The 72,089-nt window shown below is 37.9% G+C and overlaps 3 protein-coding genes, 1 long non-coding RNA gene and 2 other non-coding genes across 8 annotated transcripts; 2 read left to right on the top strand and 4 right to left on the bottom strand.

Annotated features, from left to right (window-relative positions):
* Positions 1-21,434: 21,434 nt before the first annotated feature.
* On the bottom strand, positions 21,435-23,925 carry LOC118481099. Its single transcript, XR_004864388.1, has 2 exons — positions 23,788-23,925; positions 21,435-22,245 (listed from the first exon to the last, which is right to left on the bottom strand). It is a non-coding gene; the product is annotated as an uncharacterized LOC118481099 (long non-coding RNA).
* On the top strand, positions 23,779-28,546 carry LOC110872851 (protein YLS7). Of its 2 annotated transcripts, none has more exons than XM_022121731.2 (5): positions 23,779-23,924; positions 24,690-25,288; positions 25,523-25,797; positions 26,536-27,003; positions 28,046-28,546. In XM_022121731.2, the coding sequence occupies exons 2-5, from the start codon at positions 24,823-24,825 to the stop codon at positions 28,376-28,378; spliced, it is 1,542 nt and encodes a 513-aa protein (XP_021977423.1). In that variant the 5' UTR covers positions 23,779-23,924; positions 24,690-24,822; the 3' UTR covers positions 28,379-28,546. The 2 variants fall into 2 exon arrangements, with proteins under 2 accessions (XP_021977423.1, XP_021977424.1); XM_022121732.2 differs by lacking the exon at positions 23,779-23,924 and adding an exon at positions 24,390-24,479.
* Positions 28,547-30,988: 2,442 nt separating this feature from the next.
* On the top strand, positions 30,989-35,997 carry LOC110872852 (65-kDa microtubule-associated protein 3). 2 transcript variants are annotated; one of them, XM_022121734.2, is made up of 13 exons: positions 30,989-31,142; positions 31,725-31,797; positions 31,919-32,125; positions 32,255-32,494; positions 32,596-32,805; positions 33,608-33,763; positions 33,859-34,018; positions 34,240-34,391; positions 34,485-34,572; positions 34,680-34,753; positions 34,840-34,914; positions 35,027-35,285; positions 35,369-35,997. In XM_022121734.2, exons 2-13 carry the CDS (start codon positions 31,726-31,728, stop codon positions 35,851-35,853), a joined length of 2,178 nt encoding a protein of 725 aa, XP_021977426.1. In that variant the 5' UTR covers positions 30,989-31,142; position 31,725; the 3' UTR covers positions 35,854-35,997. The 2 variants fall into 2 exon arrangements, with proteins under 2 accessions (XP_021977426.1, XP_021977427.1); XM_022121735.2 differs by lacking the exon at positions 30,989-31,142 and adding an exon at positions 31,187-31,313.
* A 7,534-nt stretch (positions 35,998-43,531) lies between these two features.
* Positions 43,532-45,685, bottom strand: LOC110872853 (probable rRNA-processing protein EBP2 homolog). The gene is made up of 2 exons (XM_022121736.2): positions 45,578-45,685; positions 43,532-44,655 (listed from the first exon to the last, which is right to left on the bottom strand). Exon 2 carries the CDS (start codon positions 44,645-44,647, stop codon positions 43,727-43,729), a length of 921 nt encoding a protein of 306 aa, XP_021977428.1. The 5' UTR covers positions 44,648-44,655; positions 45,578-45,685; the 3' UTR covers positions 43,532-43,726.
* An 8,256-nt stretch (positions 45,686-53,941) lies between these two features.
* LOC118481365 lies at positions 53,942-54,048 on the bottom strand. The gene has a single exon (XR_004865572.1). It is a non-coding gene; the product is annotated as a small nucleolar RNA R71 (small nucleolar RNA).
* A 6,152-nt stretch (positions 54,049-60,200) lies between these two features.
* On the bottom strand, positions 60,201-60,307 carry LOC118481364. The gene has a single exon (XR_004865571.1). It is a non-coding gene; the product is annotated as a small nucleolar RNA R71 (small nucleolar RNA).
* Between the last annotated feature and the right edge of the window lie 11,782 nt (positions 60,308-72,089).

Genomic DNA, 72,089 nt, shown 5'->3' with positions numbered 1-72,089 from the left:
TCCTTATTTTAGAGTCTGATTATCATGGTTTGATACCTATATTCGTTTGATATGTGATACGTTATCTGAGTTAGTATTGTATCTGTCTGCTTTTTGTTAGTGTGTTGTAGCATGCCATACCTCAGACTTGTATCATGGTCGCATGTTCCTGTTAGTATTATTTTCAGTTGCCTGTAAATTATTTATAAGGCCTTAGTATTTGTACTCTGTCACCCAAGCATGTCTGACTTGTCGTTTGGGCGTCAACGGCATGACACTTATCGTGACAGTGTGTAATCAAAGTTCACGGCGTCTCTAGCTTGTGCTTGTGTAGCATCTTGGCCACTAGAGGCGTATAGATCGATCTTAGCTCTGAGTTTAAGTTTGTTTGTCTCAAGATGGAATAAGGGGTGAACGCCACACTCACCATCTCATAGGTGCATGGACTAGCTAGTTGTGTACCAGTCTATTTCTGTTTTTGGCTTTGGGTGCTTCTGTGTTACACGATTTATTTTGTTGATATATAGTTGTCGTGTAAGTTAGTATATGTTTCTGTATGTGAATATGTTAAGTATATGTTCTGATATGTCTGATATGTTTGTACGCATCCGGTTTTGTTTCCGATCGTGTATTGGGCTAATTATGCTTCTGATTATGTACAGTATCCGATTCTGTTATGTATTAGCTATGTCTGTATTGACTCAGTATCTTTTCCGGTTTGTATCAGATTTGTCTTGATCGGTATCAGTCTCAGTTTGGATGTAGATTTCGTGTTATACGTTTAGTTTGTGTCCGACAATATCTGTATTCGGTATTTGATTCAGTGTCTGTCGATATTTGTCGTTGAATCTATCTTTGTTCCGTGTCTATTTTTCTTATCGGTTTAATAAATTTCGTAAGGATTAAATCATTCTACTTTTAAACCCAAGTTATCTAGATTATTTTGGTTATTAAATATAAATCTCCAAAGCTATACAAATAGTTATTTTAATTAAATAATAGCTTATGAAAATTGATTAATTAATAAAGTTGGATTTGAATCTAAACATTTATTTACAGATAATAGTTCGACAATTCTTTCTCTTAAAGATTATAAGATTTTTAGTGATATTTAAAATGTTTAGGCTTACGTATTTGATTTTGATCCTGTATTGTCTTTCCATGTCAGTTTACGAAACTTTTATAAGTATTTCATTTGAAATCCAGTTTTTGACATTTATTATATTTCTAAATTATAATTTTTTTTAAAAGTTAGAAAATTAGTTCTTTTTGTCTAATGTTGATTTGCTATGTAATGTGATAAACTATTTTATTACGATAACATTCAAACGCCCAATATAAGAAAATACTTTTGCCAAGCATCTTATTTTAAAAATAATAGTATTATTAAACGTTGTTTAAAATATTTGATAGTTATTATTTCTTGGATTTGTTTAAATGTTTCATTTACAAATTACGAATAATAGGTTAGAAACTTTTCTGGTTATACAAATACTAGATTATTTAAAGAATGTTTTCAATAAGTTCGTTTATACAAGATAAAATATTTTAGTCATTGTGGTCAGCTATGTAACAGTCTCTACAACAGTTTTGTGTTGGGTTTGATATCAGTTATGTGTATGGCTGACTTTTGTTTCCGTATCAGTTTTCGTTTAAGTTTTAGATTGGTTAGTGTATCAGTCTTTCGTATGCATCTCTTTTTCTGTACTCGTGTCAGTAATCATTTCAGTTCAGTCTTAGTTCTATTATGTTTTTTTCTTTCCGCTGATATGACTTTACCTGTACTGTTGATTTCTCCGTTACTGAGCAATTTTTGGCTCAGCCGTATCTTTCTTTTTGTGTTTTTTTTCCTATTTATTTTACAGGTAATATGGGATGATCTGGGATTTCAGTGAAGAGCGTTAGGAAGTTGCTAGTCAAGATTCTTTATTTCAGTAATGTAATAAATGTAATTAGGATCTTTTATTTAATGCTATGGATTGGTTTTTAGTTTTAATATCTGTAAGAGTTACACGTCAGCCCTAGCGGGGTTGGGATGTTACACAACCAGCCTCTAGGCTTATGCTCTTTCAATTCTGGTGAAAACTTGAATGTATACTCACTTGTAACTTGTTTTGATAAACACATGAATCTCAGTTTCTATTAACTGTCATCACAATTTTCTCGCTCACTTATATCTCACGTCATTGTACCGTCTTATGCCTTGATACTCTCTTTAGCAATGAACATGCAACTATTGTTTTAAAGATATCCTAATCCAAATTTCGAGGACGAAATTTCTTCAACAAAGGGATGATGTGACAACCGGAAAAAAATTCTTAAACATTAGCGACATTGTCCAAACATTAGTGATATGACAGACGAAATTTTTTTTTCCTAAAGATTAGCAACACTATCCAAACATTAGCGACACTAATCAATTTTTGGGATGAAAATTCTTTCAACAAGGGGATGACGTGACACCCGACAGTTTCACGTAAACATTGTTAACGGAAACTCCATTGTCTCAAACACTCGTTCATGCATTTCATTTTATTTCAGTTAATGAATTGTGTCAGTTATTGCACAAACACGCATGTAACAAATTACCGAATCACACACGGGTCTGTACCCGAACGTCGGTGAACAATTTGAATAATATTCTCAAACAAACAAGTAAATATAATTATGTGAATTTACGTGTTATGTGACTTATGTGTTTAGTTTGTGAACTTTCGAGAAACTGCATATATTTACGCGTAACATGTTAGTAACTTTTAGCAAATCATTATAAAAGAAAATGTGACACCACGTAATTCTTGACGGAAATAAGTTATGATGAAACACATTTCTTAAATTGATTATTAGTGTTAGTGATGCTAGACATCATAAGTAACCTACTAGATTGTGATTAAACACATGATCTAGTAAGTTAAAGTGGTGATCTTGTGAAAGGCCAAGATCATCATGCTTTATGTTACATGAACTTGAATGATAAAAGTTGTTTTCATAAAATGATGATTTAAACAAGATAAAAGTCTTGTGAGTGGATGATTTCTAAAATAGTTTTCCAAAGGAACCAAGTTAAATAACAAGATTTGTACAAACATAGTTTTTAGAGAAACTAATCATGTTTCTAGTGGTGAAATAGGTCTAAGAACACTTTGTTTACAAGAAAAATTCAAAAGAATGATTTTTGGAAAAATCATCTAACAAGTTGTAAACACTCAAAACTTCCAAGAATGAGATTTTTAAAGAAATAAACACACTTTAAAGGGTAACTAAGTCTACTAAACATACTACCAAGTTACTACAAGTTTTTATGAAAACTCAAGTTCATGATCATTATGTAGATAGCTTTGTTGTAGCTCATGGTAAGTGTAAATTGATTGTTGATTGTTTGGAATGATTTTTGAAAAGAAAATGATATGCTTTAATAGCATGGACACTTCCATTTTTAGAGGAAACTATGGCGAAATTTTCTAAAAATATAAACACTTAGAAAAATATTTTCTAAAACAAGTATTTACAAGTGAGTTTTAACCATGGTTTTCAATATAAACCTTGCCATAGATCCTGTTACAAAAATACAAGTATCGGAGGTTGGTTTTTATAAATAAAAATGGATAAGTATGTATTTAGAATATATATTTACATTAATAACACATTGTGTGTGATTATTTGTATACTTGGTGAAATAGTTATATTATTTTAGGATTTAAAATGATATGACTTAACAAAATACCAAGAAACTTACAATCCAAAATAATACCAAAAATCACAAGGAATACATATATAAGTTACCCACTTAATATTGTGGAACCGAACGATAGAATGTAACTTACAAATATTCCGGAAAATACCGCTATAAATACATTTTTGGTAAATACTATTTTGGATACAAAAGAAATGAAAGTATGATTTTTATTATTATTACAAAGCATATCATATTTTTGACAAGGAGGAAATATATTATTTTCGGAAGTTAAATTTATTTTCTTGAAATACATTATTTTTGGGACAAAATAAGTTTGTATATATTTTCTAAAGTAAGACTTGAAAATATATTATTTTGGAAACTACAAATACGAGAATACGAAAACACATGTATGAGATACCCCCATCCTTGGGAAGGAAATACGAAAATAAATACTTGAGAAGTATTGTTACAAAAATATTGTTTAACAATTATTCCAAAATTAAATATAATTTAAAGTTAAAATAATTATTATTTTAACAAGGAATTATAACTTGGAATAATATTGAAGACATAAAAGAAACGTAACTCGAAAACGTAAATACTAAGGCAAGGCACGACCCATTCGTCTAATAGACCCTAGAACATTGTAGGGAGTCGTGTTTGCTGAGGAGATTTGAGTTACGAGTGTCGAAGACGCAAAACTGTGAGTTCATGTCCCCCTTTTCTCTTAACTGTTTTTGGTTTTATAACTCTCGGGGGTGGAATACATGTTACGAATGCTTAAACGGTATGAAATGAAAATACTTAATTAGGGATGAAGGTTAGATCTAACGGGTACGGCCGAGCCCCACTCATGGTCCTTATGTGACCTCTTGAGTGCTTCGGTGTCCCAGTCGAGGGAAATCGACATGGTCGAGGGAAATCGACATGGTCGAGGTAAATCGACATAGTCAAGGGAAATTGACATAGTCAAGGTAAATTGACATAGTCGAGGGAAATCGACATAGTCGAGGGAAAATCGACATAGTCGAGGGAAAATCGACAAGGGTATAAGCCTACTCGTTACGAGTGCTCCCTATGTCCTCACATGCCTTAATATCCTTGTAAAACATTTATTTGATATGTTCATAAATGCTTTTCATACCTGTTTTTCAAAGGAGTCTCTCAAAGGTTTACAAGTTTGCTAGCACACACACAAAACGCATGAACTCGCTCAACTTTTGTTGATGTTTTCCAAAATTACATGTATTTCAGGTAACAGGTTGGATCTTGGGCGCGGGTGTTGTTTCTAGAAGTAAATTTCAAGGTTAGATGTCATCCACTTTTGTTGGTTCGTAACCTAGTCGAAGGTTGTGTATTAAAACTTAAATAACCGGTGTTTGTAGTACTCAAATTTTATGAATGGATGAACATCGTTTTAATCATGTAGTTGTTTATTATGATTGAATGCAATAATATTAAACCAGTCACACATCATACGCTTCCGCAAAAGTCAGGGTGTGACAAAAACATGAACGGGTCGAATAACCCGTGATTTAACATTTAGCCGTAAACTCATAAGTTAAGAATTTTCTTAGTTCGAATATTGGATTTTAAGTTCACATGATAGAATATCAAATTGCGGTCATGTGGGAAGAAACGGGAGGTCAAACGGGTAAACGGTTAAAAAGTTATGCAAGTTTTAGCATTAACGGGCGACGAAACGGATCTGCAGAAAACAACATTTAGAGGGGCCGTCGCCGACGCCCTTAGGGTAGAGGTGTACAAAAAAACTGGTTTTAGAACCGAAACCGGAAAAAAAAACCGAAACCGGTTTTTTTAACCGGTTTTTTTTAACCGCCGGTTTTTATACCGGTTACTATTCTTGACTTCAAAAACCGGTTATTAACCGAATCGGTTATTAAAAAACCGGTTAAAACCGGTTATACCGGTTATTGTTTTGGACCTCAAAAACCGGTTAGTAACCGGAACCGGTTATAAAAAAAACGGTTTTTATTTTGGGTGAAAAAACCGAAACCGGTTAATAACCGAAACCGGTTTTTGAAAAAAACCGATTTGTACACCTCTACCTTAGGGTCGTCGCCGACGCCCTCCCCATTGTTTAAAAGGCTGAAAATTGTTATTTAAGTTGATTTATGTATCGTAAGCTTCGGTATTCTAACCGTGGTCTAAGGCGAGCCTTCCGAACATGATTTCGTGTGTTTCCTTGACATTTATGAGTTATAAATCCAAAGTCTAAGCCCCATGTAATAATATAAGAGTACGTGGTACATGCGCGACTATACATATTTTTACAATGAAATTACACACGATTTGGTTTTAAATTTATAAAAGTGATTATTACTTTTACATCTAAACACACACGAAAGGGCAAGTGTACCCCGTCATATATGTAGTAAAGTATCGGCAAGAACCAAGTATCGATCCACGGAAATGGGCGGAGAAATAATACTAGACCTTTGTCACTAAACTACCGGTAAAAACATAAGTTGTTTGGTTTTTAATTAAACTAAAGTAAGCATAAATAAATACTTATAAAACATAGTAAATTATATAAATAGCCTTGCTTAATACACAACCAAAGCATGTCAACTAAGTCGGTTTTGGCACTAGAAGCATTCGGTCAATTTTCCATTTTGAGACAATTAGTATCCCTTTCGGGAATCCTAACATGACAATCATTCGGAAAGTTAAAACGATAAACACACTTTAACCACCTAAAATTGTTCTTTAACGTGCAATTGATACATGTCTATGAAAATCTCCTAAAAATAAGTTAGTCATCCGTTAGGAGTTTTCTAACCTCACTTAATCAAGGAAAGCAACACCGATAAACACAATGCAACCACCGAGACAAGCATAAACTAGATTAAATCACAACCGAGTTCATTTTACAAATCTTACTCATAAATTCACCAAGATAGCAATTTTGGCCGAAACTACTAACTAAGCTACCAAATCATGGCAAGAATTCATAACAACACCATCTAACCCGTTAGAGTCCTTCTGTGAGGGCAAGCTCTCTTGATTAATAATAATTACATTTTATTAAACCACTAACATTTCTAGTATCATGGTGCCCACATTTTAACCAAGTTAAACTAGTTAACCAAATTAAAAGTTTACTAATACATGATTAATTAAGCTTCATTTTTCAACTATCTTAACTAACCAAGCACCAATCATCCAACACAATTACTTATAATCAAGAAATCAATATCAATAACAAGGTTGCAAACTAATCATCAAAGATAATCATAGAAAATACTTCCAAATGTCATTACAAACAAAGATTAACATACTAATGGCTATAATCAAGCAAGGGATTGTTGCGTTTTTGCCCAAAGGCTTACATTAATACATAATAATCAGTCTAAATGCTTGAAACATAACAAAATTATGGAAAGATTTGAGAAACCAAACCATAAACAAGCATAAGAATGAGAATCCGGATAGTAAACGAGCTAAACCGGGCAATGTGGCTTGAATCCGGGTGAAAGCAGAAGCCTTCGGAGCCTCAAAATCGCCTGCAAAGCTCTCCAAAATTCCAGAGTTACGAACAGAATGTTTCTGTGCTGTTTTTATATTTTTTTCGGTGTCGCACGGTCGTGCACGGATCGCACGACCGTGCACTTTAAGCAATTATTGGTATGGTCCACCATACTGCAATGACGTCACCAGATCGTTGACCAGATTCGATATCGCACGACCGTTCTTCATGTGGCACGGTCATTCATTTCCGAGGACTTGTTGCACGCCTGGTCGCACAGGTCGTTCAGCTCCGAGGTTGGCTGGATCGTCGGATCCGCACGGGGTGCAAGATCTGGAACGACCGTGCATTCCCAGGTTGGCCTTCAATGTGCTGCATGCGGAGTTGCACCTTCGTTCACTGCCGGGCCTTTTATGAGTTATCGGAGATGCACGGTCGTGCATCAGGTCGCACGACCGTTCCACACGCCCAGGTCAGTTTTTCTAACAGAAGGTTCGCAGCTTCGTCGTTTTGTCCGGAAAGTCCTCGTTTTTGCTATCATCTTGTCTGGTATGCTGTTTTAGGTCTGTAAACAAAAGTGTAGATAATTAAGTATCCGAATGACGGTTTTACGGCCGAAAACGCATAAAATAGGGGTAAAACGGGGGACTAAAATATGTGTAAATTAGCGAATATCAGTACGATAGATGTATGTATTAAAGTTGGACATGTATTACATATAAATGGTATACAAGAACGTGTTCGAAACACGTAGGTATGAATACATGATTGCAGGTATGATTGAATGTATATAGGTATGTAGATGTGTATGAATGTAAGTATGTACGTGTGTAAGTATGTGCGAATGCATGGCTTAGATATATCCGTGAATTAACGTTACTAACAATGCACTTGAGTTTGGAATATAATGCAGGAATGAGAACATCGGATTCTTGTGGGATTGAAGCCGAACTCGGAACAAGAGATTCCGAAAGGATAGTCGAACGAATCAAAGTTTACATTGTCGAATGTTATACGATTTTTATTTTATTATATGAGAATAGTGTTGTATGATGATGTTAATGACTAATGGTAAAGTTGTATGTAATGTCCGCAGGTATTGCACGGATCTCTACCACTACTATCGAAGATAAGCAGGCGTTGATCGTGCCGCAGATCAAGGATTTTACGGGAAGAACGGCCACATAGTTTGAATTATGTATTATCTTGAAGCGTTACTTTAATGTGGTTATTGTAAATCTTTTTTGGTAAATGTTTGTCATTTGTATTTGAGCCTTTAGGTAAGTAATATGTCTAAATAAGAAAGAAATTTGTGGGCTCATATTTTCCGCTGTGTCATATTTTAGTTCTTACAAGTTGGTCTTACAGGGAATCGTTCATTATACGAACGGGTCATGCCCGAATTTTGTACATAATAATACTTTTTCGGAGTAAGAATTATGGGTCTTACAGTTACGGAAGTCTAAATCGAACGTGTAGGGTAATAGCAGGGCTATAATACTTACAACGAGGCAGAGCTTCGCTTTATAGTGGGTATTATGTCCGGGTAGAATTTCTACCTACAGAATATTGAATGAGAATTTGATTTCTGAACGACTGAACAAATGAGCTCGAGCCCTCCATTTATAGGCTGCTCGGCTAGTCTGTCGCGCCCCGCGACCAAGTAGGTCGCGGCCGTCGCGGCCCGCGAAGGACTATGTGTCGAGTATAGGCTTGACCAGTCACCAGCCTAGCTTCGCCGAGTCATATGCCATGTGGCACTATGCAATGTCGAGCAAGTAAGGGTCGTCGCGCCCTGCGACAAACCAGGGTGTCTCCGTAACGGCCGGCGAGCGACTCCTGAACTTTGTTTTTCTTGATTTTTCTAAGTATAAGGGTATTTCGGGCTCGGTTCTCGTACACGGGGTATATTTAAGGACGTTTTAGGATTATGTTAAGGGTTCTAGGAGGGTTGTTATATCCTCCCCACCTTGTTTTAGATCTCATCCTCGAGGTCTACTGTTACAGGTGTGGGTATTTACTTAGCATCTCTGATTCAAGTTCCCAAGTGTATTCTGGTCCTCTCTTGGAATCCCATTTCACTTTGACCAGAACTAATCTCTTGTGTTTGAGGTTTTGATCTTTCTATCTTCAATCTGAACAGGTTCCTCAATAAACTTAAGTTTCTCATTTACCTCTATGTCTTTAAGAGGTATCACTAATGATTCGTCTACTAAGCACTTTTTGAGATTACATACATCAAACACGTCATGTATTCCTGCCATTTCCTCTGGCAGTTGTAGCTGATAGGCTACAGGTCCTATTCTTCTAATAATCTCAAAAGGTCCAACATACCTGAGGCTTAGCTTTCCTCTTTTAACGAATCTGACTACTCATTTCCATGGAGAAACCTTTAATAATACTTTAACTCCTACTTGAAATTCTAAAGGTTTTCGTCTGTTATCTGCATAACTCTTTTGACGATCTCGTGCTGCTTTTAATCTTACTTTGACTTGAATTATCTTATCTCTTGTTTCTTGCACTATCTCTGGTCCACATAATTGCTTTTCTCCAATATTTGCCCAACAGACTGGAGTTCTGCACTTTCGTCCATAAAGTGCTTCAATGGTGCAACATTAATGCTAGTATGATAGTTCTTATTGTAGGAAAATTCTATTAACGGTAAATGGTCGTCCCAATTTCCTCCGAAATCAATTACATAGGCTCTAAGCATATCTTCCATCATCTGGATTGTCCTTTCGCTTTGTCCGTCCATTTGTGGAGATAAGCTGTGCTTAGATTTAACCTGGTTCCCATTGTTTTTTGGAAACTTGTCCAAAAATGAGAAGTAAAACGACTATCTTTATCAGATACGATAGATAAAGGAATTCCATGTAATGAAACTATTTCATTTACATATAGCTTGGCTAACTGTTCCATACTAAAAGTTTCCTTCATTGGTAAGAAATGAGCAGATTTGGTCAAACTGTCTACAATCACCCAGATTGAATCATTTCCTTTTCTTGTCTTGGGTAATTTGGTAACAAAGTCCATTGTTATTAATTCCCATTTCCATATTGGCATCTCTAACTGTTGTAATAATCCTGAGGGTTTCTGATGCTCAGCTTTAACTTGTGAACAAGTTAAACATTTAGCAACGTAAGTTGCTATATCCTTTTTCATTCCTATCCACCAGAAATTCTTCCTTAGATCTTGATACATCTTATCACTTCCGGGATGTGTCGTATACTTAGACCTATGAGCTTCTTCTATAATTCTGTGGCGTAGGTTTCCTTGTTTAGGTATCCACATCCTTTTCTTATGGAACTTCCAAATTCCATCTATTCCTTGTTCTAATTCCTTAATCATTCCTTTTAAATTATTCAGCATCGTCCTTGATTGCTGTTTCTTGTACTTCTCTAATTTGCTCATTTAAATCTACTTGTAAATTTAATCTGAGCGAACGTACTCGTTTCGGCTTTTCATGATACTTTTGGCTTAAAGCATCAGCTACTACATTAGCTTTTCTAGCATGATACTGGATATCACAATCATAATCACTAAGAATTTCCATCCAGCATCTCTGTCTCATATTTAATTCTTTTTGCCCAAAAATATACCTTAAACTCTTATGATCGGTGAAGACAATAAATTTATTTCCATATAAATAGTGTCTCCAAATCTTAAGGGCAAAAATTATGACTCCTAATTCTAGATCATGTGTTGTATAATTCTCTTCATATTTCTTAAGTTGTCTAGAGGCATAAGCTATAACCTTTTGACGTTGCATCAACACACATCCATATCCTAACTTAGACGCATCACAATAGACTATAAAGTCTTCAGTTCCTTCTGGTAATGCGAGTATGGGTGCGGTTGGTTAACCTTTGCTTAAGAATCTTAAAAGCTTCTTCCTGTTTTGGTCTCATTCAAACTTAACTGATTTGCAAGTCAGTTTGGTTAAAGGAATGGCTATTCTAGAAAAACCCTCGGATAAACTGTCTATAATATCCTGCTAGTCCAAGAAAACTTCGTACTTTTGTTGGTGATTCAGGGACTTTCCATTTAGTAATCGCCTTGATCTTTGTGGGATCCACATGAATTCCTTCATGATTAACCAGATGTCCAAGGAATTGCACTTCTTGTAACCAAAATTCACATTTTGAGAATTTAGCATAAAGCTTCTCTTTTCTCAACAAGGTTAGAAGTGTATGCAGATGTGCTGCGTGTTCCTCTTTACTCTTAGAGTAAATTAGAATATCATCTATAAAGACAATTATGAATTTATCCAAGTATGGCTTGCATATCCTGTTCATCATGTCCATAAATGCAGCTGGGGCATTGGTTAAACCAAATGTCATGACGGTAAATTCGTAATAACCATATCTCGTTCTGAAAGCAGTTTTAGGAATGTCCTCTTCCTGTACTTTCAGTTGATGATATCCTGAGCGTAAATCGATCTTAGAAGAGAATCGAGCTCCTTGAAGTTGATCGGACAGATCATCGATTCTCGGTAATGGGTACCGATTCTTAATCGTGGCCTTGTTCAAGTCTCGGTAATCAATGCACATACGCATCGATCTGTCTTTCTTCTTAACGAATAACACCGGTGCATCCATAGGGTGATGAACTTGGTTGTACAAAACCTTTGTGAAGAAGTTCGCCCAATTGTTTCTTCAGTTCCCACATCTCCGTTGGTGCTAATCGATAGGGTGCTTTCGCAATCGGTGTCATTCCTGGTATTAGGTGAATTCTAAATTCAACCTCTCTATCAGGCGGTAATCCAGGTAACTCTTCTGGAAAAACGTCTGAGAATTTAGATATTACAGGGATATCTTTTAATTCTTTCCCTTTAGTATTATTGATTACGGAAATCATGTATACTAATCCCCCTTTCCTTTCATAACTTGCGGCTTTCATCACAGAGATGAACTTTGTCGACCTGGTTTGCTTATCTCCTTTGATTGTGATCTTTTCACAACTTGGTGTACTTACTTGTACTGACTTTTGATCACATAGAATAATGGCACGATTGGCTACCAACCAATCCATTCCTAATACAATATCGAATCCAGCCAGATTCATTGGGTAAAGGTTAGCAAAGAAATGATGGTTCAGGATTTCTATTCTTGTTCCCTGCAAGGTTTCACTTATCTTATTAGATTCCCCGTTTGTTGTCTCTACCAGACAATCTTGTTGGAGTTTGACTAAGGGTTGGTCGAGAAGTTTGTAGAAAAAAGTATTGATAAAACTTTGGTTTGCACCAGAGTCAAACAATACTTTGGCAAATATATTATTAACTAAGAACGTACCGGCAATCACATCCGGAATCATCTTGGCTTCCTCGGCGGTTAGAACAAATGCTCTGGCATTTTTCTTGGGAGCTTCAGTTGTCTTAGCCTTGTTGGTTGTGGCTAGAGCTAGTTTCGGATAGTTCAGTTTGATGTGACCAGCCTCTCCACAATTGTAGCATATCCTGGCATTAGCCTTTCTCCTATAATCATCTTCCTTATGTCCTGGGGACTTGCAAAAGTTACAGGACACGGCATACTTTCCTGAGTGCTTCTTTTTACAAAACCTACAATAAGGTGCAGAAGAACCTGTTCCTTTTCTACGGTAGGAATTACCAAAATGAAATTCCTGGGTAAGCTTTCGAGCTAGGTTCTTTCTCTGGTTTTCCACTTGTGTACGTACCAATTCATCAGTCAGGGTATTGGCTAGTTCTACTGTTTCTTCTATGGTTTACGGTCTAGCTGCCTTGACTACGTGTCTAATCTCACTAATTAATCCCCAAATATAACGGGAGATTAACACTGGTTCAGGTGAGGCTAAGGTTGGCACTATCCTAGCATATTCGAAGAATATGGTAGTGTAACCTTTGCAGTCTATTCTAGTCATCTTAAGATTTAGGAACTTATTGGCTATTTGTTCCTTCTCATTAGGAGGACAGAATTTTCTTTCAACCATTTCCTTAAAGTTGATCCATTCCATATTATAAACTGTCACTTCCCCTAGACTGGAGAATAGTATTCCACCATTCTAAGGCCGCATTTTTTAAAAGATTAGAAGCAAACATAATTTTATCTTCATCTGCAAATTTACTTATTTTTATGACTGCTTCTGTCTTTTCTATCCAACGTAAGGCTGCAATGGCTCCTTCATTGCCTAAGAATTTTATTGGTTTACAGGCCAAGAATTCTTTATAAGAACAACTGTAAGAGACGGCCCTTCTTCTTTTAGGAATTGGAGCTTGGATAATGGGTCCGTTATTATCGTTCACACTGTGACTTGGTTCGGTGTGTTGATGTTTACTTCCATTTGCAGATTTATTATTTTCTGCTTCCTTAACAGTCTTGATAATATAGGGCATAGCATCTATAATTCCTTGTGCTACTATATGTTGGATGGCACTGTCATCTATTTGGTTTCCATTATTCTCATTATTCTGGTTTTCCTAATTTACTTCGTTGTCCATCTGAATTATGAATAATTAGCAAGTATCAATTATCACAGTAATTTAATACAATTACTCATACACAATCACACAAACAAGTTGATCAAAAACGTCGATCATTGCGACTTTTACTCTTTTCTATATATATACATATATGCATCGGTTACATACTACAACTGGAAATCAAATTTACTATGCATCCGTATCTATTTTTAATATATATATATATATATATATATATATATTATCAAAGTTGTAACACCTCGAATTTTTGTGTCCAATAATGCGTTAACACGTGTCATTTGATTACACGTGGCATTGATATTAAATAAAGGACTAATATTGACAAACCTTGAAAGTATATAAATTCGAGGGTTATAAATGTCAATCAAGGGCAAATATACTGTATAGTAACCCTAAATAATGCTTGTACCTTCAAACGAATAAAGCATAGATCATACGGAAGCGAAACGCGGAAGAAAGTGAGAGATTACAAACCACAGGGGTTAACTGTGTCAACATGTTTAAATTATACCTCTGAGTGACCCTTTAACGTTCCCAAGGTTTTGTAACAGTATTATACACTCACTAGAATGTAATATATAAATTCCGCGAAGTTCCGTTATAAAACGAAAAAGTTACGATCGAATTCGTGTGAGAAGGGTTAAAAGCGTCAATAATATAAATTAAGGCCTTCTGAATAATAAATAAATTAACCAGGGGCTTAACAATACGGGTAAATAACGCGAGGTCCCTAATCGTAATTAATCGAGGGCCTTATCGCAAAGTTACCCCTTCAAACCCGAAAGGTCAGGTTATTAATTACCAAAGATTCGTTATTAATTGCAAGATTTTGTAATCATTTGAAAAAGATTTATTTTTAACCCCTTACGGACCGTAAAGGGTATTCCTTACGGACCGTAAGGAGGTGAATGATTAAACTTGATCCGCCTATGGCTTACGGACCGCAAGGCCAAAGCCATACGGTCCGTAAGCAGCGCCCAGCGACAGATTGTTGGCTGTTGGCTGTTGTAAGCGGCAAAACACGAAATGAGGGGTTCTCAGGGTCATGGGCGCCCCCTACTCGACCCATAACACTTAGGGACACCTGCCCATCATCCATAAGCACTTGTAGACCCTTGTGTGATGATCTTGGACCATGTCTTTGGCTATAAATAGCAAGTTTGTGTTCATAAGTTCATCACAACTCAAACTCACTCATCTGGTCATTTCAAGAGCTCTCAAGTCTTCTTCACTGCTCTCTAAACAAGTCTTAACTTCTGTAAGTTGCTTAGATCCTTTGTAGTTCAAATTATGCTTAGTAAATCACTAGAAACCAAACTGTCGTAAATACGGTTTGACTTTAAAATAAATCCAAGACGGATCAGTCTTATGACGAATCAAAGGTAGCTATGAGTTGGTATTAATGTGGGTAATAAACCTCTAAAAGGGTTCCCTCTGATCACCACTCTAACTAGCTAAAATGTCGAGTCAAACGTGCGCTTAAAAAGTCAACAGAAAGCTATTTTTCCGTTTTATACATAATCTGTAACATATATGTTATGAAACCTGTTTTGACACTCATAAAACATGATATTAAGTATATAAACTCGTTTGCGCTCATTTGAATCGACCATCTGCTATATTGAACCGGTTCGGAGCCGAATGTCGCGAAAGTTTGACTTTTGTTTTGACTTCAGTTCTGACCCGTTTTAGTGAGGTATAGATATGCCTTAGGACTCTCTTAGGACCAGGTTACATGATGGTATAAACCTCTGTGATCGGTTCATGAATTGTCCGAGTCTTTTACGCATTTCCGTTAATCGCCTAAAAGTTGACCGTAACGGCCTTTTTTTAAAAAATAAAACGAGTATTTCGGACAAGTGAACGGACCATAACCTTGCTTACTAAATTATAAGCATGTCCTTAAAGTTTCACGCCAATCCGAGGTCTAGAATAAGGGTTATGCTAAATAGCGCAATTAAAGTAAACTTTTGTAATAAACGGCGCAATTAGCATAACGCCTATCTAAACCAAGATTTCGTCACGAAAACTTTTACCCACTGTTATAAATTAATATTTTTGGAATTTTAAAGATTTTTAATAATTTTTACCTTGCTCATAACCTGCGGTTATGGCTACGATTCGGTAAATACCGAATATGCCCTTTTCGGCCAAAACTTGAGTTCTACAAGGTCTTTTGACCCGATTCCAGTTGCTACTGATTTTAAATAATAAATAAAGTATTTTAGACTTTATAAACTGTTCGGGAAACTCAGATTTCCTGTAGAACTCGAAAAGCCCTTTAAAAGTCTTTAAAATGACCGAAAAGCCCCTACGGGGCATAATATTAACTTAAACTCGTTACGGGCATCACGGAAGGTATCCTACTGATACCACAACCTCTTTAAGGCATATTGACTTAGGAAATAAGCGTAAGACTCTCATGGTTAACCGTTTCGCCTATTGCGCGCACGGTTCGGCTTATGAAACTAGTTTTCATAAATTAGCCGATACGGGTCAAACTATATTATTGTGACCCCAAAATCCAGAGTGTGAACCTTGAACCCATATAAAAACAAGTCTCTGAACTTGTTTGGGGCAGAATCACATTCCACTCTCGGTTTTCGCCTTTTCGCGCGATTAAACCATATTTATATTTCGGAACCAACCGGTCTAGGCTACGACCAATATAAAGACCCGTTAGGATTCTAAGAGGTTAATTAAAACCTTCGTTCCAGATTAGGAGCCCAGTAAAAGCTATCGGTGATTTAATCAAATTAAGGAATAATACTTGCAAAGGTAAATACTTTTAACTTATTTCCCCTATACGGGCTTGGGATACGGTATAATAATTACCGCTTGATTGAGCATCATATCTTCCATCGCTTAGGTGGTTAATTAAATATTATGATCGGCTCATTTAAACAGTTTTGTTTCTTAAAAGCCTTTGGGGGGTTAATGACCGTTGTCCCGGATATCCTTGGCATCATTTTACGAAATGGCCACGACCATCGACATCCCGGTGTAGGCGTACACCCGGTATATATTGTCGACATTTAATTAAAAGACGTAGCCGTTGGTTTCTATACTACGGTTTTACGCAATGTGGTGTGTCTATTAATCTTTAACCCGGCACGACCCGGGCTACTGAACGCATAAAAGAACATGTAATACGTTCACAAGATTTTAATAATTTTCCCAAGTTATAAAAGAGTTTGTGCCTTGTGCATTCAAATCAATTTTAATAAACATTTTCAAATGTGTCAGTTGAATGTATTTACCAGTGTAAACTGACGTATTTTCCCCAAAAAGATTAAGTGCAGGTACTATACGAAATTGGCTGGTATTAGCTTCCTAAGCATCACGAATAGTCTCGCAAACTCGATGCTGTATCTGAATGAACAATATTTATTTATTTTGATCCGTTGTGGATACATTCAACTTCTATAATACATTTGATATTACAACCAGAGGTTGAAGTATATATTTATCTTTAAAGCTTCCGCTGTGCATTTATATAATTGTGTGGTTTGACTATATTGTTGCCAACTACGTCACGGTAATCCCCCACCGGGCCCACCGGTGATACACGTGGAAATCGGGGTGTGACAAAAGTACAAAATTACACATATATCTAGGCATTATTCAAAGTATCATGTATCCAATCATGTATATCACACTCGACATGCTTCCATATAAGCTTTTCTCCTATTAGCCGAATTCCATCTCCTTCCTCGACTAATTCGTCACCAAATGAGCGAAGTTCCTCCAAATTTTCCTGGCTCATAGGTGGCATGGGTGCTGGTACTGGATCAAGGTGTTGAGGGATAAGTTGTCCATAAGGGTATAGGTTTCTTATTACACTCTGCGTCCACCATTCGCTACTCCAGAAGGGATCTAAAGGGTTAAGGTCAGTGTACTGAGCTATGGGGTTTGGTGGGGGAATTCTGGGAATCTCATAGGGATCTACATCTGGGATTGGAAACGGGTCTTCCTGGTCGGGTTCTAGCATTTGTTGGTCTGGGAATAAAGGTAACACTGGCGGTTCAGCTATTTGGTTTAGGTTAGAGTCTACTGCTGTAGTGGCTAGCATATGGAAATCGGCCAGCTATCTATCTAGTTCCTCTTCCCAATGTGGCCTATTGACTGTCTCCTGAGTCTGTGCACTTGCTTCCCTATTAGCTCTGACTATCGCTCTCTGTTGTTGTAACTTCTTCATTCTTTTTCTTCTCTCATGTGCTCCTCTATTAAACCAACCCCTCTTTTTAGTAGTAAAAGGTTCCTCAGACTATGCCTTAAATATAAATATCCCTTCCTCAGTATCGGCTGAGTATCCTGAGGGATTAGGTTGAGATGGTGTTCCCTCATCTTTTGATGAACTATCTAAGTGACGATAAGTGTCCGACGTTCCTTGATCACTCATACTGTAAACTAACAAATAGTCAAATAACACAAAACAATATTTACACGTAAGTTATTTCCTAACACAGAATTTAAAATTTAAGTGTCAGCAGAACACTTCTTTGGCTTAAACCAGTGGTTGTAGCTCTGATACCACTCTCTATCGCAACCCCGACCCCTATCCCGGGAGCGAGCACCGCGAACATCCAGATGGGTGGTATCAGTGTTTATTAATTTGGCAACGGAATACATCAGGACCGTAGTTAGGAAATATTTTTATCAAAGTAAAACACCAACTTTTATAATAATAAATTATTGGGATAAACCCAAGTTCATTTGACAGTACATTTATAGGGATAAACCCCTATTTATTGAAAACAAAACTCCATTTTATTTAGGTAACTTTTATAGCCACTTTTCCAAGCCTTCATTGCTTTATAGCTGGCTTCTATTGACTTTCACATTGTGTTACCTGAAACGCGTTTTAAAAACATTTTATCAGCAAGAAATACTGGCAAGTACATTCCATTTTGTAAAGCATCTTGTTTACACATTACAGTATTAAGGGCGATTACAATGTTTATATCTACACAATTACTCGGTCAGTATGTGTCACTCGACGGATCTGTGACTATGGTCATATCACACATTGGATACATGTGCCTAACTGTGAAGATTATCAAGTACTGTATACAAACCCCATAATACTGGTAGCAATTGTAGAATTACAAAGACTTAATCACTGTAATTGTATTTGAAAACATTTGAGGTTTTGGTAAAATATTTTGATTCACAAAAATGTACTCTCAAATAGTGAGAAAAAGTGAATGTACTTACATTGTTGACTTAGGTGATACTACTATAGCTTCCTGGTGATTCTCCTAGTTATTATCTATTAAAATTAAACAATGCACATGTGTTAGTAAAATAACTCAAATCACATTAACAGTACAACTCGAGACAGAACTCGAATGACTGAGTCAGGCAGAGCCTTGACATGCATTACGGAGCCCTAGATCAATCGGGTGTACCATGAGACAGAATTCCAACGACTGAGTTGGGCAGAGCCGACATGCGTTACGGAAGTCTAAATTGATCATGTAGGGTAATAGCAGGGTTATAATACTTACAACGAGGCAGAGCTTCGCTTTATAGTGGGCATTATGCCCGGGTATAATTTTTATCTACAGAATATTGAGAGAGACTTTGATTTCTAAACGACTGAACAAATGAGCTCGAGCTCTCCATTTATAGGCTGCTCGGCCAGTCTGTCGCGCCCCGTGACCAAGTAGGCCTTGGCCGTCGCGGCCTGCGAGGGACTACGTGTCGAGTATAGGCTTGACCAGTCACCAGCCTAGCTTCTCCGAGTCATATGCCACGTGGCACTTTGCAGTGTCGAGCAAATAAGGGCCATCGCACCCCGCGACAGACCAGGGTGTCTCCATCGCGGCCCGCGAGCGACCCCTGAACTTTGTTTTTCTTGATTTTTCTAAGTATAAGGGTATTTCGGGTTCGTTTCTCGTACACGGGGTATATTTAAAATAGATCTACTTCAGGTTGGCTTGAAACAATATTTTTATTAAAACTCATAATTGGTTCAGTTTCTTTTTTTTTTTCACAGGCACTAAGTCCTTTTTCTTTATATGTTGTTTTTAGTTGATCCAAGATGGCAACATGCTCAGTAGAACACGACGTCAAGTAGAATAGATCATATGATAAAAATTACATAATAAAAAGATTTTGATGGGTGAATTACACATGCTTACAAACTATAATGAAATATATACAAATTAAGTCAATTTCACGAAATCATGAGGGTTATAGCAAAGAGTTTATGACTATGGGATTTTCAACCATCCCCCAAAACAAAAACAAAAAATAGCATAGTTTGCTCTACCAATAATTCAAACATTTACAGTCAGATTTAACATAGAAAATCTAAATACCTCAATTCAAAAATCGGTTGGACTAAAAACACTTATAAATCAAATCAAAAGGCAAACCTCATTCCGATAATATGATTTTCAAGCATGAAACACATTGGAAGGTATGAAATTAGCAGCATCACGTAGATTTCTAGCCCTAATTGTAACCTGCCTACATATCACAAAAATATAATCGAATTAAAGCTATCAGACATGGATACCGAAATAAAAAATCGAACTAACCCTTCATTGATGATTTTCGTCTTTCCAACCTGATTTTAAGAGAAGCAGAAGAATTAGGCAACGAAAATAAACTGTGTGTTTTAACATAACCACTACAAAAACAAAAACGTAAAAAAGAAAGCAACAACGAAGATGCAAACCTAGTGACTAAGCATAGTATGACCACCGCAAGCTACGATGGATGAAGATGCGATAGGATCTGCAAATCAAAGAGGACGGCGTACACAGATTTCTTCAAATCGATGTTCTGCAAAATGAGAGAGAGAACAAGCAGGGTGAAAGGATAAGCGTGATTGAATTTGAAATTTGGATTGTGAGATTCAAAGGGTGATTTGAATTTTGAAATTTTGGAACCGAAAAGTGAGAACAAATAGGGGAAAAGGCCACAAAAAAATTCAACAAGCTTCCCATCGCATTATAGGTTTGTAGTTGTACAAACAAGCTTTTAAATATTTGTTGTGCTTTGAAGCATTGTACACAAAGCATTAATTACTTGTACATTTTAATCTACATGGTGATATTGACCAAGACATATATCAAAACGTGGACAAAAATAGCAAGTCGTCACGGTACTTTTGAGTGTTTTTAAAACGTCATACTTTAAAAGATACAATAAAAATACATAAAAGAATTATATGTTTGTAGTGGAGAGAAAATAGTGTAACTATAACCTAATTACTACCCTAAAAGTATTTTTCTATTTAAGTTTTTTCTACATGTTTATTGTTTATTTGCATAGCTAATTATTAGTTGTTATTTGCTTCTTTAATCATTTGTACATTAAAGCATTATTGACTTGTACATTTTAATCCGCGCGTTGATATTGAACAAGACAACCACCAAAACGTCGACAAAAATGTGTAGGTCGTCATGTTATCTTTAGATTTTTTTTTTAAACAGTATAGTTTATAAGATATGTCAAGAATACGTATAAAATTATAAGTTTGTTGTGAAGGGGTTAATTGTAACTAATTATCTATAATTTTGTTAAAACCTCATGGATTTAAGTGTAATAACTTTAGGGGCTAAAAAATAAATAGTGTTTAAAAGACCAAACTACCCTCATTTTAGGGGTCTTTCTATAAATAAAGGGGGAAAAATTCTTATTTTTTGGGTATCTTAAACTACCCCTCCCTCATGCATTATAATATAGTATAGATGAAGACAGTGACTGATGTGACAGTCATCTGATATGAACCAATCGGTTGATAGATAGATAATTCGTTGAGTGGATTAAGCTCAAAAGAAAATAGTAAGAAATAAGACTTTGAGATAACTCTCTTTTTAATATTTTTCATTCATAATAATCACAAAACACCTAAAGCCATTATATAGGTTGTACATAAGTTGATGAAACTAGTAAATAATCTAACCATCCACTAACCCATTATCTACTACTAAACTAACAAATAAAAGAAATACATGTAGATATAATTAAACTAAAATAATGTAAATGCGTGATGGACCACTTCGTGGGTTTCATGGCACACATCATTCCCTCCGACTTCAAGCAACCTTATCCACAAGGTTAAGAATCTGGACACAATAAGGGAGAAAATCCATGGAGGCCGCCACTCAATCTGATCCATTGAAGCCTTCCATTCACGAGCGTTCATAGGAGTGGATCAAGACCGCTCTAATACCACTGTTATGATTCTTGGTTAATTCACCAAAGAAAATAGATAGAAGCCAGACGAGAAAATAGAGAGATAATTAGACTTTGAAAACTTTCATTCATAATCCAAAATGGAAAGGTACATGACTATATATATAGTTAACACTCATGCCACTAACCCTAATAAGATGTACCCACTACTCACAAATTAGTTACCAACTACTCTTAACAATATGGAAACATGGGCATTCCTTTATTTTCCTTTATTTTAACACATGACTAACAACTTGAACATTCAAAATAAAGTGGATGGACTACACGTGCTTTACTCATGCACATATGCATGGGCTTCACTTAAAATGCATCTTTTGGACTCGGTAATGGACTCGGAGGGTGACTTGGGCTTCGGTACATAACATCATCGACCTTTCATTTTAAGGGTATATAAATTCGTTGAGTATCACAAACGCACATTCTCTGTGTACACATCAAAAGCACAGTTACAAGTACTCTCTAAGAACTAAATGTATGTAACTATTCAACTATTAGGCCGGAGGGTATGGAGGCGCCACCAAGGCCACCTCACCCTCTATAGCGCCTCCCGGCGCCATACACCCACACCCACGGATTTAAGAAGGGGCGCTATAGTGTCCTCGCCAAGATGTTAACGACATGAAATTGAGAGGATCGAGGTTGGTGGTCAAATATATCCGTTGCCAAACATTCAATCTAAAAAAAAGTCTTTTTTGTTCAAATATAACCTTCGAGCCGATCTGACCGAGCACCTATGGTTTTATCGTAAACAAGGAGGAGTCGACGAAGACGACGAGTGACTTTGTATTTTTTTTATTTTAATTATGACATTGTATGTTTTTTATTTAAATCGTGGGATTTTATTTATATTATTTCAATTATGGCATTTTATTTATATTATTTAAACTATGAGTTATAAATCAATATATCAAAATTAAATAATTTTTAAATTAAAAAAATAATTAGGTAATGATGACGGGCCTCCATCTCACACCCTGCAAGTTAAAGGGGAGCGTGATAAAGCCTCATGGCTGACATGGATCTTAGGTGACGCTGACGTGTCCTGATAAAGCCCCTAGAGACTCCATCCCACATCCTCTAAAGACTACATTATGCCACATTAGTGACACACAATCAATCCCCCATATTTTTCTTATATTATACCTCAATCTTTTTAAAAAAAAATTACAACACACATACCAAAATTTCATGTTCCATATACTTCTTTTTGTGAAAAAAAATATACTTCCAATCCAAGTAAGGAGCTGTTTGGCAACATCTGAATGGTTAAGTACTGAACCAGTAAAAAGGTCTGAACCATTAAGTGCTGAACCAGTAAGATGTCTGAACCATTAAGAGTCTGTATAATGCTTAACCGTTTAGAGACAAATGTCTGACCAATCTAGATTAGAGGTCTTAACCATTCAGAATCTGTATAATGCTTAACCATTCAGAGGCAAATGTCTGAACCATTCAGACATCTGCTCGTAAAACAAACAGTCTGAACCATTAAGTGCTGAACCAGTAAGAGGTCTGAATCATTAAGAGGTAAACAAACAGCCCTTAACTTAAAAAGTGCAAAAATTATATAATAATCACATCAAATGAGACACATAAGACTATGGGGTATGAGGCGGGGGTTGGGGTGGGGGTTGGAGAGAAACGCCCAAGTCACCACCCGGGTGGGCTTGGGTTTGGGCGTGGCGCCTTGGGCGGGAGTTTAAGGCTGGGCGTGGGGCATGCTAGCGATCCTATGTGGCCGGATCTTATTGGCTTGTTGGCTAGGGCATAGGCTCTTATTAGATTTTTTTATTTATTTTAATACACCTGGCCAAGCCACGCCAGGCTAGCCACGCCTCACCATACCCAACGGACACGTCACTCACCAGCGAGGGGCTCGAACTCCACGTGTCAACCCATGCCCCAAACCCCCCTCCACCACATACCCATGTTCTAAACACGGTTAAAATATAAATAATTAAATACCTTGCTGGGCTTCAACTTCACATATTTGGCTTTCTCACGTTTGGCCATAAATCTCTGCAATCATATCACGCCTTTTCCGGTGACTGCAGATATCTCCGTTCTCCGTCGATCTATCAACTCCGCCGCTCCATTCACCGGTAACTCTCACTCACTCGTTACAGATCACATATATCTTACACTACCACACAATCGTCATTCAATTCCGGAACTTCGATTTGATCTGAAAATGTTAGCTCTTTTGTCTTGTTTAGGGTTTCATTAATGCTTTAGATTTGATTCGTAAATATCTAGTTCAGATACCGTAATTTGTATCAAACATGACTTAATTGCACATCTAGTGTTTAGTTTGATTGATTGATTATGTGAATTTTGTGCGAAAGTTATGCAATGGAGTAATTACGATGCAACGTTTTGTTTTGGTGAGTTTTGTAGCTTTTGATGTGGTTATTTTGATTGTGACTGTGTAGTAAGCATTTATTATGGTTATATTCTGTTGGATCTGTATTATGCATAGTTACATAGGATGTCATGATGATATCATGTGTGTTAGGTTGATGATTAGGAGTTAGGTTCCACATGAAATCTGGATGTTTTTCTGTTTGTTTTGGAATTCACATAAAAGTTTTAGTAGTATGTTTATATCGGTATGTGTGTATAATCTCAAACAATGTCGCTATGTCAGCGTGTGACCGGTATGAAAACGATAAATCTTTTTTTTTTTTTTTTTTTTTTTTTTTTGTAGATGTCATAATCTTACCATTTCTTTCGAATTTATCTGAAGTATTTCACAATTGAAGTTGAAAAGAAAGTTACTAATCGTATGGCAAATTGGCAATAAGTTCAAGCAGTATTCTTATTATTTGGTCGTACAAGGGTACTTATTGTTCTTCAACATGCTACAGGTGGATTTTATTTCGTTTCACTTTGCTGGCACAAAATGATGCAATGGAGGAGTTGATTAATTCAAGGAGAAGTTTTCGCTGCTAATGTTGTTTCTTAAATAATTAATTAATTATTTTTGTGAAATATAAAACCATGAAGTTGGGTTCTCCTAAAGCAATGTCTGCATATCCAAAGACGATTCTACCAATTGCAGCGTCAGTAGGGGGACTTGCATTATTCGTAATTTTCGCCTCCTTGCTTCTGGTCAATCAGCCAATCGGAACTAAAGTTAGTGGGTATTTTTATAGTGTAGATCAAGCCACCAAAATTGGATTATCGTCTAACAATGAAACAAGTATAATTGAGAACTGGCTGAATGACACAGACAAAGAAAGAACGACTGTAGTTTCAAGTATCAACAAGACTGTCACAGATAAGCCTGTTGAAATAGATACAGATAAGCCTGTTGATTTAGTTAAAAATAAGACTATCGGTCTAGATACCAGCAATGCTGTTGATTTAGATACAGACAAGACTGTTGAAATAGATACCAACAAGACTGTTGATATAGGTACCGGCAAGATTGCTGATTCAAGTCCCAAGAAGATTGCTGATTCAGGTACCGAGCTATCTTTTCCATTAATCTGTATACTGATATAGCTTATGTATCAACAATTTGCACATACTATGATCATTGGTTAATTACATTTTTTAACTGATACTTCATGGAAGCTATTTTATGCTGTTTGCTGTCATCATTAATCATTTACTTTCGCTGTGTCTACAAAAGTGCAAACTTGCATAATATTATTCTCATATTCTGAGCTCATGATGCTGATGCTTGAATTTGTAGGATGTGATATCTATCACGGGAAATGGGTACTTGATCCAGCTGGACCATTATACTCGAACAACTCATGCCCTGTGTTGACGCAGATGCAGAACTGCCAAGGAAACGGTAGGCCCGATAAGGACTACGAGAATTATCGATGGCAACCCACAAAATGTGATCTCCCAAGATTTGACCCGAAAAAGTTTTTGGAATTGATGAGAGGAAAGACGTTAGCTTACGTAGGTGACTCCGTTGCCCGAAATCAAATGGAGTCGATGTTGTGCATACTTTGGCAGGCAAGTATTCTTTCTTTGTCGTGTCTTATAAGTTTTATATATGCATTTGTATTTATGCTAGTGGTTCCAAGTTTGACCATTGACTTGTTAATATGTCGATTCATGCTGTGTTTTAACTCAAAAGATACCGGGCGACTCCCGTTCAATCCGCTTGACTGTTTCACTTTTATCATAACTTTTTTTTATGAGTAAAATGCCATTTTCGTCCCTGAGGTCTGGCCAATTTTGTGACTTTTGTCTAAAGGTTTGTTTTTCCGCTTCTGGATCCAAAAGGTTTGAAATCTTGTCATTTTCATCCATTTTTCTCTGTTAAGCCAGTGGTATATTTGTCTTTTTTGTTAACTTAAAGGGCAATTCGGTGTTTTGAATACTTGTACATTATGCTAAATGCTTGTACATAAAGTGAACAAGATCGAATTGCCCTTTAAGTTCACAAAAAAGACGGAAATACCCCTGACTTAACGGAGAAAAATGGATGGACTTAACGATCGGGATGAAAATGGCAAGATTTCAAACTTTTTGGATCCATATGCGGAAAAACAAACCTTTGGATGAAAGTCACAAAACTGGCCAAACCTCAGGGACGAAAATGGCATTTTAATCGTTTTTTTTTATTTTGTTCGTTTGATCCAATAAGAGTTATAACATTACCTAAATGGGTCAAACTTTCCACCCGTAATTTCTTTGATTATTTTGGAATGCGACTGCTACTAAGAAATATCCATTTAACAATTACAGGCTGAAGCTCCTATAAATCGTGGGAACAAAAGAATGCAAAGGTATTATTTCCGGTCAACATCTACGACAATTATACGGATATGGTCGTCTTGGCTGGTCCACAAAACAACCGAAGAATTTGATTTTGCACCCGAAGGTGTAGACAAACTCCACCTTGATGCCCCAGATGAGACATTCATGGGTGACGTACCCACCTTTGATGTTCTTGTACTTTCCTCGGGTCACTGGTTTGCAAAACGATCAGTGTACATTTTAAATAATGAGATCGTGGGTGGACAGCTATGGTGGCCTGATAACTCTCGGAAGAAGAAAATTGATAGCACTGAAGCGTTTGAGATATCGGTAGCAACCATTATGTCCGCACTTGTGAATAAGCCAGACTACAAAGGTTTGACCGTGGTCAGGTCGTATTCACCTGACCACTATGAAGGTGGTGCTTGGAATACGGGTGGCTCGTGTACCGGGAAGGTAATAACAACAGACTTAGAGAAGTTTTTCTGAACGGTTTTGACTTTTTGACCTATACCAAAAGTAACCTGTTCTTTTTGATTGAACTGGTTTTGACTTTTGACCTACCAATGGGGTGGTGGTCCATTGGCAAAGGCAATGCCTTTAAACACTTCGGGAGGGGGAGGTCTTGGGTTCAAGTCCAACAGACGATAAGAGTAAAGAAATTTGCCGTTCAAAAAAAAAAAAAACTAGTTTTGACCTGTTACTTAAGATTAAATATGGCAAGTTTGGTCAAAGTGATTTCTGACTTTCTGGTCAAAACAAGTAATTTTCGGTACGGGTCAAAACGGTTCGGGTCGTGTTGATCTGAACACTAGGGCTGCAAATGAACTAAACGTCCAGCGAACAGTTCGGTGGAAAGTTCGTTTTTGTTCGTTCGTTTAAGACAAACGAACACGAACAAGAAATTTCATTCGTTTGGTTAAATGAACAAACATGAACAGAGGCGGCGTTCGTTCATTTAAGTTCATGAACGCTCAGTAACATGTTCGATAGTTCATTAGCGTATTTAGTTTTTATATTTTATATAAATACTTCAAAATTCATACAAATACAATATTTTGTTCATAAAAGCTTGTTTTTGTTCGTTTGTTTCCATTTGTGTTCATGAGCATTAGTTTGTGTTCATGAGCATTAGTTTGTGTTCATGCATGTTCGTTTTCGTTCGTTGCCTATAATTAACAAACGAACACGAACAAGTTCATTTCCTTAACAAACGAACACGAACATAAAATCTCGTTAACAGTTCGTGAACACACACACACACATATATATATATATATACATACATATATATATATATATATCTTAACAAACGAACTCTGTTTGTTCGCAACCCTACTGAACACTATTTGACTAATAGTGTTGTAACCTTTTATCAATACTAATGCCAGATTTGATTACAAAATAATGATATTTGATCAGTCAGATTTGATTACAAAAATGATATGTGAGGATTTATGCATTAAAAATCTGATGATTAACTAATATTTTGTAACAGATAAAACCTGCAGTGGACGGGGAGTTAGTAGAGAGCGAGTTCACCAACATAATGTACGGCAAACAAGTATCAGGGTTCAACCGTGGTATAAAGAACAAAACTAACAAATCACGGGTGGCATTTATGGACATCACAAAACCTTTCTCGTATCGGCACGATGGTCATCCAGGCCCGTACCGCAATCTTGACCCGAATAAGATCACGAAAAGGAGTGCTGACGGGCGGCCACCACCGCAGGATTGTTTGCACTGGTGTATGCCGGGCCCAGTTGATACATGGAATGAGTTTTTGATGGAGACTATTAGAAGAGACTTTGAGGCTCATGATTCATGAGGTGACAGTTTTATTTATAGAGTATTTATTTATACGGGTATTGTTCTTTACACGATGAGAGTATAAACTAGCTAGCTATAGCACCATGTTGTAGTAGATGAGTTTCTGACCCCTTAAATTATTTAAATGCCCTAAATAAACTATTGATTGAAGTGTTTTTATCTTTAATTATAAAATTCTTTATAGTCTGATCCTAAAAAACAAATAAATCTTGGCCAAATTTAACACCTCATAATTATAAACAATTAGAGTGCTAACACTAGTAGAAGACCTCGTTAGGTTCACTAAACCTAACTCGTTAGACCATGCGTAGTCGTGCCCAAGGGGGCGTTTTTTTGCACCGGAAAACGCCCAAACACGCCGCCCCACCACCCCCTTGGGCGTGTTTTGGCTGGAATTGTTGTTTTGGTGTTGTTTAAATCACGGTATGTCATATAGGAAATAAAGGGGAGCTAATCGCAGCCTCACATGTATGCTAAACGTACTTTCTTATTGACTAAAAAAGTTATTAAGATGAAATAATTGATTTACTATGGGGAGAGAGGTATGTATGGTAAAAAATAAAAATAAAAATATTAGAGGGTGGGGTATTTTTAACACAGCCCAAAGAAATAGAAAATGTGGTTGAATTAATGTGGTGATAAGTTTCGGTCGAACATGCTACACATTTAAAATTTAGTCTGTAAACCTGGGGTGTAAAAGGTTCTTAATATCATTTTGAATTTTACGCATCTATTTACTTATATTTTAAAAGTCTTGTAGCTTGACTTTTTTTTTATCAAAAAGTTGACTATAAAGTTATATGTATTTAAAATAAAAAATTTGTTTGATGTACCAGTCCTAAATTTTAGGTTAATTTTTTTTAAGTGCGGTTCTTAACATCCTTGAAAGAATAACTACTACAATGCATTCCGTAAGAGTGGGAGCTAAACCTATTTGCTGTGCTACCTTTTTGTTTAGGTCACATGTTGCATACAAATGGTTTACCCAACATATTAAAGCACTAACCTTTGCATAATCTTTGGAATTGTTCAACAACATTGGATTCGATGTTGTTTGTTTACCAAAACAAACATATGTGTAAAGTGTTTGGCTAATTGGTTAATCCACCCTAGGACACCCTGCTGGCAGATCTCATAACCAACATAAAAACAGGCTAAATCGTGTAAACTACATGCAAAGAACATGGGATGAACATTTGATCGTTGGACCTTTACTTTATCTTGTATGTCGATGACTGCATTACCATCATTGTTAGATGATTTGTGTGTATGTATGTGTATGTATTTGGGTACATGTAGGTAGGTACGTATGTTTGTATGCAAATGCATGTGTGCATGCATGATTTTGTACGTAGATAGGTAAGAATGTACGTGTGTTTGAGGCGATCCACTATATCACAAGTACACATCTGATATTTAGACGGGGTGAAATGAGCTTTAGAGTGGGTTTCTGACTGCGTCTTAAGCTACGTTTTAAAAAGGTCTAATTTTCAGACGCGGTTAAAGAAAGCCTCATATGATGGATTGGATCATGAATTGTCACACGGGACATAGTTCTTGTTGCAACCCCCCCCCCCCCCCCCAATTTCCCAAACCATGGTGGTTTACATGGTTTAATTCATGGCAACCGTAATCCTCTTTCAATTAGTTATGAGATTTTGATTGGTGTGGGAGGATAGTTGATGATAAAGGGGGTCATGGTCCACATTATATAGGGTGATGAATTAAATTGGTGGATAAGAGTAGTGTGACATGACGCTGATTTTAAAGATGGTGGTAATCATTTGGGTCATGTCCAAACCATATAATACCTTCTATACATAGTAACTCATTTAATTTTGTACTCATCAGTCATAAGTATCCTAGACCCATAATTGTGAACTAAACATTCAACAAAACAACATAAAGCACATCATTTTTTTTCCTTCAAAAGTAAAACACAATAAATGAGCTGAACATAAAAAAGACGTAAAACAAATTGAGTTAATGTAAAAAAAAATACGTGAATTAATAAGTATAAAATAAATTAGGTCATATATGTTAAACATAATAGATCATAAATGTTATTAGACCTAGACTAACAAAAAGTTAAAGGATAGTTGATGTAAATAAGCAAATGTTTAAATACCTCTTGTAACCTTATTTTGAGAAAACACAATTACTTTTACACGTTGTTTAACAAGTTAACGGATGTGATAGCTGAATTCTAAAAAAAAAATTAGCGAATTAAAACTTATAACAAAAAAAATTTGAATTAAAAAAAAAATAAGTTGTAAAAAATTATCAGTTAAGTTGTTATATAATGTAAGTTTCGTATTTTGTACTTTTTTAAAACACCAATTCAAACATATTTCAAATTTTTTACAACTTTTGGAGGAAAAATAAGAAATCATCCAAAGCAACATGCCATCACTTTTGGGACCAACAGTAGTCGATTACGTTAATGCTTTTGGGCCACGTTTGACCCCTTTCTTTTTTTATTTATTATATTATTATTTATAAAATAATAATAATAATTTAGTGACAAACGAAAAGGTACCGTGGTAGAGACAGACAAACACTCCGTTTTGAAATTCAAAATCTTCTCCGATCTCACGGCTTTAATATTTATTTAATTTCTTGTCAACGGTCGAATTCTTTCCATTTCAAAATTCAAATCTCATTTCTTTTCTCACAAACAACTTTATCTCTCTAACTCTCTCGGTTTCTTTTTTCATACCCTTCACCGATCTGTTGCAAAATAAAAACACACACTAATTCAGGTTTGTGTTTCAGATTTGAATCACTAGGGTTTCGTTCTTATCTCAATTCTTTTAATTCTTACTTGTTTGTTTGTTGATTATGCGTGATTCTTACTTACTTCATGTTAAATTGTATACCCCATTTGTTTAAACTAATTAATGCAATAGAAAGATAAGGGTTACCCGATTCAGGTTTGTATTTTACATTTGAATTTAGGGTTTCGTCTTTATCTCTATTCTTTTAATTCTTACTTGTTGATTATCTTCGAAATCATGTTACATTGTTGTTTAATTAATGAATGCCATAGAAAAACAAGGGTTTGATGAATTACCCAATTTTCAGTTTCAAATTTATAACTTTTTTTTTTTTCATTTCAAGTGATTTACTTTATCAAATCTTGAAAGTTTTTTAGGCAAATTCTCAAAATTAAGATAACTTGTGAGTGAAATGTAATTAAAGGGGGGGGGGGTGTCGATGGTGTCGGGTTGAGTGGTTGAATTTGATAGATAAACGGGTACACGATCTAACCAACCAATGGTGTTTGTGTCAGATTTATTACAAGTGGTTTCAGTTTATTAATTCAAAAGTGTGTTGTCTCTCAGAATGTCTACTCCTACAAAAGATCCACTTATGCAAGTGGAAACAACTTGTGGTTCTCTTCTTCATGAACTTCAGGTATTCTTTCTTTTAACATTATTCTAAACTTTTAGTTCTCAATTTATTAAAACATTTTTTAAGTATTTAGGCTTTCAACTAAACAAGGGTAACTTAACTTGTATGTAAATTATGAAATCAGATAATTTGGGATGAAGTCGGTGAGTCGGATGTTGAGAAAGACAAGATGTTGTTGGAGCTTGAAAGAGAGTGTCTCGAGGTGTACAGGAGAAAAGTCGATTTGGCGAACAGAAGCCGGGCTCAACTAAGGAAAGCAATTGCTGAATGTGAAGCAGAGTTAGCAACCGTATGCTCTGCTATGGGTGAGCGGCCCGTGCACATTAGGCAGGTAATATTAGAAAAAAAAGAAGGATTTGGGCGGGTTGGGTAAAGGGTCAAATCAAACCGGTGCGGGTTTAAATTTGTCATTTTAAAATACTTGTTGAAACGGGCTGGGTCGTGTTGGCTATTTTTGCAGTCTGATCAGAACACGAAGAGCCTAAAGGCGGAGCTCAGAGCCATTCTTCCGGAACTAGAAGAAATGAGGAAGAGGAAATCCGAAAGAAAGAATCAGTTTATCGAAGTTTTAGAACAGATACAAAAGATACAAATGGAAATTTACACAACTTCCGCTAAGACACTCTTGGATGAAACGGATTTATCATTAAGAAAGCTTGAAGAACTTCATGTGCAGTTACAAGCACTTGAGAAAGAGAAGGTAACTCTACCCTTTAAAACACTAAATTTATTACAACTTTAGTACATTTTAAAATTGATTACAATGGCTAATTACTTGTTATTTTTCTCGTAAATATCCAGAGTGATCGAATTAAGAAAGTTCTAGACCACATGAACACGTTGAATTCACTGTGTTTGGTGCTTGGAATGGACTTTAATCAGACGGTTCATGAAATTAATCCTGGTTTAGCAGAAACCGAAGGAACAAAGAGCCTAAGTAATGATGCGATCGGGTGTCTCGCTGCTGCTATACGGAAATTACATGAGGTCAAAATTGAGAGAATGCAACGAGTAAGTACATGGTTATATTTGAAATCTAACGGCTCATATGGGCGGGTCGAACGAGTCAGAAGTGACCTGAAGTTTGTTTAAATAACCTTATAAATAGATTGATGAGTAAAGTTACCAAAATTTAGGATTTAGTCCCGAGCTTTCTGAAAGTACACGGATGGTCCCGGTGGTTTGCACTTTGTAACACATTTAATCTTCTACTTTGCCAAAAGTCACATGGATGGTCCCTGTGGTTCGCACTTTGTAACGCATTTAGTCCCTAACCTGGGCATGCTGAAATCTTTAGATTTGTTGGCTAGGGACTAAATATGTTACAAAGTGCAAACCACAGGGACCATCCGTGTACTTTTGGAAAGTTAAGGACCAAATCCCAAATTTAGGTAAGGGTTATTGGATTTTATCACCTCTACCTATTGGCTATTGGCCGCTGCCACCCCCAACTATCACCTCTAACTCTCTAAGTGTTAAGTTGGGGGTGACGGACGTCAAATTGATAGTTGGGGGTGGCAGCGGCCAATAGTAAGAGGTGATAAAATCCAATAACCCTTTAGGTAAACCACAGGACCATCCGTCTACGTTACTCTGATTTATTAAAATAACTGAGCAGGTCAAATTGGCTGACCCGAAGTTTATTTAAACAATTTCAACCTCTTAAATTGCTTTATTAAAAAAATTTAGTGGGTCAAATGTGACCTGCAGTGTATTCATTTACTTATACTTACAACCTCTAGCATAGCTATATTAAAAAACTGATAAATATTTTATATTGTAGTTTACTTATAATATGTCAACTTTTTGTTAGCTTCAAAATCTTGCAAGATCTCTATTAGAGCTATGGAATTTAATGGATACACCAGTGGAAGAGCAGCAGATGTTTCAGAGTGTTACCTGCAACATAGCTGCTACGGAGCAGGAGATCACGGAGCCCAACTTGCTTTCTGTCGAGTTCATTAATTATGTAAATAAATTACGGCGTTTAGATTTATCATTCAAACGTGTAACCGAGTTTTTTTTTAAGATGGAGATTATTAACATGTTTTTTCTCCTTTAAAGGTTGAGGCTGAGGTTTCACGACTTGAAGCGTTGAAGTCGAGCAAAATGAAGGAACTCGTCTTCAAGAAACGATTGGAGTTAGAGGACATTTGTAGAAAGACTCACTTACTTCCGGAAGCTGATAGTTCAATGGAGATAGCTATGGAAGCTATTGAAACTGGTATATATATATTTATGCAAGATATTTATACAAAAAAAAAAATATGATAAACATAACCCTCCATTCATAAAATACAATGTGTGTTGGGTAAACTTTGTGCGGATCAAAACGGGTCAGGTTGACCGACCCTAAACACTCTATGTCAAAAGTTTTCGTTCTTTTGATAAATAATTGTGTCAAATATGATTACATAATTATATGCTTTGCGTTTCTAAATGAAGGAGCTATTGATCCCGCTAGTCTTCTAGAACAAATCGAGCTACAAATAGGGAAAGTTAAAGAAGAAGCATATAGCAGGAAAGAAATACTCGATAAAGTTGAGAAGTGGATTTCGGCGTGTGAAGAAGAGTGTTGGCTTGAGGAATATAACAATGTATATCTTCTTTCTTTGCTTTTAGTTACTTGTATCTTTTTATTTATTCCATATACATACTTAACTAAAATATTTTTTTATTTTTATATCCAGGATGATAATCGTTATAACGCTGGAAGGGGTGCCCATCTCACTCTAAAACGTGCAGAAAAAGCCCGCGCTTTAGTCAATAAACTTCCTGGTAAGTCTAACTTTTGAATGAATTTTGACCCATTTGAGATAAAATCATAATTAAATGGATCATATTTGCCAAATCTTTTTTTTTTTTGTTGATTTTTTTTCAAGCAGGAATGGTGGAGGCGTTAGCTGTGAAGACGATAACCTGGGAGAATGAGAAAGGCATAGACTTCACTTATGACGGAGTAAGAAATTTGATTTCATAAATAATCTTTAAAAATGTTTTATTTTTTTTGTCAATTTTTTTTTTAATTTAATCTGTCCTATGCAGATCCGCCTTCTTTCCATGCTTGAGGAATATAAGATCTTGAGACAAGTAAAAGAGGAAGAGCGAAAACGACAAAGGGTATGATATATCCAAAATGTTATGAACGGGTCAATCTGGGTCGTGTTTAGTAACACGTTGATCTATTTTACATAATCTCGGAGACTTTACAATGTTGTTTTGTGTGTTTTAGGACGAGAAGAAACTTCAAGGACAGTTAATGGCAGAACAGGAAGCCATGTTTGGTTCAAAACCGAGCCCAATGAAGCAACAAAGTGGGAAAAAGGGGTCTAGGATGTCTTATGGTGGTCCGAGTAACAGAAGATTATCACTTGGGGGAGCTATGCACGCACCTAAAACCGATCTTCACTCTGTTAGAGCTACGCCTAACACCCGTCATACAAAAAAGATTGAACGACAGTTAAATAATCGCGAAGATGGACTTTCAGCTGGTAAACATAGTTCTAGTTCTACCTTTTTTTTACAATAATGTCATTTTTTTTGTTATTTACATTTAATGTTTTTTTTTATTTAGGGAGAAGAGGTTTGGACATAGCAGGACTTCCTGCAAACAGAAAACATTCTATCAGCGAAACCGAACCACCACAGCCGCAACAGATCTTCCGAACACCGTTTTCTCCTATTTCCTCAACAGAATCGTCGAAAACCAACATAAGTTTACTGGAAGATCTCAACAGAAAACACGAAATGTTGCAGAAAACTTTTCAAACCAGCAACAACAACACGCCGTTTACAACTCCTTCGAAAACCTTAATAATATCTGCAACAGACGACGAAAACAGAACTCCTAAAACCAACATGATTCCGATGGTACCATGCACACCGTCAACGATTTCTGTACCGATGCAGACTGCAATGACACCTGCACCAGCTTCAATGGGTGTGGATCAGATTAAGAAGATGATGATCCCTGAAGAGATTGTTGAGTACTCTTTTGAAGAAAGGAGAGCAGGTTTTGTGCTTCCGAGAACACACTTGAAGGCGGTTGTTGCAGTTTGATGATGTTTTATGAGGTTAATTGTTTAGGATACTTTGATTTGGTTTGAAGTCAATTGTAATTGGCTTTTGGTGACATATTGATGATGTTTGAAGTCAATTTTAACTGACTTTATGAAAATGAATGATTTCCACTTTTATTCTTAAGGTGATTGGATCACAAATAATTTTTATATTCATTATCAATAGAGTAAATTGCCATTTTAGTCCCTGAGGTTTGACCAAAATTGTCATTTTAGTCCAAATAGTTATTTTCTTGCTATTTTCGTCCAAATGGTTTTGTTTTCTGTCATTTTAGTCCCTAACTTTTGTCTTTTTTGCCATTTTCATCGACCACCACCACCACCTCCCACCACCCACCATCACAACCTTCTGTTATCACCACCCACCATTTTCACCACCACCGGCCACTTTTCCGCCACCCACGTCATCAACCAACACCACCGCCATCATCGTAAAACCAACAACCACCGCCATCATCTTCACTGTAAACCGCCACAACACCATCCCCATACCATCGCACCTGCAAAAAAGAAAGAAAAATGTGGTTTGACCAAAATTCACCTAAGTTAACTAAATTTTTTTAATGGAGTTAGTGGGTTGGATGAAAATGGCAAAAAATGACAAAAGTCAGGGACTAAAATGGCAGAAAACAAAACTATTTGGACTAAAATGGCAAGAAAAAAACTATTTGGACTAAAGTGGCAATTTTGGTCAAACCTCAGGGACTAAAATGGCAATTTACTCTTATGAATATTTGTTTTTAAAGAAAATTATGAAATTGATATGCAAGAGCATGTTGTTTCTTTTACCTCTTATACATAAACTACAAACACGGAACATCATCGACTAGAAATGAGATCTGCATAAAAAAAATTATAAGTTTTTTTTTTTTTTTTTCTGATTTATAAAGCTCGACTTTGAAGTATTTTTAAGGTATGATCATGCATAGACTAACATCTTTTTGCCTCATATTCTTTATATCTAACAAAACAAGTATATCCTTGAGTTTTAAAATACATATAAAAAAGATTTCTCGAAATAAGACCTACTGAGTAATAACTAGCCATTAGCAGCAATTGATTTGGTGATCTGAGGAACCTCTCTTATACTGCTTTTGTATAGGATATCTAACAATCCCCCAGCAGACATGAAGATGTGTTTTTGAATATGGAAAAAGTTTCAACCGATTCACATTGTATAGCAAATAGCCAAATAAATGTGTGTCGTCCATATGCGAGACACAGAAGAGCAGGTCACGTGGAAGATGCATTTACGAAGAATGCTTTAGTAGGACTTAAATGTTGTTGATATGCAAAAGAAGGGTGGGTCGCAACTACAATCATGTCGAAGTTGAATTTAAGCATATGTTTGATGGAATTAAGTGTGATACGCGAGTTAAAATGGATATGCGACCATTGTCTCATGTACCTCCTAGCTATTAGATATAGGGTTTATGCGTAATTGATTACTACAACGATTATAAGGGTAGGGTATATCACGTACTAGTTTCGTGTATTTTTCTATTTAAAAACTGACGTGACAGTTATAAAGACAACATTGTGGACAATAGACTTCATTTGATCTTAGTATTTAATAATTCCACAATCATGTATGATTGGTATTAAAACGGTTCCGGATAGCTAATGTTAGTTTTCTTTGTTGATCCTTGTGTAAAGTTGCCCCTTTTTCTTATTTTTTGACATTTTTATCTAATTGAAATTCATATGACAATTTCATCACCATATTTCGAGCTATGTCTTTCTGTAACTGGGTGTATCGATTTATTGATTGTTGCTAGTTCGTGAGCTCTACCACTTTCAACAAACTAAACCAAATACAATGAACAAGATTACAGCAGTACCATTAGCCAAATGTAGTCACATTCAAAAACTTTATTGCATGTTATTTTTACAACACCGAATTGTAGGTTATGTTTCACCAGGGGCGGAACCAGTGTAGTGTTAGCCGTAGCACGGGCTACTGCTCAACTTTTTGCCGAAATGTAAAAAAAATGTTATTTCTCAGTTTTATGTATTCGAATAACCCCGAATGTAATACTAGGATACCCCTGAGTGTACTATTAGAGAGATGGATAAGAAAAATAAAATATTTGGAAGAAGATAGGCGACCGGAGTTGCAGAGACCAACGGAGAAGAAGACTGTGTTTTATTGTTTTTAAAACAAAAAGATAAAACCCTTTGTTTTTATGTGAATCCTTTTCTTCTCTTGAAAACTGTAAAGTAGCATATCCCAAAATATTAAAATTTGATAACTTAAATCTTTTTAATACTAAACGGCGATTTACGTATTCTAAATTGTTAGTCTATTATATTCTTTTTTATTTAGAACTTAATACTTATAACAATTTTTTATTATAAGTCATCTATTTTTAAAAATATGTAAATAACATATGACACTTTTCGTCGTATAAAAATATTTTGTTGTCAAAATTATTTAGTATTAAAAACATCAAACACTTTAACAAATATACTAAATTAAAGTTCGTGATGATATCAGTAGATACAAAAACTTAGATTGGGACCCGACTCGGAATTTTTTATGTTCGCTCGCTTGTATGAATTAAAGCATTCAAAAACAATGACTTCATACAAAAAAACCTATGATCCGCCACTACAATGACTTCATACAAAAAAAATCTATGATCCGCCACTGAATGTACAGTAAAAAAATTGCTTTGTTTTATAAATGTACGGTAAAAAAAAGTTTTAGGATACCCCTGAATTTTTCTTCTAGTTCCGCCACTGTGTTTCACTATGTTAATCACACACTTAAAAAATTCATTAACTCCCGAACACCTCCACAGCAAACACGAATCTTAGTTTTCATTTTTTTTTTCTTATATAACGATACACATATGTAAGTATATCACATTAAAACAGAAAAAAAAAAAAATAGATGATTTTTTTTTCATGGAAACAACTAAAATGACATTTTGTCACATAGCTCTGTTTCTTTATATTTGTATAAAAAATATATGACATCTTATATCATTATGGTTTCCCATCATTCAGTAACAAACTACTTTTTGATGTTGATTTAAATTTGGGTTTTTGTTCATGTGTATGTGTTTTTTGCAGTTTGGAATTGACCCCACTGATGCAATTACTCTTTCTCAATTTATTTAAAATAATAATAATATTATTAGCCACCAAACAGCATATTCTTTAATCGTGCCAATAATGAAATGTAGCGACTCAACTGCCCCCAAAATTAATAATGTTAATGTATCCCATCAAAAGAAAAAATAACCGCTGCTTGTTATATTTATTTATTTATTGAGTGAAACTAGGTTTTGCCCGCCCGTGTTGCGGGGCATTAAGCCGAATATTTCTTTCTCATAGCATATACGTCTGTGTTTTAGTTACTTGTACATACTACTTATAACACGATCTAAAAAAAATACATTGAGTAAACAAAGTAAAACAAAATACTACCATACTTTTGCTAAAAAAACTAAAACGATGGAAAAACTACCGCTTGGCATGACGAATAAAAATTAAATCGAGCCAACCAATTAAAACAAAACACTACCATAGTCTTCTAAAAAAATATTAAAACGAATTTTATACTGGAGGCAAAATCGTAAATAAACACAAAAAAAAAGCATGTCGAAATGTAAATCAACTTAAATTTATATCGACACGTAAATAAAAATAAAGACGTAAACTCGATTAAAAAGTATTTACAAAGTTAAAGGGGTTGCAAGAGTCAATGCTGAAAGTTAAAGGGTAAAAGTGAAAAACAAAAAAAAAGCCACAAAAAGAAAAGAAAGAAAGAAAAAGAAAAAAAAAGGAAAACAATAACGACAACACCACTGTAGCAAAGTGGTGTTGTCATTTGATATATGTAATAATATCATTTTAGTCCATGTGATTTGTATCGTTTTGTCAGTTTAGTTCAAATGTTTCATTTTTCGCATGTGGGTTCAAAAAGGTTTCACCGTTGCCATTTTAGTCCACTGAGTTAACTTCATCCATTATTTCTATTAACGAGAATGACAATTCGATCATTTTATATGTAATTCTGTTAACTAAAAGAGCAATTCACCATATAAAATAACGGAATTACCCTTCTCGTTAACAGAAATAATGGATGAAATTAACCTAGTGGACTAAAATGGCAACGGTGAAACCTTTTTGGATCCACATGTGAAAAATGAAACCTTTGGACTAAATGGTAAAATGACCCAAACCATAGAGACTAAAATGACATTTAACTCTTATTTATTTTTAACATATTTTACAAGAAGAAGCTGATTGTTGTTTCAAGTTTAAATCCGCAATATTTGCATAACCTATTTGCGCATGTTGCTTTGAATATGTTACACACACGGTTATATAACATTATAAATCTCTCATAGTTCTCAGCATATTGTTGAATATTGAAACGAATACCCCCTTTAACACGAACGTAACTAACAACCAAAACTTGTTATCATATCTAGCCCGGTTCCAACCAGATTCAAACCAACTCATGTACATTCCTTATATCTATCCAAACAACCTGATAGGATTGGTTCTTGTTTGACTTTGACCCATGAAAGAAGAAACCTTAATTAGTCAAAGAACCAAGAGCTGAACTCGAATTCTCAGCCTTCCAACCTCTATTAACCTTTTCAATGAATTCTTCCACTCTTCTTCTGAGCTCATCGTCCTGCAATTCCTCATGTTCTTCGACCGATAAATTGCAATCATCAGAAACTTGGTCAACATCTATCAGCACATTGGTGGAAACCTCTTGAAGCGGTGTAGTCCGACTCACTAGAGTGGTTGTTTCAAAACTTTTGTTTTTGTTAGTGGCAAACCGCGATGGTGGTGGTGGTGGTGGCGGTGGGATTGGAGTGGCGGTGTGGTTATGATCAGAATTTGATGTGGGTTCCAAGCTAACAAGAATGAGAGTGACTATGATCAAATTACAGAAAATAAATATCAAGTGTGGGTTTGAAGCAGCAACTGTGATCAACTCCAACATGGTGGTGGGCTGGTGGTGGTGGTGGTGGGGTGTGTGTGTGTTGGAGAGGTGGGTTGGGGTTAATTGGGAGAGATGAAGAGTTTATAAGGATGAGAGAATTAAAAGAGTGTGCTGTGTAAGCTTTTGGATGATTGAGGTGTGGTGTGAAAGCTATCTGTAGTTGACTTTGGAATATAAAAATACAGATTGGTTTTCCTAACAACCATATTATATTATAAAACTATAACATTAAAAGAGCTGATTGGTTGTATATGACTTATCATGATATAAAAAAAATAGAGTTAAATGTCATTTTCGTCCCTGTGGTTTGAGTCATTTTGTCAGTTTAGTTCAAATGTTTCATTTTTCGTCTGTTGGTCCAAAAAGGTTTCATCGTTGTCATTTTAGTCCACTGAGTTAACTACATCCATTTTTTTTGTTAACGAGAAGCGCAATTCGGCCATATAAAATGACTGAATTGCCTTTCTCGTTAACAAATATAATTGATGAAGTTAACCCAGTGGACTAAAATGGTAATGGTGAAACCTATTTGGACCCACATGTGAAAAATGAAACATTTGGACTAAACTGACAAAATGGACCAAATCACAGGGACCAAAATGGCATTTAACTCTAAAATATATTAACAATTTAATTATAATAAATAATATTTAAAATTTTAATGATGTTTTTTTGTAAGTTTTATATAATTTTGACAAGTTCAACTCACTTTAAATATTTAAAAAAAATTGTAAGTTTTAAATAATTTTGACTTGTTCAACTCACTTTAAACATAACTCGTATAATAAAAGGTCAAAATTGCCACACAAAGGATCATAAAATATCTATAATATGAACCTGTTGGCTAACAGCAATAGAATTCTCATAAATACACAACAAAAATCAAGCATGAGCTTGATGTCATAAAAATGTAGCCTACTACTAATAGCTAGGATTATTTCCAAATTGATTACCCAAGTTGATAAAATGTACAAAATTTAACTTACTAAAATTCAAAAATTTCCAAACAGGTGATACAAATTTAATTTTTTACTCGTTGTAGATAAACGAAAAATACAACAAAATCCAATTTATGGCTTAAAAGAGTATTAAAAAAATCCAAAAACTAGTTTTAACTCACATAAACTCCAAAATTATTTTCAAGATAATTGTTTTTTTCCAATCATGATAACACTAATTATTATTATACTATAAGAGACCCAAATCAACCCGTTACCCAACCCGCCATATTAGAAACTCTAGTTTTTAACATCAATAGAGCACTTATTTTTCTTGCCGTATTATATCCATTCTAAACATAAAACCAGTATTAAGGGGCAGGGGCTGTTTGGCAACTTCTGAATGGTTAAGTGTTGAATAGGTCTGAACCATTAAGTGTAGAACCAGTAAGAGTAAGAGGCTGTTTGGTAGCCTCTTAATGACCATTCAGATGCTACATCTTAATGATTTAAAACCTCTGAATGAATAAGAGGTAACCTCAAGTCTGAATGGTTAAGAGGTAACCTCTGAATGGTAAATCATCACATGTCACATTCTTCTACCTTCTCATTGATAAAATTCTTAATGGTTCCATTAAGAGGTAGCCTCTTAATGACCATTCAGAGGCTACCAAACAGCCCCTAAGGGGCTGTTTGTTTACCTCTTAATGAGGCTCTTAATGGTTCAGACCCCTTACTGGTTCAGCACTTAATGGTTCAGACTGTTTGTTTCACGAGCAGATATCTGAATGGTTCAGACATTTGCCTCTGAATGGTTAAGATTTATACAGAGTCTGAATGATTAAGGGTATGTTTGGCATGGAGCTTTTAGAAGCTTTTAGGAGCTTCTAGTTTTAAGCTTTTAAGAAAAAGCTCCTACTCAATAAAAAGTCTTGTTTGGTTGAAGGAGCTTTAAGCTTTTAGGTTAGGAGCTTGAAGCTTTTGGTTGAACGCTACTACTAGTAGCGTTTAGAAGGAGCTACAAGCTTTTAGGGAAAAATGACTATTTTAACCTCTAAAAATAGGATACTTTTTAATGCACCAACTTTCTAAATTTTTAGTTATGTCTATTTTGGTCATTTTATACATTTTATTAAAAGCTCCAGCTACTCTACCAAACACCAAATATATCTAAAAAGCTACAGCTACTAGCTACCAGCTTCCAGCCACCAGCTACCAGCTTACAGCTTCCAGCTACCAGCCACCAGCTACTTTTGCCAAACATACCCTAAGACCTCTAATCTGAATTGGTCAGACATTTGCCTCTAAACGGTTAAGCATTATACAGGCTCTTAATGGTTCAAACCTCTTACTGGTTTAGCACTTAATGGTTCAGACCTCTTAATGGTTCAGCACTTAACCATTCAGATGTTGCCAAACAGCCCCTAAGAGGTCTGAATTATTAAGAGCCAGTATAACGCTTAACCGTTCAGAGGCAAATGTGTAACCAATCCAGATTAGAGGTCTTAACCACTCAGACTCAGTATGATTCTTAACCATCTAGAAGCAAATGTCTGGAATATTCAGACATCTGCTTGCAAAGCAAACAGTCTAAACGATTAAGTGTTGAACTAGTAAGAGGTCTGAACCATTAAGAGCCCAATTAAGAAGTAAACAATCAGCCCCTAAGCATTTAATATTAATTACATATCTAACAAAATAAACATGAATGTATACTCCAAGGTGAATCTTTTCCCGGAACAAAGATATAGAATAACTAAAAAAACATTGCAGTAAAACAGGACTTGTAATAGGGAGATATGTCAATATTTGGAAGCTCAAAACATACATGATACTAAAACTAAAGCAACAGGAATGAAAACAAATGTTGGTTTGAAACTTAGGATATTCAATAAAAACAACAATCTGACCTGAAAGAACCAAAACTGATGATCTTACGACGATCACTTCTTTCGTTTCTTGTTCTGGAAAGAATCGCCTTTGTTAAACCCTTTAAATTCATTAGCGCTTTCAGCTGTATTCTGTTTTTTCATACCTTTCTTTCCTCCAAACCCATACTTCGAATCCCGAAACTCTCTGCTTTTCCTCTTACCACCCCCGCCTTTTCGGTCTTTCCCACCACTTTGTTTCGCTTTTCCACCAGACCGGTCCCACGGTGAGACCCCAGCCCGTTTGTTCTTCTTAGATGTATCTGACTCTTTCCCTTTTTCAAACGATAAACCCATGTCACTGTCTTTTTCACCACCCGCAAACCCGCTTTGCTGCCGCTGTTTCCTCCATTTCTTAACGGACTCTATCTCGTCTTTCTTCTGTTTGGTCCGTTCCTTTTGTTTCTCGGCTTGCACTTCTTTCGCTTTCTTCTTGTTCTCTCGGGCCTTTCTTCGTTCTTCAGCTTCTTCGATTCTTCTCTTTTCGGATAAAAGTCGGCCCTTGATTTTCTCCATGTGGGTGTCGGTTTTCACCATTTCGGCATAGTAATCATCGGGCCGGAGAAATGGGAGGCCTGTGGTTTGGAATTTGACGAAAGCTTGACGGGTGCCTTCTAATGCTTGCGTGTAGAAAGCAAGCTCACGTGCCAAGTCATCGTTGACGTCTACTTCTTGTTCTTGGTCAATATCGAGTGAAAGTTTATGCATCCAATCAACATCCTCGGGCCAACTGATGTCTCCGAGTTTATCAAGTATGGCTTCTTTGTTGTATACGGCGGTTTTTGACGGCTCTGCTAATTTTACATCCTCGTCCCCTTCCGATTCAGATTCTGAACCCGCTTCTGATTCTGTTTCGGGATCAGATTCAGATGGTTCCATATCAAGATCTTCTGGTAATGTCTCCAACAACTTGGAAGTGGGCTTTTTTATAGCCATTTAGTAATCTGTTACAATCATACAATGAGCAAGTCATTCAACAAATCTGATTTACCAAAAAAATAAACAAGAAATACATTCGCATAACATCAAAAAATTGAACAGCTTCAGAACAAATCACAAAGGCAAACAGGTCACCGAGCCTCTCGTAGTTGACAAAATAACAACTTTTACAAGTGAAAACGTAACAACTTGCGCGTTTACCACAAAATATCCGCACCTCAAACAAGTATCAGATGAGATGATAAACCAAATAGCCATTCACTAAACTATAAAACCTCAAGGAGCTAGCAGCTCTTTGACAAAATTCTGTGTCTTTGTGATTTTGTAAATTTATTCAAATAAATGGAAAATGAATAATGAGAAACCGCACGCATAGCCTTTAATATATATTTTGCAATTACTAGTTTGTTTATATATAGAACTTTAAAAGTAATATAAATACTAATTAAACTACCCATAAAACAGCATTTTTCGGGTTTTATAAAACTAATACATGTTAGAATTAACCTCAAGTACAGTATCTATATGAACAAACAATCTTGAGAAATTGGTATTTGCAATCAGACAAACAATCCTGAGATTGTAAGTGGAAACAATCAAACTTATTCATCTTTATTTAATTTAATGAGTCATTCTACAAAATTAAACACCCAGAGAAATCACAGCAAAACCCTAAAAACAAAACACATAAGCAAAACCGAAAAAGCATAGCAACAACAAATAAAAATCTAAATGGAGATCAGCAGTGAATAGCAGATTAACAATATTAATTTATACCGGATTGATAATCCATATAAATTCACAAAACGATGAAGCTTTAAACTCTAAAAGCTCCAGATAATAAACGCAACAGCAACACTTAAAATAAAAGAATGCTTATTAGAAGATTTCATACACGAATCAACGAAAACATAGTAAATAGCTCACCTTGACAGAGGCGTATGAAGAACCCTAAACCCTTGTTCAAATGTATCAGTGATTGCTTTCTCTGTTTCGTATATAGGCCCATATTTTTTCATAAAACCCTTTAAAAACTCAGTTGGGTCTCATGACTTGGCCCAGCTTAAACTTATTCATAAACCCATTAAAAGTGATTTAAATTAGCCCTTGAATAAATTACTTTTTTTTTAAAAGTTTTTTTAGTGGTTTAATTATTTGAGTTCAAAATAAAAAAGTTTAACGCTCTGAGTCTCTGACCGTTTATTTTATAATGTTTTGAGTTCATGTGTTGTGGTGGTTTTAACAATTTGAGTCTAATATCAAAAGTACAAGTGTTAAAAAAAATTGACTCAAAACGTTATAAAATGAGCGGTCAGGGACTCAGGGCGTTAAATTTTTTTGATTTTGGATTCAAGTGGTTAATACTACTAAAAACAGGGACTCAAAAAGTAGTTTACTCTTAGCCCTTAAATCAAAAAAATTCTCGTCGAGACAACAAGGCATTTCGAGTGGTTTTATTTAGGGGTTGTTTTCCAACTTCTGAATGGTTAAGTGTTGACCAGTAAGAGGTTTGAATCATTAGGTGCTGAACCAGTAAGAGGTCTGAACCATTAAGAGCCAATATAATGTTTAACCGTTTAGAGGCAAATGTCTGAACAATTCAGATTACAGGTCTTAACCATTCAGACTCGGTATAATGCTTAACCATTCAAAGGCAAATGTCTGAACCATTCAGACATCTGCTCGCAAAACAAACAGTCTGAACCATTAAGAGCCCTACTAAAAGCTAAACAAACAGCCCATTAGTTATGCTTTTAATTATTGATTATTGAACTATTGCAAGGGGTTGTTTGTTTACCTTTTAATGAGACTCTTAATGGTTCAGACCTCTTACTTGTTCAACACTTAATGGTTCAGACTGTTTGTTTCATGAGCATATGTCTGAATGGTTCAGACATTTGCCTTTGAATGGTTAAGCATTATGCTGAGTCTGAATGATTATGACTTCTAATCTGAACTGATCAGATATTTGCCTCTGAACGGTTAAGCATTATACCGGTTTTTAATGGTTCAACATTTAACCATTAAGAAATTGTCAAACAGCTCCGAAGCCAACAATGTCATTGTTGTAATCATTAACGTGTGACAACTAACGATAAAGTTTTTGAACGTAAAAAAATATATAAATTATTCTATACCTATAGCAATATGAATTGTCAACAGTACTTCAATAAAGTTAAATTTTTTTATACTAGTTTAGTTATTTTTGTTATATTTATTATTTATTTAGTTTATTTTTATTAGTTTTGTTGTTTTTTTATTTATTATTTATTCACGTTATTATAATTAAAGTTAACTGTTAACTTTAGACATGTTTACATGATCTATATTAACCCTTCAATATCATAGGTAACAAATTTTATTATTTTTTTCTTTTACCTTGTTATAGTTAAAGCTAACGTTTAATTCTAGATTTGTTTACTTAACGGTATTGGTTGCTTATTGATAGAATGGTAAACTCCCATGATTCTCATTAATTCAATAATCTATATATAATACAATAGGCTAAAATAATCATAATATCTTTACAACTCTATAAGTCGGTAGTCTATTACACCCCGCAGTCGAAGCGAGAGGAGCCCGAATGCTGAGACTGTATCTGAAATCATCAAACATAACTCAATGGAGACCTTTGGTGAAGATATCTGCTATCTGGTAGCGTGAAGGGATGTGAAGAACACAAACAATACCATGTTGCACCAAATCACGAACAAAATGAATGTCCAGTTCAATGTGTTTGGTACATTGATATTGAACCGGATTACCAGAGAGATACACAGCACTGATATTATCACAATAGACGATGCTAGCTTTTGGTAATGGACGATGTAACTCGAATAGAAAGTTCCGTAACCAGCATAGCTCAGCCACTACATTCGCAATGCCCCTGTACCCGGCCTCGGCACTAGATCTAGAAACAACGGCCTAACGTTTCGATGACCAGGACAAGAGATTGAAGCCCAGATATACGCAATAACCAGATGTCGAACGACGGGTGTCAGGGTAACTGTCCCAGTCTACATCAGCGTAGGCACGAAGGTAGAAATTTGTAAATGGTCCAAACGTAAGACCATAAGAGGACGTGCCCTGAAGATAGCGAATAATGTGTTTCAATGCATTCTAGTGATCAATACGCGGGGAGTGCATGTGGATACAAACCTGCTAGACTGCATAGCTTATGTCAGGTCTAATGAATGTGAGATACTGTAGAGCCCTAGCAAGACGACGGTAGCGTGTAGGGTCATCAAAAATGAGACTTGAGTTTGCACTTAATTTAGAGTTTGTGTCAACTGGTGTAGCAACTGGTTTACATGAGTGCATACATGTCCGGTCAATGATATCCATAGCATAGCTCTGTTGGGATAGAAACATACAGTTTTGTTAACGAGTTACAGTAATGCCTAGAAAATGACTTAACGGACCAAGATCTTTCATATCAAACTCATCAGCTAATCTCTTCATGAGCATAACCCGTAACGCATCATGTGACGTGGTTAGAATTATATCATCGACATAAATAAGCAGATAGGCAATGTCACGTCCATAATGATAAATAAAAAAAAGAATTGTCACATTTGCTCTGTTGAAAACCAATGTGCAAGACAAAATCAGTAAACTGCTGGTACTAGGCCGGAGGGCCTGTTTCAAACCATATAAGGATTTCTTTAGCAAGCATACATGATCCGGATAACAACGATGACAAAAGCCCATGGGTTGATACATGTATACTGTTTATGTCACACCCCCAAAATACCACATGCGGAAACCCCCGCGAGGCGTGTGACGTACCAGAATCTAGCCACCAATCATATTTAACTCATAACATTATTTCAAATAAAACTTTCATTTATTAAAATAAGCGTTACAAAACATTGTTTACATTTCAACGGAAGCATACTACAATAATTAAGAGTTTCATAACCTAAGTGTATAAAAGCCGTTAGACGTGTCTAATGATCCCATGCAAATCGACCCATGACCACTCCAGCATCCCAGACAGCAAGTTCCAACGACATGTACCTATAAGCCTGCAAGCATGCAGAAAAGTGTATTAGACAACGCTGGTGAGTTCACAGTTTGTATGACCGTTTGTTACCAAGTATTGACTTATGTTATGTTGATAATAACTTGATACTGCAGACGGCTCCTCTTTGCCCTTCTCTAATGCTCTATCAAACATTGGTCATTCGGTAGTATGATGGGACTTAAGTGATAGAAAGTGAGTGTATTATACAACATCAACATTTACTGAAAACCGCCTCATATCCCCTACAAGGATATGGGTTTGTGAAAACTGCCTCATATCCCCTATAAGGATGTGCGTTTATGAAAACTGCCTCATATCCCCTACAAAGATATGGGTTTATGAAAATCCGTTTATCTGTTTGCTTGTTTGATTGTCCCCACCGGACGCATGCTTGTATTGAGAGAAGTGAACTCACCTTAGATTTGCTCGGTATGTTAAGTTACCCGTCCAAGTTGGTCAACCCAAACCCTACCGTAGTTACCAATGAAATCAGTTTTGTAATCAAGTAATTCACGTATTTTCACAGTTTGCATTCATCTCACAGATCATCATATCACACATAGCAAGTACTCCATCGCATACAAGTCCACATCCCATGTGCATGTCACATAATAACATTCAACAGGCAAATTGGTTACCCACACGAGTCAAGTCAAGTTCCTCTTTTCTAGTAGATATTGTTAACATGCAACACACAGTTGTTTAAACAGAACCATTCATCATCATATGCATCTTACTGTTAAACTATTATGTCCATTTACACGACGAAAGACCCTCTCGGCGAAGAACTATTCTTCGCCGAAAATGATTATGGCGAAGTGTGATTCTTCGTCGAGGACGAGTGTGACGAAGAATCATGGAGGTTCGTCAAGGAGTAGTCAACGAAGAATCAGGTCTTCGTCGATCTAGGTTCTTCGTCAGATAAGTCCTTCGTCGCACCTTCAACAGACGGTTACACTTTCTTTAATTCCGTAACAACAGTTAACAATCTTTGGCACAATTATAGGATCAATCAACCATTATTTTACACATTCAAACAACCCTATTTGTTGTTCATCATCAAAACTAATAACACCACGATACTACATCAACATACGTGCCTTACATCATATAATAACCATATATGATCAGGATTATTAATATACCGACCTAATAATCCAAATCTGATCAACACAAGATGCGACTAACCGGGTTGTTTTGTGAGCATTCAATAACGATCGTTTCTTTAGATTAGACCCAAGTGATCTCATCGATAATTCTTATGAACATACAACCCTAGATACGATCTCATGCAAGAACATAACTTAACACAACATCAAGCAACAATACCATTTTAATTTGATACAAGTAACACAAGAAGGCGCAAATAAATCAATCAATATCTCACTAACCGTGATACCGAAGTGTTTAGCTAAATCGAGATAGAAAGGCTTCGAGATTCCCTAAACTGCCGTCACACAGAGGATAGGAAGAGAGGACTTTAGGGTTTTGTGTTTACATCTACTGATTACGAGGGGGTTATACCAACAACATGACAGTTGGGCAGCGAACCACCCTAGGCCGAGGCCCTTTTCGGCGAAGGATCTCCTGACGAAGAACTATACTTCGTCAGAGGGTGTCCGGGCGAAGAATCCTAATTCTTCGTCGGCCTAAGCTTCGTCTGCATAAGTTTCGTCGACATAAGCTTCGTCGACATGGGTTTTTCATGAATCAAGTATGGTATCATGCTAGGTCTAGACATTACACCTTAAACAACGCCTACATTTACATGCAACAACCAGACATAACAATATTTTTAATCATTCAAATATCGTGCACATTATACAACGTAAGATGAACTGTGAAACCAAGATTGCGAAACAAGTGATGCATAGAATAAAGACCTTGATATCTCAGGTTGTCACATCATCACCAACTTGAAAGAAATTTCGTCCCGAAATTTGACAAGTAACCCAAAAACGGCAAGGTTTTAGATCAGGATGACTGTGGATTTTCCTCGGGTGCCACATCACCCCCAACTTGAAAGGGAATTTCGTCCCGAAATTCGCCAATGACATCAGAAGTTGATTCAACCGTTTGAACAATCGAGGATACTAGAGCTTCATCTGGTCTTTGCGTTCTCATGTAAACTCCGTTCCACGTCTTGGGTTCCAACGAACTCTCGCGATTGGAATTCGACTATGTTAACGAACCTTGACTTCCTGGTCCATGTTTTCAATAGGTTCCTCGATAACTGCAACTTGTCGTTAATCTTAGGCGCTGATAAGGGTATCACGAGTGTTTCATCGGACAAACGCTTCTATAGATTCGAGACATAAATGACATCGTGAACATTACCCAAATCGTCAGGTAACTCGAGTTTGTAGGCCATGTTACCGATTCTTCCCAGAATTTTGAATGGCGTAACGTAAATTAAGCTTGCCACGCTTCCCAAAGCGTACCACACCCTCCCAGGGTGAGTCTTTCAACATGACTCGCTCGCCTGCAGCGAACTCTCAGTGTTTCCTAAGCTTATCAGCTTTTCTGGCGGTCACGCGTTGCCGCCATACGATTTGCATTTTCATCAATCCTCTCATGAGTTTCAAGCACAAGCCCTGGGTCTGTGATTAGGCTGTCACCCACCTCAGCCCAACAAAGTGGTCGGCATTGTCGTCCATGTAATGCCTCGAATGGTGCGGCCTGAATACTAGGATGGTAGTCGTTGCAGTGAAATTCTACCAAAGGTAAATGTCTCAACTTGTACCCAAGTAAGTCACACATGCTCGCAGCATGTCTTCGAGTGTCTGGTTGGTCCGCTTATTCTGACCATCTGTCCGAAGGTGTGATAAACAGTTTTCATGTTTAGATGTGAGTCGGAAGATTTGTGCATCGCCTACCACAAATCAGACGCTATATGCGGATTACGATCCGGGATGATAGAGGTTGGCATTTCATACCGCTTTCTCCAAGAAGAGTCCGCTGGCTGCAAAGACTTGTGATGTGTGTAAAATGCAACATATAAATTACATCAAACGAGGCATAAAACTAACCCTTTTTTAGTACTAATGTTGGAAAAAGTGTGCTTTTGTCTTCCTTTTGTATTTTCAGGATTAAATGAGCGTAAATGAACAAAAGAAGCAAAAATGCAGCTAAATCTAACATAAATACAAGAAAAGGAATAAACGTGGCATGCCCGACCCCTCGACAGCATCTTCCCAAGCAAAAACAAGAGATCAGAAGGATGAACACGGCCCCGTGCCTAGCGGACACGGGGGCGTGCTCAAGTGTCTGCAGAAAAGACAAAGTTGTAGACGCTTCTATTTCCCAACACGGGGGGCGTGCCCAGCTCAACACGGCGCCCGTGGTCAACACTAAGATTCGCAGAATCCAAGGAAATCTTGATAGTACAGATACGATTCTGCACACGGGGCCATGCCCAGCGGACACGGGGGCGTGTGCAGCTAATACGGACAAACTGCAATTAATGAAGAAAGAGAAAGTGGATGGACACGGGGCCGTGTCCGGGCTTCTGTGCAGGCTATAAATAGAGGTGCTTGGTTCACTTCAAAAGCATCCCTTGGCAAACCACCTCTCTCCCACTTCACCCACACTCCACCATCATCACAACCCACGTCTACCACCATCATCCATCTTAGAGTGTGTGTAGTAGTCTCGGGATCCAAGATTGATAGTAAGAGTTCTTGACAATCAAATGCCATGTTTGCCTAAGTCTCTTACATCACTTGGTGAAGACAAGCATTTAGTGTAATACTTTTGTTTTTTAATCTTTTCGCACTTTTTAATTGATTTTGTATTAATGACTTTAATAACTAGTTTCTTATGTTGAATGTGAAACTTCCTTATCATTTGTCCGTGGTGTCTTGGCGTTATTTTACTGTCTATATAAAATAAAAGATTTACACCATTCATATCTCTACGATCTATATAGAGATATGTTGGCTACCTGGTCGAGGGTTAAGGGAATGGTTTGGTAAGATTCTTGCCTTGTTCAGTGTATAGATCATGCAAAGACCTGGGTCAAGCTTACTATGACCTCCCTCAATACCCCGAGGGTAATGTCACCTTCAAAAGAGGGGCCTACCACATTACGCATTAATAACTTAATTAATTATCTTTCAATATTCCGACCCTTTAGGAATGTATCCTTGCTGACTCAAACTACTGGGTTGAGAGTAACGTCAACTTCAAAAGAGGGGCCTACTACTATAACTAAGATAATCTCTTAAAAAGTGCAAAAGCGCTGAAATCATCAAAGGTTACACTAAACGCGAGTCGGATCCAAGTGATTCATCTTGTCTATCTGTTTTTATTTTATTTTTATTTTCAGCATTTTTAGTTTTTATTTTCATGTTTAAACCTTTTTCTAAATTTTTTATTTGATTAGACGTTGAGGATAAACCTGTATTAAAAGCTCTTGTGTCTTGGACGACCTCGGTATCTTACCAACACTATACTACGCTCACGATGGGTGCACTTGCCCATATGTATGTTTAGTGTTAGTAGAATATCGTGTTTATAAATTTAAAACTTGACTAAAGTGTTAAAAAGGGCTAAAAATATAATTAAAATTATATAACACACCGCACACATCAAGTTTTTGGCGCCGCTGCCGGGGATACAAGAATTTTAAGAAAGTTAGAAATCAACGGCCTAATCGTTTTTCTTATTTTTCTGTTTTTTTAGGATTTTTCTTAGATTTTCAGTTTCTGTAGAGCTCAGCACGGGGCCATGCCTGGTCGGACACGGGCCGTGCCCAGCATCGTTACTGGCGTATGAGCTCCAGTTCCAGCAGAGACATAAAAGAACCTCTGGACGAACCCGAACGCTTTCTAAGAAAAAGACTTAAAGCTAAAAACCAAAAGAAGGTTTCGGGGGACCCACTTCCAATGGCGGATCAGCGTACCCTCATGGATTACCTACGACCCACAGTAGGTAATCTTGGTGCCGCTATCAATGCACCGAATGTCGATGCCAACAATTTCGAACTTCGGCCGCATTTGATCCAAATGCTCCAAAACTCCGTAACTTTCCACGGGCTTGCAGACGAAGATCCCCGTTTACATATTACCAACTTTTTGGAAATATGTGATATCTTTCGGATCAACGGAGCATCAAACGATGCCATCCACCTCCGAATGTTTCCATTTTCACTAAAAGACCGAGCTAAGGCTTTGCTTAACACCCTCCCAGTTGGTTCGGTAAACACCTGGGATGAACTAGCCCAAAAGTTTCTGTATAAGTATTTCCCTCCTTCTAAAACGTCTAAATTAATGACTGAAATTAATACATACTCACAAGAAGATGGGGAATCCTTATATGAAACTTGGGAAAGGTTCGAGGAGCTACTAAGAAAGTGTCCTCATCATGGTCTTGCGGTATGGCAACAAGTATCCACTTTCTATAATGGGTTGTTGCCACACACGAGACAAACACTTGACTCTAGCTCCGGGGGACTTCTAGGTAATCGCCGCCCAAATGAAATTTATAATCAAATTGAGGAAATTGCTCAAAACAATTTTCAGTGGCACACTCCCCGAGGCACTAAATCTATTGCCCCGGGCGCCCATAAGGTTGATGAAAGCACTCCTTTACAAGCCCAAATCGAGGCCCTTTCTTCGAAAATCAAAAAGTTAGAAATGGCAAAAACGGCCTCGGTTATGGCTTGTGAAGGGTGTGGTGGGCCACATGAAAATTGGAGTTGTATGAAAGAAATGGATAATCAACCAGAAACGGTAAACTACATTGATAATAAACCTAGGCCGTCAGGTCCCCCGATAGGTACCTACAACCAAGGCTGGCGTAACCACCCTAACCTTGGTTGGAGAGAACCTGGCAATAGTATACTATTTATGTCACACCCCCAAAATACCACATGCGGAAACCCCCGCGAGGCGTGTGACGTACCAGAATCTAGCCACCAATCATATTTAACTGATAACATTATTTCAAATAAAACTTTCATTTATTAAAATAAGCGTTACAAAACATTGTTTACATTTCAACGGAAGCATACTACAATAATTAAGAGTTTCATAACCTAAGTGTATAAAAGCCATTAGACGTGTCTAATGATCCCATGCAAATCGACCCATGACCACTCCAGCATCCCAGACAGCAAGTTCCAACGACATGTACCTATAAGCCTGCAAGCATGCAGAAAAGTGTATTAGACAACGCTGGTGAGTTCACAGTTTGTATGACCGTTTGTTACCAAGTATTGACTTATGTTATGTTGATAATAACTTGATACTGCAGACGGCTCCTCTTTGCCCTTCTCTAATGCTCTATCAAACATTGGTCATTCGGTAGTATGATGGGACTTAAGTGATAGAAAGTGAGTGTATTATACAACATCAACATTTACTGAAAACCGCCTCATATCCCCTACAAGGATATGGGTTTGTGAAAACTGCCTCATATCCCCTATAAGGATGTGCGTTTATGAAAACTGCCTCATATCCCCTACAAAGATATGGGTTTATGAAAATCCGTTTATCTGTTTGCTTGTTTGATTGTCCCCACCGGACGCATGCTTGTATTGAGAGAAGTGAACTCACCTTAGATTTGCTCGGTATGTTAAGTTACCCGTCCAAGTTGGTCAACCCAAACCCTACCGTAGTTACCAATGAAATCAGTTTTGTAATCAAGTAATTCACGTATTTTCACAGTTTGCATTCATCTCACAGATCATCATATCACACATAGCAAGTACTCCATCGCATACAAGTCCACATCCCATGTGCATGTCACATAATAACATTCAATAGGCAAATTGGTTACCCACACGAGTCAAGTCAAGTTCCTCTTTTCTAGTAGATATTGTTAACATGCAACACACACAGTTGTTTAAACAGAACCATTCATCATCATATGCATCTTACTGTTAAACTATTATGTCCATTTACACGACGAAAGACCCTCTCGGCGAAGAACTATTCTTCGCCGAAAATGATTATGGCGAAGTGTGATTCTTCGTCGAGGACGAGTGTGACGAAGAATCATGGAGGTTCGTCAAGGAGTAGTCAACGAAGAATCAGGTCTTCGTCGATCTAGGTTCTTCGTCAGATAAGTCCTTCGTCGCACCTTCAACAGACGGTTACACTTTCTTTAATTCCGTAACAACAGTTAACAATCTTTGGCACAATTATAGGATCAATCAACCATTATTTTACACATTCAAACAACCCTATTTGTTGTTCATCATCAAAACTAATAACACCACGATACTACATCAACATACGTGCCTTACATCATATAATAACCATATATGATCAGGATTATTAATATACCGACCCAATAATCCAAATCTGATCAACACAAGATGCGACTAACCGGATTGTTTTGTGAGCATTCAATAACGATCGTTTCTTTAGATTAGACCCAAGTGATCTCATCGATAATTCTTATGAACATACAACCCTAGATACGATCTCATGCAAGAACATAACTTAACACAACATCAAGCAACAATACCATTTTAATTTCATACAAGTAACACAAGAAGGCGCAAATAAATCAATCAATATCTCACTAACCGTGAGACCGAAGTGTTTAGCTAAATCGAGATAGAAAGGCTTCGAGATTCCCTAAACTGCCGTCGCACAGAGGATAGGAAGAGAGGACTTTAGGGTTTTGTGTTTACATCTACTGATTACGAGGGGGTTATACCAACAACATGACAGTTGGGCAGCGAACCACCCTAGGCCGAGGCCCTTTTCGGCGAAGGATCTCCTGACGAAGAACTATACTTCGTCAGAGGGTGTCCGGGCGAAGAATCCTAATTCTTCGTCGGCCTAAGCTTCGTCTGCATAAGTTTCGTCGACATAAGCTTCGTCGACATGGGTTTTTCATGAATCAAGTATGGTATCATGCTAGGTCTAGACATTACACCTTAAACAACGCCTACATTTACATGCAACAACCAGACATAACAATATTTTAATCATTCAAATATCGTGCACATTATACAACGTAAGATGAACTGTGAAACCAAGATTGCGAAACAAGTGATGCATAGAATAAAGACCTTGATATCTCAGGTTGTCACATCATCACCAACTTGAAAGAAATTTCGTCCCGAAATTTGACAAGTAACCCAAAAACGGCAAGGTTTTAGATCAGGATGACTGTGGATTTTCCTCGGGTGCCACATCACCCCCAACTTGAAAGGGAATTTCGTCCCGAAATTCGCCAATGACATCAGAAGTTGATTCAACCGTTTGAACAATCGAGGATACTAGAGCTTCATCTGGTCTTTGCGTTCTCATGTAAACTCCGTTCCACGTCTTGGGTTCCAACGAACTCTCGCGATTGGAATTCGACTATGTTAACGAACCTTGACTTCCTGGTCCATGTTTTCAATAGGTTCCTCGATAACTGCAACTTGTCGTTAATCTTAGGCGCTGATAAGGGTATCACGAGTGTTTCATCGGACAAACGCTTCTATAGATTCGAGACATAAATGACATCGTGAACATTACCCAAATCGTCAGGTAACTCGAGTTTGTAGGCCATGTTACCGATTCTTCCCAGAATTTTGAATGGCGTAACGTAAATTAAGCTTGCCACGCTTCCCAAAGCGTACCACACCCTCCCAGGGTGAGTCTTTCAACATGACTCGCTCGCCTGCAGCGAACTCTCAGTGTTTCCTAAGCTTATCAGCTTTTCTGGCGGTCACGCGTTGCCGCCATACGATTTGCATTTTCATCAATCCTCTCATGAGTTTCAAGCACAAGCCCTGGGTCTGTGATTAGGCTGTCACCCACCTCAGCCCAACAAAGTGGTCGGCATTGTCGTCCATGTAATGCCTCGAATGGTGCGGCCTGAATACTAGGATGGTAGTCGTTGCAGTGAAATTCTACCAAAGGTAAATGTCTTAACTTGTACCCAAGTAAGTCACACATGCTCGCAGCATGTCTTCGAGTGTCTGGTTGGTCCGCTTATTCTGACCATCTGTCCGAAGGTGTGATAAACAGTTTTCATGTTTAGATGTGAGTCGGAAGATTTGTGCATCGCCTACCACAAATCAGACGCTATATGCGGATTACGATCCGGGATGATAGAGGTTGGCATTTCATACCGCTTTCTCCAAGAAGAGTCCGCTGGCTGCAAAGACTTGTGATGTGTGTAAAATGCAACATATAAATTACATCAAACGAGGCATAAAACTAACCCTTTTTTAGTACTAATGTTGGAAAAAGTGTGCTTTTGTCTTCCTTTTGTATTTTCAGGATTAAATGAGCGTAAATGAACAAAAGAAGCAAAAATGCAGCTAAATCTAACATAAATACAAGAAAAGGAATAAACGTGGCATGCCCGACCCCTCGACAGCATCTTCCCAAGCAAAAACAAGAGATCAGAAGGATGAACACGGCCCCGTGCCTAGCGGACACGGGGGCGTGCTCAAGTGTCTGCAGAAAAGACAAAGTTGTAGACGCTTCTATTTCCCAACACGGGGGGCGTGCCCAGCTCAACACGGCGCCCGTGGTCAACACTAAGATTCGCAGAATCCAAGGAAATCTTGATAGTACAGATACGATTCTGCACACGGGGCCATGCCCAGCGGACACGGGGGCGTGTGCAGCTAATACGGACAAACTGCAATTAATGAAGAAAGAGAAAGTGGATGGACACGGGGCCGTGTCCGGGCTTCTGTGCAGGCTATAAATAGAGGTGCTTGGTTCACTTCAAAAGCATCCCTTGGCAAACCACCTCTCTCCCACTTCACCCACACTCCACCATCATCACAACCCACGTCTACCACCATCATCCATCTTAGAGTGTGTGTAGTAGTCTCGGGATCCAAGATTGATAGTAAGAGTTCTTGACAATCAAATGCCATGTTTGCCTAAGTCTCTTACATCACTTGGTGAAGACAAGCATTTAGTGTAATACTTTTGTTTTTTAATCTTTTCGCACTTTTTAATTGATTTTGTATTAATGACTTTAATAACTAGTTTCTTATGTTGAATGTGAAACTTCCTTATCATTTGTCCGTGGTGTCTTGGCGTTATTTTACTGTCTATATAAAATAAAAGATTTACACCATTCATATCTCTACGATCTATATAGAGATATGTTGGCTACCTGGTCGAGGGTTAAGGGAATGGTTTGGTAAGATTCTTGCCTTGTTCAGTGTATAGATCATGCAAAGACCTGGGTCAAGCTTACTATGACCTCCCTCAATACCCACTGGTATTGGATGGCGGGGGTGCGAATGGCTTGATCCCCTCATATGTAAACTACTATTAATACATTAACCCGACTACTTGGGATTGTATCCGTGCTGACTCAAACCACTTAGCCGAGGGTAACGTCACCTTCAAAAGAGGGGCCTACCACATTACGCATTAATAACTTAATTAATTATCTTTCAATATTCCGACCCTTTAGGAATGTATCCTTGCTGACTCAAACTACTGGGTTGAGAGTAACGTCAACTTCAAAAGAGGGGCCTACTACTATAACTAAGATAATCTCTTAAAAAGTGCAAAAGTGCGGAAATCATCAAAGGTTACACTAAACGCGAGACGGATCCAAGTGATTCATCTTGTCTATCTGTTTTTATTTTATTTTTATTTTCAGCATTTTTAGTTTTTATTTTCATGTTTAAACCTTTTTCTAAATTTTTTATTTGATTAGACGTTGAGGATAAACCTGTATTAAAAGCTCTTGTGTCTTGGACGACCTCGGTATCTTACCAACACTATACTACGCTCACGATGGGTGCACTTGCCCATATGTATGTTTAGTGTTAGTAGAATATCGTGTTTTATAAATTTAAAACTTGACTAAAGTGTTAAAAAGGGCTAAAAATATAATTAAAATTATATAACACACCGCACACATCAAGTTTTTGGCGCCGCTGCCGGGGATACAAGAATTTTAAGAAAGTTAGAAATCAACGGCCTAATCGTTTTTCTTATTTTTCTTTTTTTTTTAGGATTTTTCTTAGATTTTCAGTTTCTGTAGAGCTCAGCACGGGGCCATGCCTGGTCGGACACGGGCCGTGCCCAGCATCGTTACTGGCGTATGAGCTCCAGTTCCAGCAGAGACATAAAAGAACCTCTGGACGAACCCGAACGCTTTCTAAGAAAAAGACTTAAAGCTAAAAACCAAAAGAAGGTTTCGGGGGACCCACTTCCAATGGCGGATCAGCGTACCCTCATGGATTACCTACGACCCACAGTAGGTAATCTTGGTGCCGCTATCAATGCACCGAATGTCGATGCCAACAATTTCGAACTTCGGCCGCATTTGATCCAAATGCTCCAAAACTCCGTAACTTTCCACGGGCTTGCAGACGAAGATCCCCGTTTACATATTACCAACTTTTTGGAAATATGTGATATCTTTCGGATCAACGGAGCATCAAACGATGCCATCCACCTCCGAATGTTTCCATTTTCACTAAAAGACCGAGCTAAGGCTTTGCTTAACACCCTCCCAGTTGGTTCGGTAAACACCTGGGATGAACTAGCCCAAAAGTTTCTGTATAAGTATTTCCCTCCTTCTAAAACGTCTAAATTAATGACTGAAATTAATACATACTCACAAGAAGATGGGGAATCCTTATATGAAACTTGGGAAAGGTTCGAGGAGCTACTAAGAAAGTGTCCTCATCATGGTCTTGCGGTAGGGCAACAAGTATCCACTTTCTATAATGGGTTGTTGCCACACACGAGACAAACACTTGACTCTAGCTCCGGGGGACTTCTAGGTAATCGCCGCCCAAATGAAATTTATAATCAAATTGAGGAAATTGCTCAAAACAATTTTCAGTGGCACACTCCCCGAGGCACTAAATCTATTGCCCCGGGCGCCCATAAGGTTGATGAAAGCACTCCTTTACAAGCCCAAATCGAGGCCCTTTCTTCGAAAATCAAAAAGTTAGAAATGGCAAAAACGGCCTCGGTTATGGCTTGTGAAGGGTGTGGTGGGCCACATGAAAATTGGAGTTGTATGAAAGAAATGGATAATCAACCAGAAACGGTAAACTACATTGATAATAAACCTAGGCCGTCAGGTCCCCCGATAGGTACCTACAACCAAGGCTGGCGTAACCACCCTAACCTTGGTTGGAGAGAACCTGGCAATAGTAGTAACCAACAAAACCAAAACCCAAGAACAAACTTTCAACAACCACGAAATGAGTCACAAAATTTCTCTCAACAACAACAAGGGGGATGAGAGAGGCTTGAGGACACCGACTCACGCCTCATCTCTGACACCAATAAGAAAAACTCGGATCGATTTCAACAAATAGAATCGAATTTCAGAAATCAACAAGCTAGTATTCAAAACATTGAAAAACAATTAAATCAACTAGCTCAAAATTTCTCCAAGAGACCACAAGGTGCATTACCCAGTAATACCAAAACCAACCCGAAGGCGCAAGTACATCTCATCACATTGAGAAACCGTACCGCAGGTCCTGAGGAGGCTCCGATACCTCCAACCAAAAAGAGCTCGTCTAACCAAACCGCAACCTCACCAACGCCCCAAAAAGAGACGACTCCTCCCCCAAATCAAGAGCCTACCAAGAATCCTCCGGTACCGTACCCCGGTCGGTTACTTTCCCAAAAGACCGATGAGCAATTCACAAAATTTATAAATTTACTAAAACAATTGCATGTCAATGTTCCATTTGTAGAAGTCCTAACCCAAATGCCTAAGTATTCAAAATTCATGAGAGACTTTCTCACTCACAAAAGGAACATTGAATCGTTGCAATTAGTTAATTTAAGCGAAGAATGCTCCACCTTACTACTCAACAATCTCCCACAAAAGAAGATCGACCCCGGAAGCTTCACCATCCCTTGTTCGATTGGGGAATCACCCATACGCAATGCACTAGCCGATCTCGGGGCTAGTATCAACCTCTTGCCCGCATCAATGTTCCACCGACTCGGACTAGGGAAAACAAGCCCTACGAAATGAGCATACAACTCGCCGATAGGTCCATTAAATATCCACAAGGTGTCGCCGAAAATCTATTGGTAAAAGTCGGAGACTTTGTCTTCTCGGCCGACTTTGTCATACTATATATGGAAGAAGATACCCAAGTGCCACTCATCTTAGGAAGACCATTCCTGGCCACGGCTCACGCAATGATGGACATGAATGGTGGGACACTAACATTGAGGTTGGGGACAAGGAGATGAAGTTCGGGGTTGGGAAAAGAGTAGAAGATGACGACCCGGTCAACTACATGAAAGTCATAGACTCAAGTTTGGATGATACTGATATATGTTTCCGATGTATAATGTTTTTGCATGTTAAGTCTCATTTTTTATCATTAAATGCATGTAAAAACAAGTTACTTTGTCAAGTTTATTTGTGCAAGTTTTAGATGATGATTGGAGGCATTTTGGATTGATATAGCATCATGGAACGAAGCGGAAACATGCGGGACAAGAATGGGAAGCAAAAGAGGCAAAGCAAGGTTTAGGTGCCGTAAAATCCGCTCCGGGCTGTATTTTCCGGCCCTCCCTGGCGTTAATTGGGAACCTATCCAGTACTTGGAGCGGAAAATGAAGTGGGCAGAGCGGAAATTCCTCCCTACGCCAGAAATTACGGCCTATTACGGTTCTATGATGGTTTTTCACATTTTTGGACGATTCTAAAGGGAAGAGGTCGTATTTTTTCATCATTCTTCACCATTGGAGGCTAGGAGACCTCAAGGGACAAGGAATACTCATTCACAAAGTGTTCTAACATCAAGATTGCTCCAATTGCTACCGAAATCTCAACATTTCATCATCAAGAATGATCATGTGTGGCTAAAACCCTTGTGATCACAACCAAGGGCTAGGGTTTGTATGCCATTTAGTTCAATTTGAGTTGTTTATCCATGTTGGACATGAATTCATGGTGTTTGTTAGAGATCTACGACATTTGCTAAGTTTTTATGTGTTATTTCATGTGTTGATTGTTCTTAGACGTTGTTTTCTTGAATCACTTCATGTATTTTGAGTTAATTGGTGTTTAATCATTGAATGTCAAGATATATGATTGAAGGTTATGTTAACATGTTTATAATTGATGGTGATTATTTTGTGATAGCCTAATTACATCGGTATTCAATCATTGTAAACTTAGATACACAAGTATAGGTCTTTCAATACTCAATTCACATATGATGTCACAAGATTATGCCTATATAATCTACCAAACCAGATTCACAAACTTAAATTACTAATTGTGCTATCAAACTTGATACTTGGTTGTGCTCATTGTTACTTTATTGAATTTACAATTGTAGTTAATTCTAATTTCTCAAATCAAAACACAAATCCAGTTTTAAGTTTTTACCATGTTTTGCAATCGATTGAGATCTTACACCAACCACTAACTCTTTGTGGTTCGACACCCTATTTGCCACTACTAATTTAGGGTACTTAGGAGCATATAATCTTCTTATCTTTGATCGGTACTTCGACGTTGATCAGATGCTCTCCGACGGTGCAACATGGGATGCAAACCATCCCACCTGGGTAACATATGACTGGCTTTGGGTCTAGCCAAGGACCCTTATAAACGTGGCGCACCACGGAGGCGTTCCGCGGAACTATCCTTAAGTTTTAGTTTAGATTAACTTTTATGCTTTCTAGTTTAGTTTTAATTTTCAGGAATAAAACACATTCGGGATGGTGAAGGATACTAAGGGAAGCTTGAACCTACACCCCATGCACAAAAACAGAGCCACCCGACACTTTTTCTTCATTACAGCAAGTTCAGCACATGACCGTGCTTAGCCAACACGACCCGTGCTCAAGGGTCTGCAGAAAAACGCCCAGTTCAGGTAACTGGACACGGGGCGTGTTCGCTGAACAAGCCCCTGTGCCCAGCCTTCTGTTATTTTCTGATACTGGCAATCTGAACACGGGGTCGTGCCCGGTAAACACGGGCCCGTGTCCAGACGCCGAGTAACATATTTTTTTTGTTTTTAAACACCTTTTTATGCATTCAATCAACCTGAAAATTTATTTTTGGGACACATTGAGGACAATGTGTAATTTAAGTGTGGGGGGATGCTAAAACCTTGAATCTTGCAAGTCCTAATTACAAGCCTTACACAAAACTCTATTGGAACCGCTAATCACCCCAAATTTTTTCAAAAATTTTTCAATTTTTTACTTATCTTGGTTTAAATTGGGAATAACAAGTTCTAAAAAGGTTATATTTTTACAAATTTACAACCGATAGCGTCGTGATAAAAAGAAACCAACATAAGAAAATTATGAAACGACATGGCAAATCTAGTTAAAATTTGATTATATACTTGATCACATTATAAACTCATTCCCACAAAAAGTGAGTTTTGAGCCTTTATTGAACATACAAATATATATCTTTAAATTAAATGCTCATTTTTCGTTTCTTGTGTGAATAGCCGCTTGGTTTCTTACGACTCTAGAACTTGCCATGACGATACATTCTCGGTCCTTACCAACTTAAACCCAAGTAAGTAAATGATAGAGGATTAGGACTAACCCTTTTTCTTTTCAACACCATTATTTTTCATTTTTTTACCACCTACCCAAAATCCCACTAGTTAACCCCTTTGAGCCTATACCTTTTCATTTCTAACCCACAAAACAAACACCCCTTTACCCACCAAAAACCCTTTTTTATTTTAAACCCTTTATTTTGATAAAAAGCTCGGTCTTCATGTGACATTCCTTGTAAAAAAAATAAAGTCTAGCAATAAACAAACAAGTTCCTCAAAAGAAACTTTGTTTGAAAATGTTTCGTTTGAATAAAAAGTCACAAAAACAAAAAGTTTTACGACGACCGACGCTTTTTACGCCTTTCGCCCTTTTCTACTAACCACTAACCCAAAACCACCTACCTTTAACCCAAGCCTAACCCTTCCCCAAGTCCTCTTGATATTTACAAAGGTTTATAGTTAAAAAGGAGGAGGATTGATTGCTTGGCAAGCATATGGTAGAAGTAAGTTCCATGCCGATCTCGAGTGTTTCACAAAAATACATCTTCGGCCGAGTGTTGAGTGATCTCCCGTGAGGTATGTGAACTTGTATATAAATGGAATTTTAAAGAGGCATGTTATGCCCAAATAAGTAATTTTCCTTATAACGTTCTAAATAAATCATAACGAATAGGATTGTAAATAGCATAAAAATAAAGCCTAATAAAGATCTTGGAGTCCCGACACTCAAGACAAGCCCAAAATTTCTCTTCTACCCATTCCATTTGGGTGTGTAAGCCACATTGTAAAGAGTTTTGCTTGAGGACAAGCAAAGATTCAAGTGTGGGGGTATTTGATGTGTGTAAAATGCAACATATAAATTACATCAAATGAGGCATAAAACTAACCATTTTTTAGTACTAATGTTGGAAAAAGTGTGCTTTTGTCTTCCTTTTGTATTTTCGGGATTAAATGAGCGTAAATGAACAAAAGAAGCAAAAATGCAGCTAAATCTAACATAAATACAAGAAAATGAATAAACGTGGCATTCCCAAGCAAAAACAAGAGATCATAAGGATGAACACGGCCTCGTGCCCAGCGGACACGGGGGCGTGCTCAAGTGTCTGCAGAAAAGACAAAGCTGTAGAAGTTTCTATTTCCTAATGTCACACCCCCAAAAACCACCTGCGGAGTACCACCGCTTGGAAGCGTGACTGACCAGGATCAAGCCATCAATCATATCAAACATAGCATTTAATAATAATAAAAGTAATTAACGTAAGTCACCATGACATGATTGATGTTTCAAAACCAAATACTGTTTTAAATAGCGGAAGCATAGTAAAGTAAATTCAAAACGAGTTATGAGTTTGACATCATTAACGATCCATCTGCCCACAACGACCTGCTCCTTCCCTGTGCAAGCTCCCAAGTATACCTAAGGTCCTGCAAGGCATGCAGCAAATAATCAACAAACTAGTTGAGCGAGTTCACAGGAAGTAAGTTCATAAAGTAATGCATAAGTATAGCTAGTGGGGGCTTCCCATACTAGTGTGTAATAAAGGTGGGGGCTTCCCATGTTCATCCTGGTTAATGAGGGCTTCTCATTAACGGTACTTACTAGACTAACTTCCGACCATGTGTTCTTCTTTACCGAGAACAGGAAAACGTACAGGGTCACGTAGGCTTTACGTGACGTGCCCTTCCCCGAGGACAGTGGTACGCGTGGGGGCTACGTAGGCTTTACGCAGCGTGGCCTTCCGACCTGGAAGCCAGTGGATGGTATTGGGTTACGTAGGTTTTACGTAACGTGTCCTCCCGACCCGGGAGACATATGGAAAATATACTGGGTTACGTAGGCTTTACGTAACGTGTCCTGACTAACCTGAGGACGATGGTCTATAGTCTGGTATATGCGTAAGTACGAGTAACTCCTTTTACAATAACATATCCAACCCAATTCCCAACCCGGGGATCCCATGCCTTGGCTGTGTGAACTCACCTTGGTTTGCTCGGCAGATACACAGAAAGTACAAGTAGCAAGTAAATGATCACTCACGTCCTATCATGGTTATTATACGAGTCAGGTTCGTATATAGCACGTATATAGTAATCACGTATAGTCATGGCAAACATGTACGCACGTAAACAGATAAGACATATCATGTGAGGATCCAATTGTTCTAAGTCCATTCATACCCGGCCCAATGACATAAGCAGCCCAATAACAAAACAATCCAGATTCTCAATCGGCCCAAATAGCAAACACATGCAAGTCCATTAATAAACAGTCCACAATTCAAATCGTTGGGCTCAATAGATTGGGCCCGTGACAGTGAAGGCCCAACAGTGTGCGTGTAAAGGGTGGTCTCGAGTCGCAACGGAGATCTCGAGTCGCAACCGGAGATTACGAGTCGCAACAGCTGGTTGCGAGTCGCAATGGAGATCTCGGTTCATCATGGTCTGGTTACGAGTCGCAACGGGACTCGCAACCGTGGTTTCGGCTGGTGCTGTTTGTGGTTTCGAGTCGAGACGGGGAGGTTTCGACTCGCAATCTGAGTCGCAACCGGCTGTGTAACTGGTTTCCATAATTCTAGTCAATTAAATTCCGTGATTTCAGCAAACACTTAGGCAGTTTCGGAAATCAGATCAAACAAGGATTATACAACATTCAATCATATTCATAATGTCTTCAAACCTTCATCATTTAGCAAATTCATAACCGTATCAAATCAATAATCGGATTATCAACCAACACTAAACCGAATCCTAATCATAACACCATCCTAGCATGCACCCTAATTCGCATGTACAAACAGAATCATCTCAGCCGATTACAAACATCAATTCGGACCAATTAACAAATCACTCATGCAACCTATTTCGTATGAAAACATGATCATCATTCACAGAAACCGATTAACAAGAGCACAATCAAATGACTCATACCAACCGAATACTAAATCATACAATCCGATTTATCATGGCATCACCTAAGCATAAAACACATAATCATAGATAATATACTAACCGATTACAAGTAACGAGATGTGATCCGAACAAGAGGGTGGTCGGATGGCCTTGTGCCGTCGGTTCCTCAACAAGCCGAGAGAGAGAGAGAGCAAAGCTTCTAGGGTTTGTGTGTGTTTGTGATTTGCAAAAGTGGTAAACCAAAACCCCTAAACTCGGTTTTGTGTTGCGAGTGGGGAGTGGGCCGAGCCCACTCGGTTGTCTAATGGTCCGCGTGCACAAGGAGTGGCCCAAAGGGCTTTGTGTGGCCGGTTTGTGTAGTTTGGGCTCGTGCAACACATAACATTCATACATACACAACACACGTAAACAATTATTCATTTAAAATCATATAATTCAGTTCTCATGAGCACGTAACGTTACATCAAAGCATGTCTAAAGTTCGAGTTGTCACATTCTGTCACACCCCCAAAAACCACCTGCGGAGTACCACCGCTTGGAAGCGTGACTGACCAGGATCAAGCCATCAATCATATCAAACATAGCATTTAATAATAATAAAAGTAATTAACGTAAGTCACCATGACATGATTGATGTTTCAAAACCAAATACTGTTTTAAATAGCGGAAGCATAGTAAAGTAAATTCAAAACGAGTTATGAGTTTGACATCATTAACGATCCATCTGCCCACAACGACCTGCTCCTTCCCTGTGCAAGCTCCCAAGTATACCTAAGGTCCTGCAAGGCATGCAGCAAATAATCAACAAACTAGTTGAGCGAGTTCACAGGAAGTAAGTTCATAAAGTAATGCATAAGTATAGCTAGTGGGGGCTTCCCATACTAGTGTGTAATAAAGGTGGGGGCTTCCCATGTTCATCCTGGTTAATGAGGGCTTCTCATTAACGGTACTTACTAGACTAACTTCCGACCATGTGTTCTTCTTTACCGAGAACAGGAAAACGTACAGGGTCACGTAGGCTTTACGTGACGTGCCCTTCCCCGAGGACAGTGGTACGCGTGGGGGCTACGTAGGCTTTACGCAGCGTGGCCTTCCGACCTGGAAGCCAGTGGATGGTATTGGGTTACGTAGGTTTTACGTAACGTGTCCTCCCGACCCGGGAGACATATGGAAAATATACTGGGTTACGTAGGCTTTACGTAACGTGTCCTGACTAACCTGAGGACGATGGTCTATAGTCTGGTATATGCGTAAGTACGAGTAACTCCTTTTACAATAACATATCCAACCCAATTCCCAACCCGGGGATCCCATGCCTTGGCTGTGTGAACTCACCTTGGTTTGCTCGGCAGATACACAGAAAGTACAAGTAGCAAGTAAATGATCACTCACGTCCTATCATGGTTATTATACGAGTCAGGTTCGTATATAGCACGTATATAGTAATCACGTATAGTCATGGCAAACATGTACGCACGTAAACAGATAAGACATATCATGTGAGGATCCAATTGTTCTAAGTCCATTCATACCCGGCCCAATGACATAAGCAGCCCAATAACAAAACAATCCAGATTCTCAATCGGCCCAAATAGCAAACACATGCAAGTCCATTAATAAACAGTCCACAATTCAAATCGTTGGGCTCAATAGATTGGGCCCGTGACAGTGAAGGCCCAACAGTGTGCGTGTAAAGGGTGGTCTCGAGTCGCAACGGAGATCTCGAGTCGCAACCGGAGATTACGAGTCGCAACAGCTGGTTGCGAGTCGCAATGGAGATCTCGGTTCATCATGGTCTGGTTACGAGTCGCAACGGGACTCGCAACCGTGGTTTCGGCTGGTGCTGTTTGTGGTTTCGAGTCGAGACGGGGAGGTTTCGACTCGCAATCTGAGTCGCAACCGGCTGTGTAACTGGTTTCCATAATTCTAGTCAATTAAATTCCGTGATTTCAGCAAACACTTAGGCAGTTTCGGAAATCAGATCAAACAAGGATTATACAACATTCAATCATATTCATAATGTCTTCAAACCTTCATCATTTAGCAAATTCATAACCGTATCAAATCAATAATCGGATTATCAACCAACACTAAACCGAATCCTAATCATAACACCATCCTAGCATGCACCCTAATTCGCATGTACAAACAGAATCATCTCAGCCGATTACAAACATCAATTCGGACCAATTAACAAATCACTCATGCAACCTATTTCGTATGAAAACATGATCATCATTCACAGAAACCGATTAACAAGAGCACAATCAAATGACTCATACCAACCGAATACTAAATCATACAATCCGATTTATCATGGCATCACCTAAGCATAAAACACATAATCATAGATAATATACTAACCGATTACAAGTAACGAGATGTGATCCGAACAAGAGGGTGGTCGGATGGCCTTGTGCCGTCGGTTCCTCAACAAGCCGAGAGAGAGAGAGAGCAAAGCTTCTAGGGTTTGTGTGTGTTTGTGATTTGCAAAAGTGGTAAACCAAAACCCCTAAACTCGGTTTTGTGTTGCGAGTGGGGAGTGGGCCGAGCCCACTCGGTTGTCTAATGGTCCGCGTGCACAAGGAGTGGCCCAAAGGGCTTTGTGTGGCCGGTTTGTGTAGTTTGGGCTCGTGCAACACATAACATTCATACATACACAACACACGTAAACAATTATTCATTTAAAATCATATAATTCAGTTCTCATGAGCACGTAACGTTACATCAAAGCATGTCTAAAGTTCGAGTTGTCACATTATCCCCAACTAATTGGAAATTTCGTCCCGAAATTTGGTATGCACTCACTGAGGAAGCTAGGTAAACTGTACTGTTCACTGGTTTTCCTGGGGTGTCACATCCTCCCCCCGTTGATCTGGAAATTTCGTCCCGAAATTCCGAAGTAGTAGCTTCAGCCTCAGTAGTGGTTGCCTTGTTCCCGAATAACTGGGGGTACTTTTCTGTCATCCTGTCTTCGCGTTCCCAGGTGTACTCTGGGCCACGTTTGGAGTTCCAACGAACTCGGACGAGAGGGATTCTCTTGTGTTTGAGGACCTTCACATCCCGGTCCGTGATTTCTACTGGTTCCTCAACGAACTGCAACCGCTCGTCGATAGTGAGTTCCTTGAAAGGAATGATAAGATTTTCATCTGATAGGCACTTCTTTAAGTTCGATACGTGAAAGACATTGTGAACTGCCCCGAGTTCAGCTGGTAAATTCAACTTGTAGGCTACCTTGCCAATCTTTTCTATAATTTCGAATGGTCCGACGTATCGCGGATTTAGTTTGCCCCGTTTGCCAAAACGAACCACACCCTTCCAGGGTGAAACTTTCAATAAAACCCGGTCCCCGACCTCAAATTCCAATGGCTTTCTACGCTTGTCCGCGTAGGCTTTCTGACGGTCGCGTGCTGCCGCCATGCGTTGTCGTATCTGTGCAATCTTTTCTGTGGCGTCCACTACAATCTCTGGACCCGTAATCTGACTATCCCCCACCTCTGCCCAGCAGAGGGGTGACCGGCATTTACGCCCGTACAATGCCTCGAATGGAGCGGCTTGAATGCTGGTGTGATAACTATTATTGTATGAGAACTCCACTAAAGGGAGGTGCTTTTCCCAGCCGTTGCCGAAATCGATGACGCATGCCCGAAGCATGTCTTCAAGTGTTTGAATCGTACGCTCAGACTGCCCATCCGTCTGAGGATGATATGCTGTGCTCATGTCTAACCGTGAGCCGAAAGACTTATGCATTGCTTGCCAAAGTTCTGACGTGAATCGTGCATCGCGATCCGAAATGATAGACGTGGGCACCCCGTGCCTCGAAACAACTTCTTTGAGATAGACGTCTGCGAGAGTGGAGAACTTGTCCGTTTCCTTAATCGGCAGGAAGTGTGCAGACTTGGTGAGTCGATCAACTATGACCCATATTGTGTCGTTCCCACGCTGGGATCTAGGTAGGCCTGTAACGAAATCCATGGAAATTTCTTCCCATTTCCATTGAGGTATCTTAGGCTGCTGAAGTAGACCAGCTGGTTTCTGATATTCAACCTTGACTCTCGCACAGGTCAAACATTTTCCAACGTACGTAGCAATGTGGGCCTTCATACTAGGCCACCAATAGGTAGTGCTGATGTCGTGGTACATTTTATCCGACCCTGGATGTACCGAGTAGCGAGACTTGTGAGCTTCATCCATTACAAGTTCGCGTAAACCACCATAAAGAGGGACCCAAATCCGGCCCGTTACATAGTAGGCGCCGTCTTCCTTCTGTTCCATTTGTTGTCGTGAGCCGCGTAAGGCTTCAGCCTTGACGTTTTCGGGCTTCAGTGCTTCTGTCTGAGCAGCTCGTATCTGAGCAGGAAGGCTAGACTGAATCGTAAGCTGTAGCGCTCGCACGCGCCGTGGTAAAGTGTCCTTTCGACTGAGGGCATCAGCCACAACATTGGCTTTGCCTGGATGATACTTGATAGCGCATTCATAATCGTTTAGTAACTCGACCCACCGTCGTTGACGCATATTCAAATCCTTCTGCTTAAGAATATGCTCGAGACTCCTGTGATCGGTGTAAATCGTGCACCTGGTGCCGTACAGGTAGTGTCGCCATATCTTAAGCGCGAAAACAACAGCTCCCAGCTCTAAATCGTGCGTCGTGTAGTTCCGTTCGTGAACCTTGAGTTGACGAGAGGCGTAAGCAATAACCTTGTCGCGCTGCATTAACACACATCCCAGTCCCCGAATGGATGCATCACAATATACTACGAAGTCTTCTGTGCCCTCTGGCAATGAGAGGATAGGTGCACTGCAAAGTCTATCCTTTAGGTGCTGAAAAGCGGTCTCCTGGGGCTCTCCCCAGCGATAGGTAACACCCTTTTGTGTCAATAGCGTAAGCGGCTGAGCAATCTTCGAGAAATCCTTGATAAACCGTCTGTAGTAACCCGCCAAACCCAAGAATTGGCGTATTTCTGTCGGCGTACGCGGTGCAGGCCAGTTTCTGATCGAGTCTACCTTGGATGGATCGACATGAATCCCATCCTTGTTTACCACGTGGCCTA

This window comes from Helianthus annuus, chromosome 8, assembly GCF_002127325.2.
Source record: "Helianthus annuus cultivar XRQ/B chromosome 8, HanXRQr2.0-SUNRISE, whole genome shotgun sequence".
NCBI classification, from domain to species: Eukaryota; Viridiplantae; Streptophyta; class Magnoliopsida; order Asterales; family Asteraceae; genus Helianthus; species Helianthus annuus.
This window is presented reverse-complemented; position numbering and strand designations above follow the sequence as displayed.

Excerpts from the sequence above, each read along its gene's own strand:
- LOC110872851 (XM_022121731.2), top strand. The coding sequence starts at position 24,823 with ATGAAGTTGGGTTCTCCTAAAGCAATGTCTGCATATCCAAAGACGATT. Across the intron at positions 25,289-25,522 it reads CAAGAAGATTGCTGATTCAG|GATGTGATATCTATCACGGG; the intron begins GTACCGAGCTAT and ends TTGAATTTGTAG. Across the intron at positions 25,798-26,535 it reads TGTTGTGCATACTTTGGCAG|GCTGAAGCTCCTATAAATCG; the intron begins GCAAGTATTCTT and ends TAACAATTACAG.
- LOC110872852 (XM_022121734.2), top strand. The coding sequence starts at position 31,726 with ATGTCTACTCCTACAAAAGATCCACTTATGCAAGTGGAAACAACTTGT. Across the intron at positions 34,019-34,239 it reads TATGGAAGCTATTGAAACTG|GAGCTATTGATCCCGCTAGT; the intron begins GTATATATATAT and ends TTCTAAATGAAG. Across the intron at positions 34,754-34,839 it reads TAGACTTCACTTATGACGGA|ATCCGCCTTCTTTCCATGCT; the intron begins GTAAGAAATTTG and ends TGTCCTATGCAG.
- LOC110872853 (XM_022121736.2), bottom strand. The coding sequence starts at position 44,647 with ATGGCTATAAAAAAGCCCACTTCCAAGTTGTTGGAGACATTACCAGAA.